A 72089-nucleotide genomic window follows, 5' to 3' on the forward strand; every position below is an offset into this window, starting at 1 on the left:
TAAAGGTTTACAAGAGGAAATGAATCAAGTAGAAGAAAGAGAATCGGCCCTGAGAGAGGCCTTGGAATTACCGACACCCCTGAATGCCGCAGCCACAGTAGGGACTGATCAAGCAGGTCAGGGCCAGAATAAATCGACACTAGAAGCAATTTTGGAAAAAAACAGACAAAATGTATAGAAAGAATGCTTGAAGATCAAAGACAAAATACTATATTACTGACATTGCCTAAGGTTGATATGCCTTTTCTACCTTTATGACGTCATTTGAAAATCTGGTTGCGTCGAAGACAAATAGTGACAGTTCCAAGTTACATTATCTGTTACAATATACCTCCGGGGAAGCTAGAGAAGTTACGAAGAGTTGTTTAACAATGCATCCCGAGAGAGGTTATAAGGAATCTTTGCGACTGTTGAAAAGCAGATTCGGTCATAATTACAAAATTGCAACCGCATATGTTGATAAAGTAGTTAATTATCCAGCTCTAAAATCAGAAGATGGTAACGGACTTCAGAAATATGCCAACTTGTAAATTAGAAAACCCCGATAATATGCGGAAAGTAATTTCGAAATTGCCTTTTGATTTAAGGAAGAAATGGAGAGTAAAGGCAGACTATATTACGGAATATAAAGATAGAGAAATTAATTTATCAGATATTGCCAATTACGTTGAAAAGGAGGCTAGAATTCTGACACACCCTTCTGTTCGGTAATCTAAGTACTGTCGATAATAGTTCTACCGTGAGCCAAAGTAGCAATAAATTTCGAAGTAGACAAACTAACTATTCGAAAACGAACCTTTCTACTAATGTTGATAAGCCCAACGGCACTCATAAACTGATATGTCCATGTTGTAAAAGAGACCATTCTATATTTGATTGCCAAGAGTTCTTAGGTAAATCATTAGAACAGAAAAGAACATTTATTCAAGAAAGTAATCTGTGCTTTAATTGTCTGACATTTGGACATCGCGCTCGTTTCTGCAGGAAAAGGATAAACTGTAATAATATGTAAAGGCAGGCACACAACGATTGTACATCTACCCGTTCTGAACTCGCAAGCTACTAATGGTTTTTTTAAATCGCAATTCAAATTTTTGCGATAAGATAGCCCTACCTGTAATAGCTGTGAAAGTCAGGGCACCAGGAAAATCTGACATTATTGATGCCCTCGCGCTGTATGACACAGGGTCAAATGGTACATTCTCTACTGACAGACTTGTGGACAAACTGAAGTTGAAGGGAACACCTACCAAATTATCATTAACAACACTAGATAAAGACAGGTATCAGGTGGACAGTAGAACGGTTGAAATGGAAATATTTGACTACGAAATGAAGAATTTTGCCGAACTTTCAAAGGTGTATACACGACCCACTTTGCCTATATCGTCCCATGACAAACCAAGTCAAGAAGAGATAGATAAATGGCCCCACTTGGATGATGTTAGAATTTACGAATCACAGAATTTATCTAAAGTAGATTTGCTGATTGGGTGCGATCATAGTTTTTTATTTGAACCGAAGGAAATCAGAGAGAGCGAAAATAGTGGACCTTATGCAGTCAAGACTATGTTGGGATATGGGTTGTAAATGGACCTATTGGTAAGACAATCAGTCAAGAGAAGATATGTAATTTTATTAGATCTCATGCTCAACTTAACCAACAGTTCGAACAGTACTGCAATATGGAATTTAATGACTCGATCGATGAGACTAAAGTAGCAATGTTCCAGAAAGATAGTCGAGCCATGGTGATTTACGAGAAGTCAATTAACCTAGTCAATGGACATTACGAAGTTTCTCTTCCCCTAAAAATAAACCCACCGGGTTACCTAACAGTCGACCAATGGCTGAACACAGGTTCTCTTTATTGAAGAAACGTTTCAAGAAGAATCCCGATTTGTTTGATCGATACGATGAAATTATCCAGAGACTTGTTAGTAAAGATTATACCGAGAGAGTTTTAAATGATCAACTGTCAAGAAACGATGGTATGTTATGGTTCTTACCCCACCACCCGGTATTTCATGTGAAAAAGCCAGGGTAGTGTTTGACTGTTCGGCCAAGTACCGTGGAATTTGTTTAAATGATACTCTTTTAAGAGGCCCAGACATGACGAGTACATTGTTCGGCGTTTTAATCCGTTTCCGACAAGAATTGGGGATGTCGAAGCAATGTTCCATCAAGTTGGTGTTATTCAATGTCAAAGAGACCTACTACGATTTCTATGGTGGCCGGAAAGGGATATAGACGTCGATCCTTCGGAATATCGCAGGAGAGTACATTTATTCGGGGCCACTTCTTCTCCGAGCGTTTGCAATTACGCACTTCGTAAAACTGCAGAAGATCATCAAGAAGATTATTATGATGAAGTCATTCAGACGGTTCGGAAGAATTTCTATGTGGACGATTGTTTAAAGTCCGTGAAATCTGTATCTCAAGCTATACGTCTCATTCAAGATTTAAATGAACTTCTTACTAAATGGTTATCGAATTCGCGAAAGGTGATAGAATCAGTACCTGAAGCGGAAAGAGCTGCTACACTAAATTATCTGGATTTTGATGAACTGCCAATAGAGCAAGTATTGGGAATTCAGGGACACCGAAGTAGACTGTTTTACCTTTCAAGTTAACATTAAGGAAAGGGAAAAAAGTCGTCGTGGGATTCTTTCAGTTTTGTAGTCGGTGTTTGACCCATTGGGTTTCGTCGTTCCTTTTATATTAAACGCCAAGATTATCCTCCAAGAACTGTGTAAAATGAAATTAGGATGGGATGATGTTGTACCGGAAGAGTATATTAAGTCGTGGAATAATTGGATGAAAGAAGTCCCTTTATTTTCACGTTTAGAAATTCAACGCTGCTTTAAACCTCCGGGATTTGGTGACGTAAAATCCTCACAACTTCATTGTTTTTCGGACGTATCATTATCAGGATATGGGGCTGTGTATGCTATTTGCGTTTCGTAGATAAGTCAGGAAGAATACATACAATATTTATCGCTGGGAAATCGAGAGTCGCTCCACTGATGATAATGACTATTCCAAGACTGGAACTTTCTGCGGCAACGGTTTCTATCAGACTAAACCAGATCATTAAAAGAGAACTTGAGATCAACGTGGATCAAACGTATTTTTGAACAGATAGTGCCTCTGTTCTCAAGTATATCCATAATGAGGATAAGAGATTCAACATTTTTGTGGCCAATAGGATCGCGACAATACTTGACGGATCAACACGGTCTCAGTGGTTATACGTGGATTCCGAACTTAATCCCGCGGACGAAGCCTCCAGGGGAGTTTCGGCTAAGTCTCTTCACAAAGACGTGAGGTGGTTAACTGGGCCGGAATTTTTATGGGGACCACAGAGTGAATGGCCAGATCAGCCTGAAGATTTTCGGTTAGAAATTAAAGACCCGGAAGTTAAGGTTCCTAAGACTTCTCTGATTGTAACAAACAACGTAACTTTCATGGATACTTTGATAAGGAGATTCTCTTCGTGGGAGAGACTGAAGAAGTGTGATAGATGGGTTTAAAAGAAAATCTTTGAGAAAGAAGTCGATCTAAACGCAACGGAAATAAAGATGGCGAAAATTTACCGCAAATTTTAAGCTTAGAAGAGTTAAGGACAGCTGAGGTAGACATCCTATAACGTGTCCAGAAAGAATGTTTTCAAGACGAATACAAAATTCTACTGACGAATTCAAAGGATAAAGGTATTAGTAAATCGAGTCCGATTTTCAAGTTAAGTCCGATGGTAGATGGATTAATAAGAATCGGCGGTCGTCTGAGAAGATGTAAAGGTTCATTAGACGTTAAGCATCAAATTATACTACCGAAGAAAAATCATTTAACGGATTTGATTATTCAACATTACCATGAAGGATACGCGCAATCCGGAAGAGAATATTGTCTTTCTTTGATCCGAAGAAGATACTGGCCGATTAACGGTAACTCTGCAGTGAGGTCAGTTTTCGGAGCATGTATTAAATGTCGAAGATGAAACGCGCCAATTTGTGAGCAGAAGATGGCTGACCTTCCTGAAGAACGCGTTACAGATAATCTTCCCCCTTTTTTCCTACGTAGGGATTGATTGTTTTGGCCCTTTTATGATTAAAAGAGCTAGAAGCCAACTGGAAAGATACGGCTGTATATTTACGTGTCTGTGGTCGCGCCGTTCATTTGGAGGTATTATATTCTATGGACACAGATTGTTTTCTGAATGCTTTCCGACGATGTATAAGTAGACGCGGATATCCGATGAAGATTCGCACAGACAATGGAGGTAACTTCGTTTCTGCTGACAAGGAGATTTAGCAGTCCATAAAAGAATGGAACAAGAATCAAGTTGATAAATTTATGATTCAGAAGGAGATAGAATGGTCGAATAATCCCCCAGCCGGTTCCCACTTTGGAGGGATTTGGGAACGGTGTATTCGTCACGTGCGCAAAATCCTAAGTTTCCTATTAACAGAACATACACTTTGTGATAAAAGTTTATTGACTATGTTCTGCGAAGTTGAATGACAATCAACGGACGCCCGATTACAAGAGTATCTGACGATCCCCAAGATTTAGAAGCTCTGACTCCTAATCACTTACTACTTCTAAGGTCAGGAAATCAATATCCCCCTGGTATCTTTTGTGTTAAGGATGGAGACACGTGCAGTATCTCGCGAATGTATTGCAGTCGCGCCAGAAGTGGAACCAAGATCGTAAAAATCTCAATGTTGACGACGTCGTTCTGATGATAGATAAGGACCAACCTCGTGGATCGTGGCCTTTAGCAAGAGTAACTAAAGTGTATCCAGATGATCAAGGATATGTTCGCATTGTGGAGCTAAAGACAAGAAACAATACATTCAAAAGACCTATCGATAAGTGTGTTTTACTCGAAAGTGTAAATGTTTGAGAACTATTAATACATTATTATTACGGTAACTTTATGAAGATGCCGAGATCTTACTTCGATTATTATAATCTTCCTTATACGTATTGCTTCAGTTTATTGTTACGAAGTTTAGAATCTTGTTTAATAATTTGCTTTTAAATGTTCCACCTTAAGTATGCTACACATTTAACGGGGCCGGTATGTAGATTCTAAATTAGACATGTTAATTATGATAAGCAGATTTGCTTCCCTTTAATTGATAATTTCATTTAAGAACCTGACATGCAGACATTGCACAATTTTTAAATTAGAGTTATTCCACTTGTTAAGAATGTAAAGTTTGATGGTGGTCAAGTGAATTATGTTTGCTGTGTTTTATATATACTATTCAAAAAAAGTAGGGGATATTTGATATGCAAATGACTACGAAAAAAGTCACTATAGAACCTAACAGAAGAAACATTTCCAGTTACATGTGACGCCCAAACGCACCAATAGCTACCGCATGGAATGCAGGTGATGCTTGGGATCATCATGGGGGTCCAACCCAAGATTTGCACGACTCTGACTTTGAATGTTACAGTCATTGTGGCATTGAATTCCAGGGTGGAAACATCAGTTTAATTGTTTTAGTGACCAGAAAACAAATTTTGATATGCGTCGGCTTACCCAAAATGAAAGGTTACGTGCCCTTGGCATGCTACAGATCGGCACAACACAGGCGGTTGTGGCGCGGACGATGAATGTTTCTCAGTCTGTCATAAGCAGGCTATGGTCCAGATACCGTGATACACAATCTGTACAGGACAAACCACGCTCAGGTCGACCAAGGGCGACAACTCAAGCCCAGGATCGATTTATCCGTACCTTGGCCTTGAGAAATCGTGTCATCACAGCAAATCAGATCAGCGCTCGTCTTTAAACAGACACTGGTGTGAGAGTGAGTGGCCAGACGATTCGGAATCGACTGCATAGGGGTCACCTTCGCGCCCGACGTCCTCGCGTGATCGCTTGTTTGAGAGATCATCACATTCAGACAAGACGTCGTTGGTGTAGGGATCGTCAACACTGGGATAATCGACGCTGGAGCAATGTGATGTTTTCAGATGAGTCAAGGTTCACTGTTGATTTTTTGGACAGACGTAGGAGGGTGTGGCGTCGTCGAAACGAGCGCTTCCAAGACGTTAACGTCATCAGACATGATCGATTTGGGGGTGGTTCTGTTATGGTGTGGGGAGGCATCACTGTTGCTGGAAGAACGGCTTTACATGTTGTTGCAGGGCGTGTTACAGGCCAGTACTACCGGGACAACATCTTGGCAGTCCATGTTGTGCCGTTCGCACGACGTCATGGCCGCCGTTTCATCTTCCAGGATGACAACGCAAGATGTCACAGGGCCAGGATCGTTACAGGTTACCTCCAACAACAGAACATCACCACATTACCTTGGCCAGCACTGAGTCCCGACCTCTTCCCCATCGAGCATGTCTGGGACATGCTTGGACAGAGGTTACGTCAACGTCAACAACGTCCTGCCAATGTCCAAGAACTTGCTGCTGCGTTGCAACAGGAATGGGACAATCTGGACCAAAATGACCTTAGACGTCTCATTAGGAGTATGCCACGTCGGATCAATGCTTGTTTGGCAAACAGAGGAGGATTTACCCGTTACTGACTTGGTTGTGATGCTGTGGTAACTTTGCTGTTTGACCCCGGGTATCATTTTACCCTTATAATGGTCAGTCTGTGCCTTACTTAGTCTAACGATCATTTGGAATAAATCGATTAATGTGAACTTCATTTCATTTTGTCATTTGTTTCTTCGTCAGTTTCATTAGGTGACTTTAATAACACTTAAAAATCAAATATCCCCTACTTTTTTTGAATAGTATATATTTTGGGAGGACAAAACGTGTCTGTAAGGATAATTTTATGTTTTATTATATTCCTAAAAAATGCTTAATCCATATATGTAGCTATAACTATGAATATGTTTGTTTTACACATGTAAAATTGTACACAAACTCTGTCAAGATTTCCACGTGATGATTGAATACTTGTTGTACGTCAGTTTAATACCAGTATTAAGAATATGTTATATTTGTATATTTCAGAAATCACACACACACACACAGATATATCTCAACTATACAACCACTACGTCTAAAGTTGTTACAGTATATATAACCATGTTGATGTTAATGATTGTTTGCTGATTAAAGTTAACTATATCGTATGGAATTGGATCTATAGTAGTTTGATCGTTTGTGCATTTGGATGTTTTACCCCCTTATAGCTTTCCGTTCACGTGGTATTTAAAGGATTGGCAGTTATAACAATAAACCAGTTTATTTACAAGCTTTATTGTATGAAAATACTCTTAACCGGACAAAATTTTACACAAAGGCACGCTATCTACCAGGGCTCTATAAAAGTTGAGTGTGCCTGCGCACACACTTGAAAATGTGCCTGCAGGGTCATACTGAAACACAGGGATGTAGCCAGGATTTGGTGAGTGGTGTAAAAATATATTTGGCGAGCTGAGCGAGTCCCAAAAAATTTTGGGAGGGGGGCGTGGTCTTTTATGAAAATTATACCCTTCTTGGTGTATTTTCAGAGCATCTGCTGCCTTTTGTATTTGGTTCAGTGCAAATCAAATTTCCATTTATATATTTATATATTGGCAGTTATAACAATAAACCAGTTTATTTACAAGCTTTATTGTATGAAAATACTCTTAACCGGACAAAATTTTACACAAAGGCACGCTATCTACCAGGGCTCTATAAAAGTTGAGTGTGCCGTGGTAAATTTCGAGCGCCAAGTTTGTGTACAGAGAAGGACGAAGGGGTTTAAATACGACTGGGCGGCTTTCTTCGATTTTTTCTTTGTGCTGGGCGGCAAAAAATAGTGTCGGGCGCAGGCACCGCCCGGCCTGGCTACATCTTTAAAAATGTGACTGCAAAAAAGTTTTTTTTAAGCAAATGTGCCTGCGTGCGCATGTGCGCGGAAATATCGATGCCTGCTATCTACATTTCACCGTCAGATAGATCAGGAAACGACAAAACTTTCACATACACGTCATTGCCTTTGGTTCAGGGTCGCCATGATTTTAACGTCAAGGAAAGTTATATGCTCAAGACTACTCAGGCTTTATTTTCCAGCCACCTATCTCAGGAAAGCCTGGAGCTGGAGGGGTAGATCTATTTCTTAAGGACCCCTCCCCGACACTTACCCAAAACCTAACCCTAACCCACAATCTCGTCAACAATCACATTCACGCGCCATAACCTTATTACACATTGTAGCGACCATGACGAAATCTGGAGGTGGCCTTAAGAAATAGATCTCCAGATAATTCGTCAACGGTCACGAGATGTAAACAGAGCTAACCCTAACCCCGGACCTGACCCTTACCCAAAACCTAACCCTAACCCACAATCTCGTCAACAATCACATTCACGCGCCATAACCTTATTACACATCGTAGCGACCATGACGAAATCTGGAGGTGGCCTTAAGAAATAGATCTAGATAGGGCTGAAGGGTTCATTTGACATTCAGGAGGGGTCAATTTTGTATCACTTTCCCCAAGCATATATAGCCGTTTAGATGATACAAAAAACCGAGGCCCCTTATGTGGACGTGCACCAAAGAGCCAACTGCCCATGCAATAATTGGTGCAGAAAAGTTGGACGTTAGACTAAGCCTCACTAATTCATTCAGATTGTTCGGTCAGACGGGTATGTGGGACTGGAGCCAGTACGCTGCGTTATGCGACAGTTATCGGGCCTCGATCATTATTTTTCCATCAAATTCGAATTGACTAATGGGTAATACTTTAAAACATTTATAGTCATTGTAATAAACAGTGTCTGTCCAGAGTATTGTCACTCTGTTTTATGCGGGACATTTTTCTCGGCCAAAACGTTTTGTTTAATCAATTTTTTTCGGGAAGTAAAATTTCTGGTGTCCGGTGAATGAAACTATAACAGTCTTGGTTGATTGGAGTTCAGATCTCCATATTGGAGATTGAGGTTTTGATAGTGGTTGTAGTGCCAAAGCATATGATGAGGGGGGGGGGGGTAGTAAGCCCCCATCCCTCAAATGGAACGCCGTGATACCATTTGGGCCCCTGCACCCCCATCCGCCAGGACAATGGATTCGTGTCTTAGGTGTAACGAGTATATCATTGTGTTCCAGAAAGTGAATTAATTTTTGGGCAATCTGACTTTTCGGACAGACGGGTAAAAGTGGAGAAAAATAATTATTGTATAATCTAGTTGGCAAAATAAAGAGCCCAATATGATTAAAATACAGATCTATATTTCGTTTCGTTTTTTGATACTTTCGATGGCCTAGGTACACTACATGCAGATCTGACCGGTTGTACTGGAAGATCGCGTCAGGGGTCGTACGAGCGGCTTTTGACACTATGACTCTTTCCCTATGTCCCTTATCTATCAAATAATTCAATGCTGTCAGTTCCGACCAGTTAAAACAAGCGGTTGCCATGCAAAATACGCACACATTTTTCAAGAATTGTATGGGGAATAGGCAAAATCAATAGGGCTCATCCAAGAATTTTTGATCCTTAACACAGTTTAAGTTTCATCTATGAAAGTTGTCGCCTCTGGTATTCATATTTCACATTTTGCGTAAAGGGAAGGGGGCCAACGTGCACCAAAATTAAACTCATCCAAAACCTAGTGATACCCGGTTTAAGTTTCATCTAAATCAGATAAAAATTGTGACCTCCACAACATGGTCCACAACATGGGCATTACATGCTTTTATTTGCGTAAAGGAGATCGCGGCCATTCGCCTGAAAATTTCGGTCTGACTCAACAATAATTATAAAGGTGATATATTTGAACGGTTTTGAAAATAAGATAAAAATGGTGACCTCTAGTGGGACCACAAGCTTAAAACATGATATTTCGTACAATCAGGGGTCATAATCCAGAAATTTACGGTCCAATACGCGCCAATGTCGAAAGGAACCCAGACCTTTGGGATATATCAGATTGGATGAAAATTCGAACCTCTGGGTGGTCCACACCCTGGGTATTACATGCTTTTAAGGAGCGGCCATTTTGTCGGCCAGTTTCGGTCCGATTTTCACGAAATTTGCACTCAACGGTGATATATTTGAACGGTTTTTACAATGAAATAAAAGCTGTGAGCTCTAAAGGGTCCACAGGCTAAAAATGTAAATAGTACATTATAGGATCTTATATGCGCCAATATCGAAACATACCGAGATACGGTTATAAACATACATTGTCAGTTTCATCAAAATGGTATAAAACTTGTGACCTCTATTTAGAGTCACTGTGTCCACAACCTTGGTATTATTATGCATATATTTGTCAAATTCAGTATCGCAGGAAACCAGCATCGACTGGGTTTGTATATGGTAAGGGATTGAGAAAAGGAATAAAATTTCACTTCGTTGCTGAGTGATTTTATTAGCCGGAAATCGCTCCGAAAGCGTCTTGGACGATCTGGACCCCCAGGAGCTTCCGGGGCTTAGGCGGCCCCTCGACCTTTGCCTAAAGCCCTAGGGTGGTTGTCACCCTCCCCAAATCAAGAATTGCTTCCACCGACCCGGCAACGTATACCAATTTATTCATCTGGGGCGTAAGAGTGATTTGTATTGATTTGGTTATTTGTTAGGACGGGTGGAGGGGGTGAGCCCGAAGGGGTGGAAGTTCGGCTCCGAACGTAGGCCTAAGTCTCATTGTCTCATTAAATTTGTAAATTTTATTGGGTAGGCCTAAGTGTTTAATGATCGCGTGTCAATCCCTTTTTTCTGTACAATGTATACACGAACATTTTAGTGGAAAAATAAGACCTTGTTTATCTCGCAAGACCCGGTAATTTGCCGGGACAGTGGCACCACTTACGAGGGGGAACCACCCTGGAAAATGAGACAAATGATTTAGCAAAATAGGTTTGTAGTGTGCACATTTAATTGAAAAGTGAAATTCGGTTTTAGCTTTATTGTCAGGGAACAATTGGTGGGGGGGGGGGGGCATTCTTTTATAGGCTTATGACATCTCTCTATTCATAATTTAGCTTTCCGATGGTCCTGCTTTGTACTTTACTACTTAGATCTAATTTAAATATTAAACTCCGCTAAATGAAACCATTTATTATTGGGGGTTTTTATTATTTGTTCGGGTTAGATAAATCTAACGGCGGTTACGTAGTTCTGTTGTTTAAGAAAGGGTTGGCTATCCTGTAATGTGAAATGTTGGCAGATTTCTGTAGTGTGTTTTTCACGCACTGTACGTGTAGTCTCGGTTACATAGGCTCTTTGTTAGTGAGTTGAGCACCGGGTTGGAAGACGGAGGTTACACTATTTTTCGGTTGACTGTTGAAATGTAATGGGGAAATTGGCGAGTTTTGAGATTTTTCTACAAAATCATGATCCTATATTTTATGCTGGACAAACGGTGCAAGGCCATGTTTCCATTCAGTTGAACGAACCTATGAAAATCAGAGGTAAGTGGTCAAGTGCACATAGGCCTATGTGTAGTTAGTACATCATGGCATAGTTCTAAAAAAAGATGATGCCATTATTGATGAATTGGGTTGTGTATGGAGAGAAAACCTAGTAAAAAATGTGAAAGAATGATAAATTGTCAACGTCAAATTTTTGGCTAGTTTGGCTACCACTCACATCATCTTTGAAATTCAGACCGGTAGCTTGGAAATGTCATGTTATTAGTTCCTTATAGTTCCCAACAAGCAGTAGCAGAGCGAGCCGCTGGTGGTTGGAGGGACAAATCTGGGGCAAAGTCCAAAGTTAAGGGTGCAAAGACACAAGCTTCAATTCAACTAAGGGTAGTGGCCTCCCCAAAAAACTTTTGAAAAACAGGCTGCCGGAAATGCATTCTGAACATCTGAGACACGCTACCTGCGGAGAAGTATCTAAGACACAGTCAATAGCCATGATATCCATATCACGTGATCTACACATCACAGGTCAATGGGTCATGAGGTCAACAACACTTTACATTGTAAACAATAGGTTTATCTTCAGCATTGTTTCCTTTACACTCATAAAAAGACTATATAATTCGTCCAGTCCCAACATGTTCTCTCTTCTTTCAATGATTTTTCACAAAAATAACATCTACAACTCATAGAATTGACGTCGTCTTCAATGACAGCATCTGCGAATGGTTGTTCATAGAGGTTGCCATCTTGGTACTATTTTGTGCGTCGGTCGTGTCTATTTCAGATATACACAATCAATTCTGTTGATGTTTTTAGCATTGGGATTGACTAATAGTTAATTTATTTCAGTTCTAAAACAAATATTATGAACTTTAACGCAAATTTAGAAAATAGCCAAATTCTGGCTGGGATTACTGAGCAAAATGGCCATTCACTGTATACATGCGAAAAAAAAGCTAGCCACCAATTAATTTTCGTACGTTAGTAACGTACGCCGGAAATGCAGTCTGGCAGTATTTCAGGCACAGATCTTTGAGATAAAGTGTCAAACGAACGGACTTGCGAACCTCGACGAAACCATGCACTCACGAGTGCCAAAGTAGGGATTAAGGGAGTTCTTACGGAGGGGAGGGTAAGAGGGAACTGCCCCCCAAAATTTTGAAAAACAGATACTGCCGGAAATGCTATCTAATAATATTCAGTCAAGTACCGATCCTTGAGATACATAGAGCTGACCACGTACCGTCCTTTACCTCATCACTAGTTTATCCAGCCATAGGGGAAAGTGTCAAATGAACGGACTTGCGAACCTCAACGAAGCCCCTTCATGAGCGCCAGTAGTGAGTCCTTGAGGAGGGAAATGCAGTCTAACAGTATTTCAAACACTACATGGTCGTCGAGATAAATAGAGCTGACCAGATACTGTTCGCCGCCCAATCACCAGCTTATCCGAACAGAGAAGAAAGGGAGGTGTCAAACGATCAGAATGAGTGTATCAAAGTGAATGAATATTCTCGCCGCATTGAACCTATACCCAAAAACTTGGGAAAATCGTAAAAAGTACTTCTCAAGTGGTTCACGTGTTATTGTTTATAGTGGTAAGAAAGAATTAAAACTTCCCTGCTGGGTAATTTCATTAGCCAGAAATCGCTCAGAAAGCATTTCTGATGATCTAGAACCCCAGGAGCTTCAGGGGACCATCTTCACCTTAAGCCCTAGGATAATAGCCCCTCCCCCCCCCCCCCCAGCCAATCATGAATTATATTTAAAGATACATTATGGGAGATTTTAATAGAGAGTTGGCAATTCTTGCTATAACAGTTCAAAAATAGATGATGAAAGAAGAATATATTGAAAATTTCAGTCAAATTATTTTATTCTGAACAAAGTTATCACCATTGTAATTTTTGACTAAAAATAGGAGTCAACTCTCTCTTCACCGTCTCCGAAAATGGCCGATCATTTGATTGACAGGCGTTAACTCCACCTACATAATCTCGATTATCAAGTAGCGTTTTCAATGGCTGTGGTACCGTTAGCATATTCGGTTTGAGACGGGGTTGCAATTCAATTTGTATCACATTTATTTTTACTACAAATTAAAAATAAGACTTTTAATATATAGATAGGAAGCGAAAGTTTGAAAGGAATGGACCAAATCAATGCGGCATAATTATAGCCGACTTCTTGTTAGCCTGCATGTACTCTTGTAATGTAACTGGTAGGCCTACATAACTCCTGAAGCAGCCAAATATATTAAACAGTGATCCTATGGGGCTGCAATTCAACTGGGGTGATGTTAGCTGCGATGTTTATCAATTTCCATAATTTTTCTGTAAACGCAAGTGACAAAAGAGCGTATAATACCAACATCCAAACTGTCATTTTAACCACAACTAAACATAATATCGAGGCCGTATATATCGAACTTTCAATCAAATTGATTGACATGCGGCCTCGCTCAACAGCAGCCTCGCTTCGTACACTCTATCATTTAGCCTCGATCTCAAATTTCCAGGAGTATGATGTCAACGTAACAGTTAATCTCCGCTTACGATGCCATTTAAAAATTTAATCAATGAAATCCTGTTTAAAGCCAAGCCATCCGTGGGTCTACAGAGTTGATTTTGTGCTTGTTGTGTAAATAAAGATCTAATTTATAATTTCTATGACATATGAAGCCTAAATAAAGACTTGCAATAGTCAGATTTAGCTCTTGCATAATGTATGTTGAATTAAATCATCCTCTTTTTAAATGTTGGTTAGATCTTATTAGCCATATTAATTCTTCAAATCCCATGATATCACTAGAATGTTAGGCTAACATTAAGAATCGAGAAAAGCTAAACGATAATTATTTTTGTTAAGATATACACCGCTATAATGTCTGGAGCTGGACATCATGTCTGTATAGTATGTGTTCGGGAATATGCAGCTGTCCACCTAACTTTCAGGCAATCAGACTTTTCGGGCAGATGGGTAAAGTGAAAAAAAATATTTTATCTAGCTGGCAGAAAAAGTGCCCAAATTCTAATAAAACACTAGTTTTACTTTTCTTTGTCAGAAGCTACTCTACTTCAACTTGAACTTTTTTATTTGCATATTACATACATTAAGGACATACATAAATATACACGCGTACAAAAATATATTTGACATGGAAAAATATATTGGGATAATGTGATATAACAAAATGAAAATATAATGAGATAAACATGTACCTCTTGATACAATGAAAATATAACAATGAAATGAAAATATGAAATATACCATTGAGAATAGCATTTACGATGGATAAATTTTTAGCAGGAAAATGAGTTTGCAGCTGTCAAATTTAACATTTTTTCTCAGTGGGGGATAAAGTGCCACCATCAGTAAACCCAATTTTTTTCAGGCGTTTCAGGTTCTGCCCCCCAACCCCCACCCTAACACAGCAAACCCGTATGCCTATGCCAACAGGAACTTAGAGGCCTTCTCTCTGTCTGTTTACATTTAAACATGAGGTGTTTGATTGAAGTTTCTATTCTGCTGGTGTTAACGTCAGAGTCCACCGATGGCGATATCACAGACAAGTTGTCTTATTTTTATTTTATTATGCTTAGAGCACTCGCACGGGTCTTTCCTGTGGAAGGAAACCCGAGTACCAAGAGTAAACCCACAAGGCTGAGAAGTGAGAACCCACATATGCTCACACCAGGGATAGAAACCAAGACCACAAGCCAGAGGTGACCACTAGACCATCTCTACCCCCCGTTTGATTGAAGGTTGGCACACTGCTATATATAGCAGAGTTACAGGTCAAGTTTCGTGGGGTTTTGTTAATTTCTTGCTGACCCTGTATTGACTTAAAGATACATTACTACAAAAGTATTTATCGGGTAGTTTTTTCCTATAAAAGTATAGCAATTTTGGTATATATGGAAAGTAGAGAACCAATCTTACTCAAAAATACTAGATTCCCTCAAAAACACACATGGGAAGCGCACAAGACAAAATATATATTGATATCCCTGAACAACTGGCTGTCAGTTTATCTGTGTGCTTGAGTAACAATAGGGGGCACTTCTTATGTGTTAATCTAATGGCTAACGTGCAGTTGTAAAAATTCTGTTTTCCTGAAATATTTTGAGATATTTACACTGCTAAAAGTAATACAGATCGGATTCTGTATTTCCTTGCTGGCTCTATATATTGACTTGAGATCAATGAAAGTTCAGTTTTCTAGGAATATTTTTAGGTATGCTGCATATAGCGGAGCTACAGATCAATCCAGTGAAATTTCAATTTCACAGAATTTATTTCATCTATACGTATTTGGATTGTATATTTTCAAACAAATGTGTTCGCAGTGTTAGACTCTTATAGATGTATGCATTGTAAAATTTTGTAGTGTCCGATAAGGGGTATACAATTCCATGACGTGCATAAACATTAAAAAAAAAAAAATTTGTATGGCATCTGTATTCGTATTTTATTCCCCAAGAGTTCAGATATTTTAGAATATTTCAACTATTTGTAATTGATCTCCATGACAGGTTGGATATTTTGGACTATTTTTATTTGATCACCATGAGAATTTGAATATTTTAGACTATACATTTCCATAAGGGTTAAGAGTTAAGGACCATAGCTGAGAATTTTATTTGTGTTTTATCACTAGGATTACTTGCACTGTCCAGCATATACAAAAAGAAATTAAAAATTTAGCTAGATAGTTTTTGGGGCATCTTTAGGGTTTTTGTCCAGTAGACAAATAGATATTTCCATACACATATAATTTGTGAGGTTTATTTAGATAAATCTATTTTAAGACTAATAAGATTGTGGTGAAATAAGTAGTCCAGAACATGTCTTTTGATCTAATGATTTATAGAAGTGGAAATTTATTGAATCTTTCCACAAAGTAACCTACTGTATAACTATTGCCTTTTTTTTTTAAAGAAAGAATGCTTCTAGATCTCCTTAAATTGGTAACTTTTTGAGTAACTATTACTGTACTTCTGGTATATCTTAATTGTCCCCCACCTTTCGAAGAAAGTATGGAACTATTAAAATGGGTTCATCTGTCCATCCATATCCGTCTGTCCGTTTGTTGGGACACAATAACTTTCCTTCTAATTGAGCTAGAATGTTCAAACTTGGTGTAGGTGTTTATTAGATCAATGCCTTGATGGAGTTTGAAAATGAGCATTTTCTGCTTAGGGTAAATAGAGATAAGCAATTTGATTGGTTGATGATTTGGGACACGATAACTTTAGTTCTAATGAAGTGAGAGTGATCAAACTTGGTGTATAGTTTCATTACATCAATACCTTGACTAAATTTGATAATGAACATTTTCTGCACAGGGTAAGCAGAGTGATAAGCTATTTGATTGGTCGAAACTTTGGAACACAATTACTCTCCTTCTAATTGAGCCACAATGTTCACACTTGGTGTAGGTGAATGCCTTGATGGAGTTCGAAGATGAGAATTTTCTGCTACGGGTAAGCTGAGATTGGTACGTCGTTGATGCTTTGGGACACGGTAACTTTAGTTCTAATTAAGTGAGAGTGATGAAACTTGGTGCAATCTGATTGAAACACAGATTGTATTTCGTTTTGTTTTTTATAGTTCAAAATTTTGTTTTATTTGTCTGTACTACACTAGAATCTGGAAGAGTTGTTTTATAACAGGTGTTCTGGATGGCGTGAGGGATTAGCCAATGAAACCATCTGTTACGGCGACTTATTGGCGTGCCATGCACAGAACTGTGGGTATACCACTAGAAACGTAAACGCTGATTGATTAATCAAGGTCTGACGTCATTAGGTCAAAAGCCGCTCGTACGACCTGACGCGACCTGTTACTACAACTGGTCAGATCTGAATGTAGTAGAGGCCATCGAGAGTATAAAAAAACGACATGAAATATGGATCTGTATTTTAATTAGATTGAAACTTGGTGTATAGTTCGACAATGAACATTTTCTGCTGAGGGTAAGCAGAGCGATAACCAATTTGATTGGTCGAGAATTTTGAACAGAATAACTCTCCTTCCAATAGAGGTAGAATGTTCAAACTTGGTGTAGGTGTTCATTAGGTGAATGCCTTGAGGGAGTTCGATGATGAAACAATTTGATTAGTTGAAGCTTTTGGGCACGATAACTTTGTTTATAATTAAGTGAGAACAATGAAACTCCGCAAAAAGATTCATTATATCATTACCTTGACTAAAGTCGATGATTAAAATTTTCTGCTTAGGCTAAGGAGTGATAAGCAATTTGATTGGTCAAGACTTTAGAACATAACATCTCTGCTTTTGATTGAGATAGAATGTTTAAACTTTATTTTGATGTTCATTAGGTGAATGTCTTGACTGAGTTCAATGATTAACATTTCCCACTAAAGCTAAGCAGAGCATAGTGTTGACTTGTTTGTTTAGTCTCTTTTTGTAAAATTTAATACATTAGGAGCAGGTAGGATTAAATTTAATTATTTCATCTTCCATAACTTGTTTACATTTGATGATTTGAACTGATTAATAGTTTCTGAGCTAATTACATACTGGGTGGAGAATTCCAATTGTTATTAACTCTTTATCAAGAAACTATTTTTTCTGATTTGGTCTTTGTCTAGTTTCATAGTGTGACCTCAGGTTCTCCTGTTTTTGTTGATATTTATCATCCCATGGTTAGCTATTTGATCTTTTCCCATGAGGATATAGTATACTTGAATCCTGTTGTAAGGTTCATGTCTGTACTGAAGGGTTTGTAGACCACGAAGTCAGAGAAGTCCTTTGTAGTTTAGGCTTCGTACATTTCTTAGCCTTGTAAAATGTTCAAAAATAACATTTTTAAAATTGATAAGCTAACTTTTGATATTTCACTTTAATCTGGAATCATTTTTGATATTGCATTGCATTTGTGTTCATATTGAATGATAGATTTTTTTCAATAGTTGTATATTGTTGGTCTCATTTTATTACCCCAAAACATATTATTGTTGAAAATAAGGTTATAATAGAACATATATAGAGGTTTCATTAAATGGGTTTAATAGCTATACTTGATGTTACATGTAATGTTCCAATTATGTATGACAGAAGAGCAATACTCTAGCAGACTGAAATTTGAAGTTTTGAAACAAGAGAAACAAATCATCAGAAAACATTAATTAAATAATATACATTCATGCACATTTTGAAAATCAGGAGAAAATTTGTGAAGAACCTGTCTTCTGTACGTAAAATGTTAAAGAGATAAAATGGATTAAATAATGCACCCTACAAATTTGTAAAAATAAATAATACATTTTCTTGAGGATTGTTCCATTTGGAAGTATAAATGGTGATTTTCTTCTTCAGGTATTTGTCTTAAGTTTTATGGACAGGCAAAAGTTCACTTTACTGAAAGGGTATCAAGAGGATCTGGAAATAACAGACATCATGAAACAGTTCACTATAGAGCGGAAGAAGAATATTTTAATCAAAAAGTCCTTTTATTTGGACAAGGTAAAACAAAAGGAATGCCTTCAAGAACCGATTCTACAAATGTCTCAGATTTTTGCATAGCTGATGTCAGAAAATGGTTAGACTGCCATAGTCAAACATTCAGTTTTAGATTATGATTCTTATTTCCCATACTGAACTAGGTATCTTCATAAAATGGACAAGAGACAATATTTTAGGAAAACTCATTTTGATTTAAATGGCAGTCCAAGATCTAAGAGGGTACACTACCCGGTTGGTAAAAGTTCAAAGAAATAGCCCAAATGTTGAAGCTCAAAATATTAAGTTGTTTATAAGTTACTGTCTGGATTTGCTTTACAGAATTCCTAAAGTCATTTAAGGAACTCAATAGTTCAGTTGTGGCGCTATGATTCCTTTATAACTCAGGCCAGTATGTATCGGTAGTCCTAGACATTCAGGATAGGGGAATTTGGGAACTTAATATCAACCACATAGAAAGTGACCGTTAATATAATGTTCAGAACCACAGAGATTCAGATAATTATACATAACTAGGATAAAGGTTTTTAAGTATCTTCCACACAGGATTAATCCATTATTTTCAATAAAATATATCTGGGATGGTTCCTTCAAAGAAAATTTAGATGATACCAGTACAACCAGTTCTGTTAATTTTACAGGAAAGGATTCAGTAATGGCACCAGCTGGACAGAGTGTTTACCCTTTTCAGTTTACCTTACCACCTGGTTTGCCATCATCATTTGAAAGTATGTATGGTTATGTGAGGTATTGGTTAAAAGCTACCATCGATCGACCATGGAAATTTGATCACACAACAAAAACAGCTTTTACTGTTATTTGTCTGTTAGATTTGAACAGAGAACCGACAGCAACAGTGAGTAGACCTAAATAGTTCCCAGAAATAAACAAAAATATCAGTAACAGTTTATAATTAGCCTTACATGAAGTGCAGCTGTGTAAGTGTCTGTTTATGATCATCATAATTTCAATTTCAGTTCCCCAAATTTAGAACTGATTTAATTAAGACATGAATTGATGTAATTTATTAATAATTCTTAATACAGACAGGTGATTTGAAATGATGAGATTATTATTTTCAATTTCAGAAAATAAAAACTAGAACTTAAACTATTTTATTATTTATTTATTTTGCACCATCAAATTTACTGATTTTGAGGCATATTATGTGTGATACCAAGGAAATAAGGAAGATATTTTAGTTGCTTATTAATGTGCATGTACAGTAGTTGGCATGGTTTTCTCATTGAGTAAGTTTTTTGTTGATCATTATGTTATATACCTGTTAATAGTCTAACACTAACAACTTGTAAACATATCTTACATCATGCTATCTGTGCTTTCCTTCAATTTGCCAGCCAAAGCCAAACTCAAAATAAACAAGATTGAAATATTTATTAAACATTTTAAACATTTACAATGAATGTAAAAATCAAAAATAAATTTTAAACCTTTGAGATCATCAACCAAAGGGTTTTATGATGAAACTTGGATCTGCTTTCTAATTGTTATACATAAACAGTTTACATTTGATCTTAAGACACCCATATCTATTTCAATCAAATGGGCTGTATTGGAATTTTGTCATCTATATTTAATTTGAAACTGGCAGAAATAAGATGCATATACACACACACCATTCCCTTAAGGTTGTCATGTAATTTACCTTACCAGTAATCACAAATTTCTTGTTAAAAAATTGACTGTTAAAATTAAAAGCATTCACTTTAAAGTTGTACTTTAATGATTCTGAATTTGTTTGTTTGTTGATACTGATGTATGAGGAAAAATATTGACATTTGGTATTTATATTGATATAATTGTAAGGTATTTCTTTTCATTCTGCTGTGTACAACTTTATTATAGCTATAGATATATTATATAAACCTAATCGAAGACAACATCATTACTAAGATAAAAACAAATAAGATATCGACCATATGCTAGTCCCAGTTTTGTAAGCCAACAAGATGTAAATTGACTCCTCATTCTTTCATTTCATTCATGTTTATTTATATTTCATGGTGAAGGCATATTATATTTCTATAACTTGTTAGTTGTTCTCAAGGTTAAAAATAAATGATTTTATTTATAGCAATAGAACAACTTACTTGGAAGATTATGATAATATCACTTTGTTTACACAATAAACAGTCTATAGTTTTTTTTTTGTATTATAATTTGTAATATTGTTAAGCATAGTTTGAAGACTAACTAGCAAGAATTTTAAGAAAACCAGATTTAAATGATATCAAACTTTGGTTAATGGTGCCAGCTTATCTTTTATGTTTAAAACAGTCCAACTATTTATTTGCAGACAGCATTACAAGGCCATGATGAAAAAACTTTATGTTGTTTGTGCTGTAAATCAGGACCAATTTCTGCAGTCTTCAGAATAGATCGAGGAGGTTTTGTTCCTGGAGAAGCAATACCCATTAATGTAGAAATTACTAACCACTCAAGCAGAACAATAAATGGTTCTAAAGTTGTATTCAGAATGGTAAAATAATTATTCTACTTCTATTACTTAAATAGACATTTCTGCAATTACAGCATTAAAGGAGAATTACCTATATATATTACGGTGAATAAAACTGATTAATTTTGTGTTAAAGGCTTTTAGAACCCTTTATTTTAATCTAAAGAAATGATCCGAATCTCTGCAATATGCTCTTTTAGAAAAAGAAATACCAATATCCATTTGTCATGTGGAGTCAGAGACGAGCCTCTTGACATGCAATGACTTTGTGACCAGAACATCGTGACTGGGTGGTATTTCATATATGAAATGTAATTCCTATTTTAAGAAATTCAATTTCTTTACATGTAAATTGGGCAAAAATCAGTGTATATAACAACACAAATCGAAGTTTGGATTTTATTCTGGCGTTACTCTGCGACAACGAAAGGGTTGAAATTTCTGCTGAGGTCATTTAGAAATAGTTTTTATACGCCCATATTGAAATATCACCTGTGGGAGCTGTAGAGGCTAAGGTCATCATCCAATTGACTTAAAATTCATACACAGTGTTTATGATAATTCCTGTCAAGAGTTAAGACCCTTGATCACCTAGAAAAATCTTTTGGATGCTCCAGAGACTAAAGTAATATTCAATTGACTTGACATTTGACTTGCATCATATATAGTAATTACCTTATCATCTCCATTTAAGAAGTTGCCAGTGGGCATTTTGTCATTGCCAGGCAACACTATGTATAAATAATCTATTTGTATTTTACTTCAGTATTTGAATTTGTTGGTGTTCCAATTGACTGATAGATTTCTCTACCAAACGTGTTCGATCCTAGCAGAAAATGCCAGAATTATAGTATTTTAGATTTTTATGCATATCTACCATAATCACATGATCAACTTTTGCAAAGTGTACAGTGTAACCTGTGTTAGGCACAATTATTGCAAAATAAATGATTAAAATTTGTAAGCTATTTATTGTCTTAATTTACAGGAAACACTTTTTAAAGCTCGGGGTAAAATGAAAGTTGAAAGTAGACAGTTGGCAAAAATAAAACATGATGGATTTAAAAAAGGAGAGAGTGATATTTGGAGTGGGGAAGCCATCATTATACCACCAGTCCCTCCATCTTTTCTAGCGGGTTGCCATATTATTGATATACACTACTATTTAGAGGTAAAGTTCTATACATAGTAGCTTCATCTATGAGAGCGAACGACCGAGAAAATACTTGCGTTTATTCATACACTGCCTTTAAATTAAATAATATGGTCGTGACAACATCATTCTATGTGATCTTTCAATATATTACTAATAGTATTTAATTAAGTTATTTTGTATTGCATGATATTCAATCAACTAAAAGCTCTATGGTGCCCCCAAGCTTAAAATTGCAGATAAGTTTAGCAAATCAATGAGATTTGTTTATTTTTGTGCTGAAATCAACTGATATACCGGTATGTTTCTATCCATTACAATTGACAGTTGCTAGTTCTGATTCCACCAGTGGCTTCATAATCCCAATTTCTAGTGTGACCTATGGAGAGTTTATAAAAGGTGATTCGTATCTATCTATTGTTAGAATGTAGACATACAAACCCATCTTACCAATTTATTTATTATTACAGTTAATAGTAAATCCATCCGGATTATCTTTTGAAATGACTATACCATTAGAGATAATAATAGGAACAATACCATTAAATCATATTGTACTACAATTTCCTCCAATGCCACCTTCTCAACCAGCTATTTATCCACCTGTGTTAGATGATCCTGATGGAGCTAAACCAAGTACACCATCGTCACGTAAGTTTCAGATGTACAGTTTTTAATACACTCTTACTTAAAATGAATCGTATATTGCCTTCTCCACAATTCTTATAAAAACTTTAAACACTACATTAATCTTCTGATCTTTTAAAAGATATTTATTGTTTTTACATTAGTGAGGGAAAGATGCCTATTAAATTTCATAAATTTCTTTGCTTAATAAACACGAGAGAACCTTCGTCGAAATGTTGCCATATATATACCATATAATTGTGTTAGCTTCCAGGGTTATTGGCCTTTTTTACTTATTGGAATTTTGTGAACAAAAAAAGAGCATGAATTGAAGAAAACATATATCGGACATTTAAAGAACAATAGGTTATTTTATATATTTCAGCGCCACCTTCTTATGCTGATTGTGTATTTGGTAAAGTGAATATAAAAGAAGAGGAAGATAATGAATATACTGGTGGTAATCTGGACTTTACTCCAAAATATACTTACTATAACTGGGGTCATCAACCTTCTGCCCCACCCCTTGATGATGATTAACAAATTTAATTTGATTTGATGACTTAAAGTCCTATTGGTTGTTTTGATCAACCATAATATAGGTGTATGAGAGTTTTACATTGAATGGAAACATTTAGATTGTTGTAAAGCAGGGCATTTTGTAGTCTAGTAAGTCAGGGGTTGGGGGCAACACAGATGATGTTGTCAACTGAAAACCACACCCTTTTTGGTACTATTTGAGAGAGGAAAAATAGCATACATGTATATGCCAGATCTTGTCTAAGGTATGCTAAAATACTACTATTTTCTCGCGCCCATGGGAGATACCCTACCAAACTCCCTATGCTTCAGATTCCTTAAAAAAATGTCCTGGCTTAAAGATTTTAAAAGTAAGCTGAAACTTTTGCTGGCATTTGTCAATGACGATGGTTAATACTTAATGGTACCTGAATGCTGAATTTGTAAGAACATGGACTCTCAAGAGATGTTGTTAGTTATGTTTTGTTGAACTGGTCCAATGACTGTTTTTATACGCCCACTTTTTCATGTGGACGTATTATGCCGTCGCCCCTCTCGGTTCATCCGTCCATCCACAATTTGTTTGTGGACACTCTACAGTTTTTTATGCACCTATTTCTTCATGTGGACGTATTATGCCATTTGTCCGTCCATCCACAATTTGTTTGTGGACACTCTACAGGTCACAATTATTGCCCCTGATTGTATGGAAAATCGCATTTTAGTTAGTGGTCCCTCTACAACTTACAAGTCACAATTATAGTATAGTCCGATTTAATGTTTAAATATATCACCATTACACCCTAATGAAGGTTGAGTTTGAATTTCATGTAAATCAGACCAAAACTGATGGACAAATTGGCCGCCAACGTAATCAAATAGTGTAAAAATATGGTATATCAAGGTTGTGAACACTCTAGAGGCCGCAATTTTGATCGGATTTTGATGAAACTTTAAATTTATGTTTATATCACAAACATCTTGGTTCCTTTCGATAATCGTGCATATCTGAACGCAACTTCCTGGATTATGGCCCCTGATTTTTCGAAAAATCGCATTTTTAGCTTGTGGACCCGCTAGAAGTCACAATTTGTATTCAGTTTTAAAAAACATTTTAATATATCACCATTACACATCCATGAAGGTTGAATTCGAATTTTCGTAAAAATCTGATCAAAGCTGCCGGACAAAATGGCCGCTCCTTGTACGTAAATAGTGTAAAGGTATGTAATACCAAGGTTGTGGACATTCTAGAATTCACAATTTTTAATCCGATTTTGATGAAACTTGAAATGAATGTTTATAAGTCAAAGATTTTGGTTCAGTTCGATATTTGTGCATATTAGACTGTAACTGGATTATGTTCTCTGATTGTACGAAAAATCACATTTTTAGCTTGCGGCCACAATTTTTATCCGATTTTTAAAAAAATGTTTAAATGTATCACCGTTACACCCTAATGACGGTTGAGTTTGAATTTCATGAAAATCGGACCGAAATTGCCTGACAAAATGGTCGCTCCTTGTACACAATTAGTATAAAAGTATGTAATACCAAGGTTGTGGACCCTCTAGAAGTTAAAATTTTTATCAGATTTTGATGAAACCTAAAATATATGTTTATGTCCCAAAGATCTCAGTTCCTTTTGCTATTTGCGCATATCAGACTGAAACTTCCTCCTGGATTATGGCCCCTGATTGTATGAAAAATCACGTTTTAAGCTTGTTTAGCCTACCCTCAAGAGGTCACAATTTTTATCTTATTTTAAAAACCATTTAAATATATCAACATTACACCATAATGATGGTTGAGTTCCAATTTCTTAAAAATCGGATCAAAACTGCTGGACAAAATGGCCACTCCTTGTATGCAAATAGTGTAAAAGTCTGTAATACCAAGGTTTTGGACCTTCTAGAGGTCACAATTTTTATCTGATTTTGATGAAACTTAAAATATGTTTACATCCCAAAGATCTAGGTTCCTGTAGATATTCATGCATATCTTGCAAAATGTGGGCGTATCTTGTATGGCAACCACTTGTTTGTATTGATTTGATATTGTGACATTGAACAATAATTGGTGAATTTAATTGTAAATATATAAACCATTTATCAAATATTACTATTTGAGATGAATTAAACTTCAACAGGACAACTGTGTGTGTGTTTTTCCAAGTCTAGATTTACATATAATTTGTGAATATATTTTAATAGCTTTGTTTTTTTACCTATATTACCTTTCATCGTAAATCTTATGGTTACATTCTTTTTGGAAAATACTGAGATAATATGATTCTTTTTTATACTGTATCTAATTTATTGCTATATTTACAAGTTACAATGGATCTTTTTTAAGCGATTTAATTGTGGACATATTGTCCTCCATAGACAATGGTTTTGTGAACACTTTTAAAGGCCAAAGTTTTATATGTTTTTATATTCAAATTCAGAACAAATTATATTGTTTATATATCTGATATGCATTCTTTTGAATGCAATACAAGACAGAGTTCAGGATGGAATTTTTTAATACTTCATGTTATTATTTATTAGAGCACAGGAATAAAATTATTTTGACATAAAAAACATGTAGACACAGGAAAGAGTTTTAGAAAACTGCTAGACAGGACTTTTTGGCATCGATTTACTATGCTGATGGTGAACCTTACGACATTATCATCATTATAATTAACACGGCAAAGAAATAGTTATTTAATATGAACTAAAAGTACAAATATTCCTACTAATGTATCTACCTCAAGGTCATTGTAATTATATCTTTCTGCATAATTAGATAAGTTGTTGGATCTACGGGAGGTGTCTAGTTTATGGATCTATGTATATTTTCTTTTGTTATAGCTTGTGTCAGTCATCTGGTTGTCTGATGTAAACAAGGAGGCACTTTTTACTTCTTCTCCTGAACTGATTGATTGATTTCAACAAATTTTTTTAAATGTCTTGCCACAGCAGCATTTATTCTGATTTGTTCATATGAGGTTGCTTGCACTATAGGGGCAAATTTAGATAATCTTAAAAATATATCTTCTTCCTAAAGTGAACTATGTGTTAGTCCCAAAATGACCTAGTTTGTGTGTCAAGTGGATGTTAAACTCCATTTCTCTCTCTCTCTCTTTCTCTCTCTCTCTCTGTCTCTAAACCACTTGATTGATTTCAACCAAATTGGTTGATTGGTCAATGCTTGTCAAAATCGTTTCAAATAAAGCTACTAACTTCAAAGGGGCAGAGTTAGATTACAACTAAAATTGATAGATATGTTTCGTGCATGGTGCTTCAAATTGTTGAAACGATTGAACTTTAATTACCGGTGTATCAAAAAAGAAAGTTTGTTCATATGATATTTGATTTAATCATGGAAACAACAATGATAAAATGTCTTATATTCTCACTAGCCGAAATCTTCAGTGGGTGATTAAGGCCCTTGTGCCTCTTGTTTGAATTTAAGCATTTGATTTGTTATGTAAGTGGGTATTTTTATTATCTATATCCCGAACTATTTTTTTCTGAATATGCAGAGATGAATTTTTTACACTTTTAGAAATTAATTAAATTATGTCTACCTATAGGGGAAATCTAATAAGTATTTGGTTTGAGAATAAATTACTTCAAATCCATATAACTACAGTGGATTAAAACTGCAGTTTTTGATGAAATTTAATACATAAAAAGTCATAGAAACATTGCCACATTTGTTCATTTATACGATCATGTTCTCATACAACTTGACAAGAAAAATTTGGCAAAGTATATATGGCATATATTTTCATTATTATTATGGTGGATTTGCCATAGAAAAATACTTCATGTAAAGTTACCTTAAAAGTTGAATCAAGTCCACCAATGACAAGATGATTGTTAAATATTGATTAAAGTTTAAACTCCTCTAACTCATCAAGTAATTTCATGCAGAAAGTGAGTACTTATTGTACTGTTTTAAGTGTTCAAAACACAGCATTCAGCACACAGAGCAAATTTTTAATACTTAGCATACATTGTTAGAATGAATATCTGACAACAATTTCTCAAATTCATGACCTTTCATTTTAAGCAGTCATATAAATTTTAACCCAAACATTATTTGGCAATAATTTGTAGTGTACCAGTTTCTGTATTTCCCAATTTTTTCAAGTGTAAAATGTATGAAAATGCAATGTTAAGTGTAGAATTATTGTAGATCTATTTCAGTTTAAGAAATATAAGTAAATTGTACATGTTATATTATTATATATATGTAATATATAATGGTTAGAATTTGTGACTGTGTGATTCGTTTGGTTTTTTTGTTAGCTATGTGATGTGATATATTTGGAAAAATCTCAGAATATGTTTTTTAATGCACAGAGCTTCCTGTATGTACGACTGTTTAACTTATTTTCTACCTGTATTAATTTAATATGCAGTATATATTTGAAGAATAATTCTCCAAAAGCATTATTATTATGCTCATATTTAAATGGTTGTTTAATAAATAGTTTTCAGATTACAATATATATTTTGATATTAAAAGGAATCTGGTCTTTCCTCCATTTGAATTGACCTCCCATTTGTGAAATTACTAATACTGATTGTTATTTTTCACATAAGTTAACATGACTTCCAACATTTATAGTTTTTATCTGTCAAGTGATTTTTGTTGGAAGCTGAATAATATTATCCTATTTGCACTTGAACTGCCTGAAACTAGTGCTCATTAGACCCTCCAATGTCACATGCATGCAAGAATTAATATATGCTTCTGTCTGTCATGCAATACTGAGAGTAGCTATTCACAGTACTCAAGTGGTTTGCAGCAATCTAGCTAGGGAACAGTAGTTTTGAATGGTTTAAGGCTGTCCAGTGATAAATCGGTATAAATTCTCAAATAACCAGGGTAGTCAATATTAAAATGTACCAAGTGCTATGTATGTTTTTAAGTTACTTTTTATGCTAATTTTAATCCACTAAATAAATGTTTATATTTTACAGTTTTACTTGTGCAACATAACTAATGTCTCGGCTTTTGATATTTTGTTTTTGTCTTGTTGAAATTACTTATGTATGTACATGTACATATTGTTATGCAATAATAAACCACATTAGTTTTACCTTTTAAATGTATTCTCTTTATAGCCATAATCAAGTGTGTCTGCTCATTTCTACACAAATGTATAAGCCTCATAAAGCCAAGAACTCCAGATTCTTCATACTCCTCGCAGCGTTTCGTTTGATTATACCTAATCTCATTTAACACTGCTGTAAAGGAAACAAATTTCTGTTCCAAATTATGACTGGTCAATAGTCCGATTAACAACCAATAGCTAACTGCTGTAACAATATCATTACGCTTTAAACAGAGCTCCAAATTGGACCAAATATGTTTACATAACCTTACGTCATTACTCGCGATTTTATTATGCCAAATTAACCAGTGCATAGCAGAATATTGCAGAAAAACTAATTACGTGACAAATGAGGCTATCAAAACGAATACAATATGAAGTAATACTGTTTGGAGATGAACAATTCTTTCACCGTTTATAATACCTTAAATCACTGTCCAAAGTTTTAGGAAAGACCCCAGATTAAACAAGGGCTGTCATGTTGCTGTACTTGGGATAGATTTGATTGAATGGGAAGAATAGACACACTCCCTCAAAAGCTCAAGTATCAGAAGCCAATCCAGCAATGGCCAGAGAGGGATTTCTTGAGCCATTGCTTCAGGAATATGCAAATTTTTAGAACCAGAATTTTTATCATCCCAAGACCTTAGTTTGTACATTTTGGCATTGGTGGATCTTGGCATAATTACAAGATCTCAACATATGGAAAACCCTGCTGCTTAAAACGTTGTTTTCTTGAGATTTCTATTTATGTATGTCAATAATAGATTGTTACTTAATTATTTTAATATATTTGGAATTGGTTTGTGGCTTCTGTGCATAGCTGTCACATCAACACATGGTGGATGATAGAGTGGTCTACATCTACTACCTTCTTATAGTGTCTCTTTTGTCAAATGGGTTTGTAATTTATTGCATTTTGAGATCACATTAGTATGTGGTCGTATACTGCTGTCACCCTCGGTGTCTGTCAGTCAGTTGGTCCGTTAGCTTTCTTGTAATCACTGTACTTAAGTCATAGTTTGTGTTTCTTTCTGAACTTACTGAGCTACTTCAACTTGTCAAATTTTCTGAAGTTGTGCAACTAGCTTTTTTTTTTAGAACTTGCTGGAATTTTTCAGTAAGCTAATAGAGATGAAACTTGAAATTCATGAGTCAAAACCAGATCAAAATTCAGTATGTCATTAAAATCCTGTAAAAGTAAACACTCATCAAGTCACAGATTTGATTAACGCTCTTTAGAAATACATATCAAAACTTTGAAGAGTTCAACTGCTTGGGTATCAAAGATGATGGGTGGGGTATGTATGGTATGTATCCGAGTTCTGTTTAAATTATTCCTTATATTTTTAATCATCTCAAATCAGACTTATTGAACGATATGATAGGGGAAATAACTCCAAATAATCACAACAAGTTGACTTATAGATGTAGGTAAATTCTTTCTTTGGAAAAAATGTCTTGAGGTAAAAAAAAATATACAAAAAAATTGTTTAATTGTAAATACTCTCACTTTAAAATTATCATCTTGGTCTGACTAAGATATGGTGGTAAATACCCAGGGCAGTGGAAATGGTTAATTTGAGTTAAGTTCATTTGCTTCATTTGAAGATGTTCATTTCATTTCTACTATGATTGTTCATGTGTTTTGTTAAACCATTACTGTCCATATATGATTTTCCACATTGGGAACAGACAAATGATGTGCCATCATGCTTTTTTATGTGACGGTTCAAATGACCTGCATGACCAAAGGATTTTCCACACTTATTACACAAAAATGGTTTTTCTCCACTGTGCATTCGATGATGGGCTTTAAGTTGATTGTTGTCTCCAAAACATTTGTTACAAATTTGACATTTATAGTTCTTGATACCTTTATGTCTACGAATATGTTTTGCAAGAGAACTTTTATTTGCATACACCTTACCGCATAGTTCACATTGTAGTCTATTCACATCAATAACAAGAAATGGATTAGATTTTTTTTTGTTTTCGGACTCAAATTTGTATATTTCACAAGCTTGTTTTCGTCTATGTTTTACAAATCCATTTTGGGTCACAAATCCCCGATCACATTTGGGACATGTGTAGTTGGTAACTTTAAAAGCACTGCAAGAATTGTTGATATGATAAGTCAGAAGTTCCTCTGACATTAATTTTTTGTTACAAAATTTGCAAATAAAATCAGGGGATAAACATAAACGTTTATGATTGATCAGTTGAACAGATGATGAATACTTTTTGTGACAAGTATTGCATGCATAATTTCCCTTGTCTATTTCAAAAGAATGTGTTGCTTTATGAAGCAAATAAGAAAGTTGACGTTGAAAGGTCTTATTACAATGTTCACATTTAAGTTTAGTAAATCTATGAAACGGCTTTCTTGCTTTTATTGTTGAATGATTTCTTTTTCTTTTCATCAATTTCGAGTCTGCAATTCCTAATTTTCTTTTAACGTGGCCAACTTTAACATTTCTTATCATAACTGGAACAGCCTTCGCATCATCCTGGACCATTTCATTTCCAGTATTAGCTAATGGGATGTAATCCAATGATTTAGGATCAACATGTTCATTAATAAAAGTTTCCCTTGGCATAGGTGTATTGTCTAAATCTACATCTCCATTTCCCAAGTCTGGTATTTCCGGATCAACCCTTGTAAGAAATCGTAATTCTAATATATTATTGCTTGACAATTTAAAGATTTCATTTTCTGAAGACAATTTAATAGCTTTATCAAACTCAAAGTAATCCAAGAGTTTATCATCTGCTGTGTTTGCATCATCTACCTCGGAATTCACATTAACAGAACCAATATCATAGACTACATTTTGACCTTTGACCTGAAATAACAATAACAATATATTTAATAAATCAATCTCACCTCAAAGGTCTCATAATGAGGCAGAGGACTCTTAAAATTGGCATTAATTCAACTCTGGAAGTCTTCAATTATTTAATGTGATCTGATTATGCAGTTACATATAGGGCATGTTTAAATGTGAAACCAGTCTCCCCAGCCTTCATTGAGATATACATGTTTTATCTTTAAATTTTACAAGTCATAAATTTGTTTCAGTGGTTCTCAAAATAATTGAATAGATCAATATTAAGGTGAATCAAAGGTTATTTGAATAATGCGGTTTGAAATTAATTACATTTTTAGGTGAGTGTGACAATGCTTTAAAACTTAATCTTTTTTAATATCCCTAAATATTCATCAAGTGCAATTTTTAGCTTGCATTATATAAGCAAGGCACTAATGGATGTGTGATTGTTTTGATTGTGATTACATTCCCAGAAACTGTATCTTTGGCATGGGTAGACTTACTATACCTTGAGAACATTGACTGAGAAGTCAGGCAAGGTCTCTGCTTATAATATAAAATACTGTACCCATTTTACTACAACTTGTCTATTAGGATAATGTATCTTTATACGTTTACAGTTGAAAACTACTATAAAATCTTCTACAGCTGAAGTGATATTCTTACTGCAATGGCTTTTTGAATAACCTTGTTTCATATCAGACATAATCAGGTAGATATCCATTAATTGGAAGTCTTCAAGATTCTGAAAAACATTCATTCAAGAAGTATTACACACTTTTGACAATAAAATAAACATAATTAATTTTATGTATCATCATAATATGATGCAGTCGTTGTTGTTTGTATTTTAGTAGAACAGAGCCGAAAAAAGGTCCTCGTAATGAAAAAATAGCTCCCCTAAAATAGCTCTCCCCATTTCAATAAGAAGGGTGATTTAAAAATATGTAGGGCCTATGTCCATGATTTACAAATAAGGAGAGCGATTTTCAGTTTTAAGACGAGGGAGAAAAACCTCCCCTTGGTCGATATTCAGGTGCGTGACTGCATGGCACTAGTGCGCCTCAAAAAACAATGACTGATGATGATACATGTACATAAAATTAATTATGTATATTTTTCGATAATCATGTGAGTAAGGTTATCTCAAATCTGTACAATGAAATGGCATGCAGCCATGTCCAATTTTGCATTAAATATAATTACCAGTACCGGTACTCAAATATAACTTAGCCTCATTGAATAGTGAGTCTGTTGGCGAGAATGTTATCAAGATCCTTAATTCAAGTAGGTAATAAAACCATATTAATTTGCTAACAAAGTTTTTTCAATATTTTGGGAAATGATTTCTTTTTTATATCAAAATGACACCAACTGTGTTTAAAATATCAGTAGGCCTATGTGATTCAATTTTCAAGCATACATTCTTAAGGACAAATTATCTTTGTTACAATGCTTGCTCATAACAAAAGTAGGCTACCATTTGTTCTAGCAGAGTATGTACATGCATACTCTGTCTACACTGAACTGTAGCTCATTCCGGAGTAGAAATCTAACCGTACTGTACTATAACTGCGTACTGTTTATGTGTAAGCCAGCAGGCTGCATTTGGAGTACAACCAGTCCCTTTGGCTTATGATCGGCGGAGTGGAAATGTGTTGTGTATGCTCTTGCGGCACAAAGTTCGGCGATAAGATATAGACAACATAACCACAAAAGATTCAAGAGTTTTAGGGTTCCTGAAACGTAATCTCAAACATTGCCCAAAAAACGTGAAAGAACGTGCCTACCAAACATTAGTACGACCGAATCTTGAGTATAGTTAACCAATTTGGAACCCGCAGCAGAAAACACAAGTGTAACAAATAGAACAGATCCAACAGAATGCAGCTAGATTCGTACTTAGCAAGCCATATAATTATCAGAACCCTAGTAGCGTTACACTCATGATAACCAGCTGAAGTGGCCATCGCTGGAACAACGCAGACAACATTCGGACTTAGTACTTATGTACAAAGTTATGCATAAGCTGGTAGCAGTACCAACATCTATACTACCAGATCCATCAGTTCGACACAGCAGAAAGTTCATACTATACCACTGTAAAATTAACGCATATCAACACTCATTCTTCCCACGCGTAATCGCTCATTGGAACCGCTTATCGGACCAAGTTCTACAGCTGAACTCACTGGAGAGCTTTAAGGAAGCATTACAATCAACCGTGGGTGTCTAACCCGAGTCATTAAATGTATAGTGTTCATACAAGTTGAACTTCTTAACCTTTCACGCTATGGGGGAAGATCCGACCTCGCGCATGTACAGTTCACCCAGCACCTTCACGTCATGGAAATATCAAAACAAACAGAAACAAACGAATCAAACAGTCGCTATGGATTTAGACATCTAGACCATGAAATAAATATTAAGAAGTGTCTACGACAACAACTGGATGCGACTTACAGACAAGACTACAGTTTTAAACAGACGGGCGGTGGACTGCGTCTGTATTTAAGCACCGGCTTCTACCAAGAATTCAAGAGAATCTCCCACCTGTTCTACAAAAGCATGAAGAAGCAGGGTATATTAGATAGGAGTGTGTCTGAAATGAAAGACAGGAACAAAGTAAGTGAGTACTCCACAATTCGAATTTGGTCCAATAAGCCGAAATGCAGTTTTAGATATACTCTAAATATGTATCACACTAAATGCAGTGCCCTCATCAATGGGTCTCATGAAGAAATCTTTGTCAATGAGCATCTCCCAGACTTGTTATGCATGATAAATGATAAACGGGCAGCGAGCATAAACAGGGCGGTAAAAGAAACCCTGTCCAACTCACATGATCTAGATACATGTACCTCTCAAAGTTCGACCCCAGTACAGTTAAGTCTGGATGCAAATACATGTGTAAGTACTACTACCAAAACTCGTAACTTATACTTAGTATCACCGCCATCTACAGATGAGGTTTGTTCAAAAAAGAGGTAGAGACACGGAATCCCAGGCTGTTATGACAACAATAAACTTTGACGAAACCCCTTCAAAAAGTGAAGAAGCAACTCTGACTCCTACACACCTAATAAACTTGGATGAAACGTTTCCAAAAAGTGCAATAATCAATAACGATGACGAAACAACTCCAGTTCCAGCCTCCTCAATAAACGTGGACAAAATCTCTCCAAAAAGTGTGGCGAACCATGGCGAAACAACCCCAAAAATTATCTGCCAAAATCGACCCGATACCACTAAAGGGAGACGACTTGCTCTTTCCATGTCAAACTCAAGAACTATCTCCTCCAAAATTAGGCCTCGATGGCAATCTTCAAGTAAAACAACCAAAACGGTGAGCAGCACTAGTAACTCAAATGGCCTTGAAGTAACAAACTTGCATCTCACCATAAAAAACTTGGAGGCCACTATTCTGAAACAGAATGAGACTATCCGTAAGCAAAACGAAACAATGCACCTAGACAAGGTTGCGCTAACAGCCATGGCAAATGAGAAATTCCAAGCCTTAGAACAAATATCAATAATAAGCGAAGAAAATAATACATTTGTGATTGCGGTTAACAAACTAACAATACAAATTGACAGTCTAAATGAACTAAATCAGAATCTTCATGATGACAATGAAAAGCTCAAAGTTGAAAACGCAAAACTACAAATCAAAGACAGTTCAGCTGGAAAAAACTACTTAGATAATAATAGACTTCCTGTTAACAACTCAGAGTTGCAGAAAAACCATCACCTACCACAGCCAAGTAATAGCAATCTATACAACATAAACCTGGGTTCTGTAAATCAGAACATGCAACAATCTCCACAAAATTCTGGTACTGGTAAACTAAATCAAAGTACCCATAATAATGCTAGACCAAGCAGTGAAAATGTACCTCTACATTCCAAGTTTGAGACTGTAAGACCAATTGAAATTAAAAAAAACATAGTTTTGGGATCATCAATTCTCAAATATATAAAACCCTCAAGACTTGATTTTAACTGGAATACTTCTGTAAGGACATTACGGGGAGCTAAAATTCATGACTTGGATAATTACATAAGAAAGTATCCACTCCCACCTAACAACTTTTCTCCTCCTCTTATCCAAAGGAGCATTATGTTATATATCTATAGGTCTTATGGTATTTATTACATTTGTCATATATTATTTACAGTTACAGTGTGTGTATTTTCTTTTAATTTTTGACTTTTATTTTCTTTCTTTTTTCTTGTATATATATTGTACTTAAACATGTACAATGTAACATTTTTTATTATTGATATTGAACGTAAAACTGTTTATTATCGATATTGAACGTAAAACTTAATAGTTTGCAATGTCGATTTCACTTGGTTTTTGGAACATAAATGGCCTATCTTCTAAGGTAAATGATCCTAAAATTTGCACTGACCTCTATAACGCCATCAAACATTTAGACATTATTTGCTTCCTAGAATCTTGGACAACTGTAGAGCAAGAAGAATCCGATCACTTAAAAGATATATTTGAAGGTTTTAAAGGTTTCATATTTAGTCGAAAGAGTGACAATGTCTCCCAAGCTGGGTTTTCTCGTGGGGGATGTTCTATTTATATTAAATCCAAACTATGCGATAGTGTCCAAATTATTGATAAAAAAGATGGTGATACCATTTGGCTGAAACTGTGTAAAACCGACTTAAATCTGAAATCAGATATCTTTATTGCCGCGGTATATATCCCACCACAAAACTCCCCAATATGGAACAAAAGACAGTATGATCCTTTTGACGAATTGGAGAATGACATATTACGTTTCAAAAGCCAAGGTAAAATTATTTTAGGGGGTGATTTCAATTCCAGAACTCATGTTTTAAGTGATGTTTATTTTCCTGATTCTGATACTTGTAGTATAACTAAGCCATATCCACAGTTGCTTAATGACATACCTGATAATGAATTTTTAAAAGTTAGGAACAACCAAGACCCTAAAATCAATACCTGGGATAGAGAGCTTATTCAGATTTGTAACAACACAGATATCTGTATTCTTAATGGCAGGTGTATTGGAGATATACTTGGTTCGTACACTTGCATAAACTCCAATGGTCAGAGTACTGTGGACTACATTCTTACCAGCCTCTCTCTATTTGATGATGTCCAATTATTTAAGGTGTCTCCGTTAAACTACATGTCTGACCACTGCTTAATTGAGTGCAATATTGTTGGTACATGTACTCCATATCATAATACATGTAAGATCCCCCAGAGTCCTAAACCGTCCTTATCCCAACCTGACCTTATCTCTTATAAAACGGGTAGTACTACTAGAAATAAAATTAAAGTAAGGAAATTTATTTGGAAACCAGACTCGGATATTTCTTTTCTAAAAGAACTACAAAAACTCTCAACAAAAGCTAAGCTGAATAATTTTCTAATGACCCCTTATACAAGTAATCAAAATAGTATCCAAGAAGCGACTACAGACTTATCCAATATCTTAATAGATAATACTAGAGCCTGTGTTAGATTTGTGGTGGTCAAGAAAAAGAAAAAGAAACATAAATGGTTTGATAAGGACTGTCAGAAGTTAAAAAGAGAAATGATAGAAGCCCAGCATAAATTTAATAATAATGTACATAATAGGCATTTCAGGGAAATTTATTTTAACAGAAAGAAATTATACAAAAATGTTACTAAATACAAAAAACGTCAAGAAAAAAATGTTATCCTCAAAAAACTCGCTGAACTTGAATCTAATAATCCAAGGGAATATTGGGATCTTTTGAACTCTCTTATTCAAAATAAGCAAACAGAAGATAGTAATATTAAACTGGATGACTGGCAAAATCATTTCACAAGTCTTTTTCAAAACAACTCCCCAACCACTAATGATGATAAAACGGAAACCTTAATTAAAACTTTGCTAGATTCTAATGCAGAAAATACATCCCTAAACAACCCAGTCTCTGCCGATGAAGTGAGAACAGCCTTTTCGAGCCTTAAAAGAAACAAATCTGGTGGGCCTGACCTCATACTAAATGAAATGCTACTCATGTCACAGGAAATCATGTTAGATCACTACTTGAAATTATTTAATCTAATTCTTTCAACGGGGATCTTGCCCCAATCTTGGAAAAATTCCTTTATTGTTCCCATTCATAAAAAAGGAGATAAGAATGACCCCAACAATTATAGAGGGATAGCTCTAGCTAGCTGTCTAAGCAAATGCTTTTTGTCAATCATAAATCAGAGACTTACAAACTTCCTTGAGGATAATAATGTCATAGATGATGCACAGTGCGGATTTCGTAAAAATCATAGAACTGTTGATAACGTCTTTATTTTAAAAACCTTGATTAATAAATGTAAGAAGGAAAAAACTGATTTGTTCTTATGCTTCGTCGACTTCTCTAAAGCCTTTGATTCAGTTTGGAGAAAGGGCTTGTTGCTAAAATTACTTCAGCATAATATCAATGGGAAAGTTTTCAGTCTAATTAGATCTCTGTATAACTATACTTCTTATACAGTGAAAACCTTAGATGGTCTGTCAAAAAATATAGAATCGTCCTTGGGTGTGAAACAAGGATGTGTCCTAAGCCCGACTTTATTCAATATATATCTAAACGACCTGCAAACTTGTTTAAATACATTTAATTTAAATTTTGACAGCCCAGATCTTGACTCGCATGAAATATCTCATATTCTTTTTGCAGATGATCTTGTTCTGTTATCAACATCATCTGTCGGTCTTCAAAATTGTCTTGTATGTCTCAACTCTTTTTGCACTGATTGGAAACTTAATATTAACTCTGCAAAAACGAAAGTGATGCTTTTTAATAACAATAAGATAAGTCTGAAAAACAAATCCCAATTGAAATTCTTTTTTAACAATCAACTGCTCCAAACTACTGATGAATATCTATATTTGGGAGTCTATATAACGAATAACGCATCCTTCAAAAGTGCGATAAATGAATTAAGTAAAAAGGCTAGGAGGTCATGGTTTGGTATCCGTCAGAAAGTGTGCACCGATGATCACCTGCCAACCGAAGTACTCATAAGACTGTATGAAGCAGTAGTGAAACAAATAGCTCTGTATGCCTGTGATGTATGGGGGTCGCAAATAGTACATAGCAGAAATGTGAATTTACACAAATGGAACTATGTGGAGCATAATAAAATCACAATAAAAACTTGCAAATCCATTTTACTCCAACCCAAAAAATCATCAAACATAGGATCATTGGCTGAACTAGGTATCTTCCCAATTCAAATTGATATTTACCAACGAATGTTGCTATTTTATAAAAGATTAAATACACCCGACATAAAACGTACAAATCCTTTACTATCCGCCGCATATGTGGAAGATGTAGAAATAGGCAAATCAAATCCCAAATTATCATGGTCAGCAGCAATATCCTCCCTCATGGACCAGTTCAACTTATCTCCCTTGCAACTTTCAAAATCTAACATTCAAACGGCCATAAGGTCCCAATTCAATACTATTTATAAAACCGAATATATTTCTGGCAATTCAAAACTTAGAACTTACGGCACTGTAAAACCTGCTATAGACTATCCAGCTAATTATTTGCTTCATGTACACAATAAAAACTTCAAGTCTGCTATGACCGCACTACGATTGAGTTCCCATAAACTAGAAATAGAGAGGGGCCGGTACAAGAACGTCCCCCCTGATATGAGACTATGTGCACTCTGTTCCCTCTCTAAAGCAGAAACCGAATTTCACTTCTTAATTGAATGTCCACACTATCAATCTCTTGGGCTAAATATTCTTTCTGCTACATTCAGTAACAACAATTTGGCCATAACGTTTGAAAATCTATTTGACCCTCCCCCTTCAGTTTCTGTGAGTGTATGCCATTATATATATAAAGCATTTCAACGTAGAAATCAAGCCTCGACCTAATAAGGTATTACAAGGCAAAACTTCACATTTTATTTTTTTATCCTTTTGACATCTATACATTTTTGAAGTAATGTTTCTGATAGATATTTTCACTTTTAACATGAACCTATGTATTTTATGTTTAGTATTCTTATAAATATATATATGTATATTGCTATTTATTTTTTGTCATGTTACTTATGTCATGTATATGAATTGTATGCGGCCTGAAATGGGTGTTATGATACAATAAAATCTTATCTTATCTTATCTTATCTTATCTTATCAGAGGATTTTGTGAAGTATCTCATTGAATATTGAATATTGAATAGTCATAGACTCACTTATCATATCATGTCCGTAGTAGCTAGGGGAATAGCAAAATATGTTTTATCTTCTTGTCACTTCCTACCGACTGGTATTGGTAACATACATTACAAAGACAAAGGCCTCAAAATTGCCCCCTTCCTTTTAATTCATAGGCCTACATGTAACATCATACACAACCACCTTAGTTTATTGGTCAGATTTCTTAAATTTATGTATGACTTTTATCAATAACAAATAGGCCTACTATTTTGAACTCTAATTTGAAACCTTGCAAATAAGGGGGGTAAGTCCCAATTCTGAGATAGTATGGTTTTAGACCACTGATATTTTCTACATCTACTATAGAATTTCAAGTTTTATCTTGAAAACGTTGAGAGAATACTCTTCGAAATGTCGCCTAAATTAATCAGTACCGGTAATTGTTCTTCCATAAGTAGGCCTATGTGTTATAGTTTATTGCTCTATCCAGTTACTAAATGCCTCTAAAAGATCATTATATCATACTTGGGAAATTCCTGGTGGGCTTCTGGTGAAGGATGCCTAGGTTTTAAGACTCAGTCCAGGCTAATGAATGTGTCTTTGAATCAAATCTATATGACATCTGATCTCAACCTTGAATAGCTACGAGAACGTAGCTAAAAACGTTGAGATGTACTGATGTGCTTGTTTTTAGCTACGATTTGGTGCCTTTAGTTCCATGTGGCAAACTCAATTCCTTTATTAATGCATGTAACATCTTACAAATAAGATAATTTTATACTATTATGACTAATTCAACTTTCAGAGGCCAATGTAGTGGCATAACTATCGTCTAACTCCAAATATTCGTGTTTAAATTAATGAAGCATTGTTTTTATCAGACATACACCTCCAGTTTAAAAATGGCGTTCTTCGATTTTAAATACAATGATTTATACCTGTTTGAGGTAGGAAATGAAATGAAATGAAATGGGGTTTAACGTCCTACTGTTCTGCTCCTAACCTGGGCTAATGAAGACGGGCATACGACATACAGTGTGCTATGAGAGAAAATTTGCCCGGGCAGCGGCACTATCGCCTACTCTTATATCGAATTCCAACTGCCAAGGGATCTTTTACGTGCATGCCAATGTGTACACAGGACCTCGGTTTTTCATCCCATCCGAACAACTAGACAGCTGTCCTTGTCAGGCCCTCCATCCTGCATCACTGACAAGGGGGAACCATGCCGGAAAATCTGGATGAACTTTCTCTGCCAATGCAGGGATCGAACACCTGACCTCCAGGCTAGCAAGCCAGCGTCTTACCCACTTAGCCACGTGATCCTGGTTTGAGGTAGGACTATATGCTTAATTGTAGTTGGATGTGGCAGAAATATTATAAATAACAATAATCAATCGTTGTTTTGATGAAAAATATTGTCAATTTTGCTTACTAAGGCCCGATGTGATTTGCGTTGGGATTTGCTACGTGGAACTATATAGCACCATCTCTTATCCCGAAACACGGAGAGTTGAGAGATGAGGTTTGTTATGAAGGCAGTTAACTGGCGGGTAGACTAATCACCGGAATTCACTTACAATCACCGGAATTCACTTTGAATATATCAGAATTCGTCTGTAAAATCTTAATATTTACTTATATTCATGATGCATATTTGAAATTAATTCCAGTAGTCTTTCAAATAAATACACCTACAGCGCCTTAATCAGGTCTGTGGAGAGATCAAAATAGTTATTCGTTATATTAAAATGAATTGTCTATTTAAAATAAATTAGTTTTGTGGGAGGAATCGGTTGCTTTCAGAGTGAATTCTGGTCAATTCCGGTGATTGTAAGTGAATTCCAGTGATTGTAAGTGAATTCCGGTGATTAGTCGGGCCGTCAAATCATATTAATGGCAAATAATATTGCCATGGATAAACACTGATTTTAAAAACAATGTATTCAATCTATTTCAGTGATCAATACAAAGCTTTATTATATGATATTGTTTTATGTTTATTTCTGTAAATGAAAATAATATTACTATACATTTATACACACTAAATATAAATATAATACTGAATATAATATCTTTAAAAAACATTACTACAAATTTAGCTCTAATTGATGGTAAGTCGGGTCCTGCATGGGCCATTACAAAAAGTAATACTACAGCATCTAAATGCACCTCTATTCGGTCGTTCTATAACAAATTTAGCCTATGATTCTATAAATGATACTATACCTATACATGTATATAATACATATAAAAAATGATATATTCTATTTATTAATATATAGGTATCTTTCAGCAAAATTAGGCCCACCAAAGATATTTTCATCTGAAAGTATGATAAGTAATATAAAATAGTAGACCCAAATTGCATAATAAGCCAAAAATAAAGTAAATCGGGTAATTATACATATGATCAACCACAATTTGGCCATTTGATTACGAATGTGAGCTACCGCTTGTTGCCAAGCTATAATAATGTATTTAGAATCTCAATTGTTTGTTATAATATATCTTTAAAAAATGGCATATAATAAATCTATACTAGTATTTCAGTACTATTATATAGTAATCAAACAATTTCAAGACGTCTGAATCACAGGTTTTACTCTAGGTACTACCTGGTCTACACAGACAGCATCATCTTAACACATGGCCATGCTGGGCACTTGCCCGGGGGCCTCAGAAGCATAAGGGCCCCATGCTACTCTATTTATGTTGTGACTTTGCTGTACAGCATATTTTTTAATGTTTAAACTAAACATTGATTTTCTTGGAAGTACCAATACAGTTAATATTTTTCAGTCTTATCCACAATTTACATTTTCATTCCTGTCAGTGGTTGTGTAGGTAAGGTTCTATAATTCTGTTACGATGGCCCTGCACACAGAATACAATTTTATGGAAAAAATTTATTGTTTAACCTTTCAAAAGGATTCTTTAGTCTTATCAAGCAAATGGCATCAATTTCGCCCAAGAAAAAAATGTAATATGTTATAGGTATATTCTACAACCAGGTACTAGAATGTCTTCAAAAACCTGTGGTCCAAAATGGAGTGCTGAACTTGGTGTTTGCAGTGACCTTACAATACAGAATATATAATATACTATGTTTAATTCACATAAATACATCCTTAATACTTTTAAATAAATTAGAATATGAAAATAATATCCATCTATATATAGTTTGTGTTCAACTGTTTATTGTCACACTAAATGTTTGATGATCACACTATGTCTATTCTGCTCCTGATCTATCCTCTTTTTGCATGTTTTAAACAGGTTAAACAACACATTTTTTGGAAATATTCACGATTACAGAATCTAAACTTTAGCACCAATGGACAATAAGCTACTTTATATTTGTCTACACACTCTGAAATGAAAAATGAATATTTTGTTATCAATGATAACAATATAACATCTATAATATACCCTTCTTCTGAGAGTGGTGGACAAAATGATTCATTAACAGCAACAGAGCAATTTTAAGGAAGCCTGCATTGAGAATGATTTGTAGGTTTCAGATTCTATATTATGATTGGTCATATCAAAATCAATGATATCCCTAGAACTTACCATCATCATCATCCTCATCTTCACACTTCGTTTCACAGGTTGTTATGGTTATGGGTTTCTTTCTCCTATCACAGTTCTTACTAGGTTGACCCTCTGGTGATCGACATTGTACATTTCTTCTCTGATGACCTGTACCACATTCTGATGAACACTGTACAAAAAAGATATATTAAACCATAGGTTACCAGGCAGAAAAACACCCACACACAAGAAGCTTTCATCTAAGCTACTTGTTTTTGATAAACATAAAATCAAATTTCTGACTTGTTGAGTATTTACCTTTACATGATTTTAATGACATAGTAAAATTCAAAATGGTTCTGTGTGAGTAATAATGGAATAATTGCAAAAAGAAATGAAAGAAACTGGTTTATGAGAGCTCTATATTTCAACTTCTACTTATCGGATCGAACAATCACATCTCTTTTGAAAATAAAATCTAAATCACAACTAATTTATCCTGCCAAATCAAAATTTTAGTAGGTTTCAATAATGCTTATCCAATATCAGGAGTGACTACAGGATTTTGATGAAGCAATAACTCAGCTAATAATTATGTGCAAATCTGGTTTTCAGTAAAGTCCATCCTTATGGAATTGTTTTATTGACAGATGCAAACAATTATTTGTGAATCTATATGTAAACCATAATTTACATCCTAAAACTAAAATCTCAAATTTACCTCTCCCCATTCTCCTTTTACCCATTCCGGTGGTGGACAATTTTCATTCCTACAAACTTTGGTGGTAACTGGCTTCTCTTTTAAACTACATTTTTTTTCTTCTAAATATGTTTTGCCATCACTGGTCATACAAAAAGCTCTTCTTGTTTTAGACCCTGCTCCGCAACTTGGTCGACACTGTATTTCAAAAGATACTGAATTAATTTTTAAATTAAATAAGAATGAACCATGAAATAATTTTTTAGTATTTATTGTACAACCAGACATCTGCCCACATGAATAAATAATTATGGTCTGCAGTAAATTAATACACCCCAAAAGATTGTCCACAACATTTTTCTTCAATTATAATGTGCACTATTGGCAGACCAATCTGATTAAAACACAGATCCTATTTCGTTTCATTTTTTATAGTTCAAAATTTCGTTTTACTTGTCTTTACTACACTAGGATCTGGAAGAGTTGTTATATAACCCGCATTCTGGATAATGTGAGGGATTAGCTAATGAATCGGCCTGTTACAGCAAGTTTTTGGCATGAGATGCACGAAACTGTGGGTAACCCACTAGAAACATCAAATAAATGTCTGACGTCATAGGGTCAAAAGCCGCTTGTATAACCTCTGACGCAACCTTCCACTAAAACCTTTCAGATCTTCATGTAGTGTAGGCCATTGAAAGTATAAAAAAAGCGAAACAAAATATAGATCTGTATTTTAATCAGATTGTTGGCAGACAATCCACTGCTGAAAACCATATAACATACAATCATTGTATAAGTTTTGTTTAAACCAATCAGTGTTAGTGTGAATACTTAAATAACCATAAAGGTGATGAAGAATTCTCATGGATATCAGTGACAAGAAATTGGAGACACTAAATTGTCATGGTGTGCAGCACTGTGCAGTGAGTGTTTTACAGATGCAGAGAAAGATGATAGTGAACAGGCCTCAAGGAAAGCAACAGAAAAAATACTCTTCACTGGTGCCGATGCACTTTGGATTTTGCGGATAATTGAAAGGTTTTTGTTTACTTATTCCAGATTGTTGTTGAAAAAGCAAATATTGAAGCCCCAAGAAATTCTACTTTCAAAATTACAACAAACAGTTTTAGCTGTATGAACTCTTGAAAGGTTTTCCAACTGTCGAGTGTTGCTTTATGTGCACCCCAACAAGTACACATGACAACCTTGCTTTTCTGTCACATCCGAATGACTGAACGACACTTTACCAGGCTTAAAAATCCTTTCAGCTCATGTCAGGATTAGAAACTGTCCCCTTCCCCCTCAATAAATAAGAAGTGTTGTAATGTGTACCTAATGTCACATCTTTTTATTACCTTTATCCTCATACAGACGTATCTTACCTTGGACCACTCATCAGTAAACCAAACGGAAGGACATTCTATTTCTCCACAAGTTTTATCGACTGATGGTTTATTATCTAGACACTCGGTATCATCTAATACTTCTTTAGGTTCATCTTCACCTACTAATCTATCACATACAACTGATCTACTCTGTAAACCTCCACCACATGACTGACTACATTCACCCCAATTACTAAATGTCCATCTGTATAAAATATTCATATATCTATTAAATTTTATCAGTTGATTGAAGTGACAAAACTCAAAATCGACCAGACCTCAAATTCTGCAATATTACAAAGTAACTAAAATATTTAAGGTTGTTGTCTTTTCATTGGCCCACATCTAATATCTGTATTAGGATCTAAATGACAAAAGCTGCAACCTTGAAATATTTTGCTTGTACAAAATGTCCCAGGTTTCTAATTAAGTGAGTGCAATGACTGGGTGTGACTGCCTTGTAATTTTATTGATGTTAGTCTTATTCCAGTTCCATAAAAATTCATTTTTTTTTCCTTTTTCATAAAAATTTGCATTTTCAGATAGAAAAAAGATTTTTGGATAACAACAAAAAAAAAAAAAATATAAAGCATAGCATGCAGTAAAATAATCTTACGTTGGTGGACATGGTTGATGATTACAGACTTTTTTATGATCACTAGGACGAGGTTGTGGATGACAATATCTATCACTGACAATATTAAGATTAATTTTATGAGTACATCTAGGAGTAGAAATATGGAGTCCTGAAAATATAACAAAAAATATAAATAGGATATTTTGAGAAAATAATATTTAACACAAAAAATCACAGTGATCAATAAGTAGAGACCAGTAATGGTGAGGGCTTGTGGCATGGTATATTGCGATTTGAAACTCAGATGTGTCTTGGAATATTTTAAAATATATCTTAGAGGATGCTAAGTGTGTATTTTTAGATAGACTCCTAGATATTAGTGTCTTGTGTATATGACATTGCCCTAACATTATCCTCTGTAATTGTCTTAGGAATATGACATTGTACATCCTGGCATTATACTCTTTTGTAATTCTTTTGGGAATATGGCAATATCCTGGCATTATACACTGTAAGACTCACTATTAAAATTATACTTATTAAATAGTTGTATTTTAGAAAGAATGAATTATAAATTACCTTTAGCACATGATCTAGAGCAAGCTGACCATGGTGAATGATCCCAGGTATATAATGATATATCATGATTGGTATAAGATTTATTAAATGGTAAATTATATTCATATTTCACTCCTTTATTCTCTTCTTGCATCAACATCTACAAACAAATACATAGTATATATACAGAAAATAAGATATATTCATTGGGATAACCATACGTCTATTCCCTGTCTGTTTTATTGAATTCAAATCACTATGGTCATTCCTTTTATAGATTTCATAGAATCTTGTTGAAACCTTCATATTCTTTTTTTATAAGTTTTAATATTTATTTAGATTGATAATTTGGTATTGTATAATAATTATGTAGGATTGAATCTTCTTTAACTAGAGTAGTTTTGAGTAATTAACAACAATATCTACACGATAGATTGCCCCCCACCCCCCAACACCCACACCCACAAATAACATTACCATGACAATAAGAGCTTCTCCTGTTGGACCAATGGCTTCTAATATTTCAGATTTGTCATCCTCCCTTTGATAATGAAATACTGTTCCTGCCAATGGAAATTTACGTGGCCAGTCGATTGTCCAGTCACCATTAATATAATACCGATCACCTTCATTCTTGATGGCTGAAAGAGAGAGAAATGGGGTTTAATATCTACTCAACACAAACCAGGTTATTTTGGGACTAACATATTGTACAATATTTTTTAAATAATTCACATGTGTGTAGTAGCATCTTAACCCTTTCAATGCTAGACATAAATCCACTGCCTGTGCTAGACCCTTTTTTGAGGAAAAAAGGGAGGTTGGAACTGAATGCCAAGCAGTACTTATGGAAGCTTTTATGAAAAATCTTTTTGTCTGTTGGGATGGGCATGAGGTTGGGCTAAGAGGAAAAAATAGAATTTTGGAAATTTGCATAATAATGTAGTCACGTGACGTCATGGCGGCCATTTTGGATTTCTCATTTCACACTAAAGCTAACACGAAAACGAATTTTTCTCCATGAAATACTTAAAAGATATTGTTTTTTTTACTGGATTTTGATAAAGATATATAAAATGAACAAAAATATCAATAGCAGCCATGAGCAATGCCGCCGCGAACACGCGCATCACGTCTCCCGCTGCCATGACCACGTGCGGATTGCAATACCTTGTTTTTACTTTCACTTTCACTTTCATCCCCAAGTCCCATATCATTATCAATATAGTCAGTCAATAGATCTACACGTTCGGGAATCAGGAATTACCTACGTATTTTACGATCCAGCAGGCCAGCATTATTATCAACATCAGAATTATTGTCAGAATCTACTGCAGACACAGGGCTATCGTGTTCACATTGGGCTTGTTCATCATGCACGGGAGACATAGCTAGCCATGGGCGGAACGTCGTGCAACAAATCACACACTTCATAATACCAATCACTGTCCTGACTACTATCATTATCAAGTAACTGGAAACGAATTATGTGTATCACCCGCCTCGAAATTGTCCACATGTTGGTCAGCAAGACGTCATTCACGACTTCGTCGAGAGTGCATCGTCTACGTTGTCACAATGCACTCCGCCATTTTACGGTTTGCCGCTTTGAAACACGTGGAAATATGTTCTAGTGTATAGAAAATACAATAGATGGCACTTGCAGTTACGGTACTAATTTTAGCGAGGGCTTTACTGATTACACGGTAATACCGGGTACGGGCATTTTACCGACATTTTATAATACCCGGTACTACCGGGTATACGCAGTGAAAGGGTTAAGCAGTGGGAGGAAACTGGGGCCATCGGAAGACTCAGAGAAAACCCATGAGATTGAGCAATGACCCTTCTCCTTGACCATGTTACCGTCAAATCCAGTTTTACGACTGTAGAATAAGACAGTTTTACAAAAAGTATTATCCATGCACTGTATTTTCCATATACGTGAAAATTGTTATTTGATTTATAATATGTTCTGTGACCAAAAGACAATGATCAATATTTTAGACTAATATACAGACAATTTCCAACAAATTGAATATGGAGTTCAAATTCCAATCGAATCTTTACTAATATTGCGTCTTTACTAATTATTACCTAGGTAGTTACGTGAAAAGACTGCTTCAGTAATCTTTACATTCATGGCACCAATTGGTATTTTCACTATTTCATGGTATGCTGTAAATAATTTGAATTTATGATGAAAATTAAAAAATTCTAAAATATTTTGATCTGGGTTACATTTGAGACATCTCACATGGCGTGGTCAATGCAAAATCCTGTTGGTATCGTTGGCTTCAAAACCATACATGTTCATTGTGGTTTATGTGAAGAAGCAAACTTGTAGTGAATAAAAATAACAACAAAGGTCTAAAAGCAGGCTTAGATAAATATATTACCAAAGATCATATATACTTTGTTTATTAGGCTTCAATTTCATGAAAATTTTATAAGGAATTTTAACCCGAAGTGAAGGTGTCATATATACTTGAATAACAAAAAATCAGATTAACTTACTTCCTTTAGGTAATGGTTTATCAAATAAACCTGATATGGTTTTACAAGTTGTACCATCACCACCACAAACACGACATTTATCCTCTCTTAAACTAGACCCTAAATACCCATCACATCCTACTTTCTGTAAGAAAAATATTTATATTTCAGTCTGTACATCAACGAGAAATGCTATCATGGTTTCTGTGTACCATGCCTAAGCTCCTCCAGTTTCATCAAATACAGTTAAATACAAGATAACACAGATGGATGCAATATTCAAGTCAGTATATATTGGAGGCCAGTTAACCACACTACTGAATGAAAAATACCCTCCCCAGCCTTTCCTAATGTCCTTCTAAAGCATCTAAGAAATTTGTGAAATAATTAATTGGACTTACATGGCAATCACCACTAATGCATACATCTCGTTTATCTGGATAACATGGTGTACCATCTAATACTTTAGGATTTCTCTCCGTGTAAAAATTATAACCATCAGCCATACAGATCAATGCACAAGGTTTTACCTGAACTTAATACAAATTAAATCATATTAATATAAAATAATAAACTAACAGATACTAGTAGTATATTTAATGTTATCCTAAGACATAATATGTGACACAGAGGGGTGGGGCATTTCATGTTTATGTTGACTTTACTTTCAGTTGATATTTCAAAAAAGTATTAACCTCCTGTGTATGGTTTCCATATGTAATGTCTGCCTCGGAACATTTCATTGTTCGAATTGTTGCATTGTAGTTCCCTAAAATCAATGGCATCTTCTGGACAGTCCTGTATGCAAAGAAGAAAAAAAACAACTTTAACTCTTCTTCAAAACCATATGACATAGGACACAAAAAAAAATCTTACGGTACATCTGTTTACCCACAAATGTAATTCCCCTTCTAATTATACTCTTTCTTGCATGGGTATTTTTGTTGACTTTTTGTGTAGAATTGAAGAAAAGGGTTTGAATTTACATTTTCTACCAGGTTTTGGTGCATATTCATGATTTTCAGGTGAAAGGATAACAGACTTTAGTTACACTGAAATGTAGTTCAGATAGTTGCATGTTTATTAGTATGGTACTTTCAGTTGGTGTATCTCAAGATTTCCATGGTGAATCTCAAACATACTTTTGAGCAAGACGTTGCAACATGTTTCTGTATCTGTGGTAGAAAGCGTTCAAAGTTCAACCCAAAGAAAATTTGGGGAAGAGTTAGAGCTTCTCAAAGAGATGAGAATTAACATTAGAGTCAATGGGGGAAATTGATGGTGTAGTGTGGCAATATACTTCAAAAAGGGAGACAAATTCGTAAGGACAAAAGCATAACCTTCTTCTACTTTTACCTCTTCAAAGATCAATATACATTAACCGAATTTCCATAATAATATATTACTGATAGAATATAAAAAACTGTGAAAAGATATAAAAATATTATACCACAATATTACATGATCTGTATCTCTTCCTTTCTCCTGTACAATATTTTCCACCATGACGAGCTCTAGAACATATCATAAAGGCGTAGATTAGAAATCACTACCATATTTCGCCTGAAGTGGGTACTATATCCAATCTCCATAGATGCGGAACTGGGTTTGGGTAAGCATAGGCTCTGGGAAGAATAATCTTTAGACATGATAATCCTGATTTTGTCAGAGTAATGTCTGCAGGCCCAGATATTATCTGGTATTTCAAACATAATGATAGGTTTAAAAGGTTCTGATGTATAGTTTAGTATATCAAAATTGTCACTATCTGAACTGCATACCTAACCCTGCTAGTATATCAACATAACTACAAAGAAAAATTCTGCCAGAATGAGTTAAAACATTGGATCTTCGATTGACAAGTCAACGAATCCCTGACTTATCTATCAGCTTATTAAAATCCATATAACCAATACAGCAAAGTAGAGAATAACACACAAACAAATTTGAAAAATGTAAGTATGGCAATAAGAGTATTATACATTCAAGCACATTTTATGTCTTATTCATTATATATTGCTACAGTTTTGGTCAGTACTATTTTGTTATCTATGACAAATATTAATTCTTATTATCATAACATTCAGGCAAACCTTAGAAATGACAAGAAATCCAGATAACATAAGAAATGACAATTCTGTAATTGTTATCTTACTCTGGATTGCTACAGTTTCTATGACTAGCTGATACTCCTCCCCCACACGTTCTGGAACATTCTCCCCATTCTGACCATCCTCCCCAATTACCGTCAACTGGTCTTGGTGTGAAATATGGTGGTCTACACTGTCCACGGTAACACCACTGCAATAAATTCATAACAACACATATTGAATTACTAACAAAAATATAACATGCCAACAAAACTGTCAAAAATGAATATTCGTAACCCAACTTCACGATAGTCCCACGAAGATGTCTGTCATCGCTTAACCTTGTAGAGCTTGTGAAGAAATCTTGGCCAAACAATGACACTGATACTCGATATTATTAGAGTAATGCAATTGTTTAACCCTTCAACTTTCAGATCACCTGTAAAAGTAGTTTCCAGTCCTGCATGGTGGCAACGACATGTATTAAATATAAATATACATACTCCTCGTTTTTTAGATGTTAATGGACATGTTGTTCCTTCTGCTGCTGGTATACTGTTAGTTACACATTCTCCTTTTTTATCAATACATGACAGCTCAGTACATACATTCTGTTATAATATAATACATGAAATTTAGTACATAATATATTCTGTTATAATACATGACAGTTAAAAACATAATAATATATTCTGTTATAATGTTGTAATACATGATAGTTCAGTCAGTCACTGTCCACCTATCCATGACAGGTGGGCCTAAGCTCATTAAAAAAAAGTGGGCCTAAGCCTATAAAGAAAAAAGAAAAAAAGAAAAAAAAAGAGAAGAAAGGAGAGGGGGAGGACAAAAAAGAAAGAAGGAAGGAGAGGACAGGATACTTGTGTGGGCCTTGGTCAATGACCTGGCAGGTCGGCCTTCGGCACACCAGTCCAGCACTGAGTTCAGTATACATATCTTTTATAATGTAATACATGATAGTTCAGTACATATATTATGTTGTAATATAGTACATGATAGTTCAGTACATACATTCTTATACATGATAGTTCAGTACATATATTCTATACTAATGTCCAAAAGAAAGTATACACTGTGCATTTCGTCCTGCTTCAAACAAAGTCGTTTTTTCATTGTATGCGGTATTTGGGTACAATGTCCATTTGTTTTGCCGTTTATTTGCTTAGAAATATTGAGTTTGGACGCACGAGACATGTTCAGTGTAGTTTTATCACATTTTTTTTGATTTAAACAAAACTTAGTCATATTTTTACTGCGTATACTTTCTTTTGGACATTAGCATATTATAATATAATAATATTATTAAAGATGTATTGTGGAAGTACTAACTCTGTCTATTGCAGGTCTTTTTTCTGGCTTCAAAGTCTGTGTTATATAAATCATTATTTAGACATTAATTCACATGACAAATTAAGCCCATAAGCAACTGTCAGATGGTTGAGATTTTAAGTGGATTAGACGCAATGTGTACCAATCTTCGCAAAAATGGAAAATTGAGGTATTATTGCAATCTGTGATTTATAGGTTTTAAGTTTAAAACATAAATTATGGAACCTACCTTCAGATTACAAGCTTTTGATTTTGAGCCAAACTGCAATTTACACTGTTGATTAGAACCATGACGTTGTCCTGCTAGTTGTTCTGGAAATTTGAACTCTCTTTGAGGTGGAACATTCTTCAGACAATGCCCACGGCCTGAACTACCAAGAAAAGCAAGTATATAATAAATTGGCTCCAGTCAAATAATCGTATGTATTCTGTCTAGGTAATTACTCAATGAAGAGATAAAAAGACCATCTGCAATATCATAATTAAATTGGCTTATCGGACAAAATATGAGCAATAATCCTGTCTGATATCTAAAAACAAATGTATTAATAGAAAATATAAAATACATTTAGAATCAAATGGTCCAGTAATAGACAATCAGTAGTTTGAAATTTATGATCACTTGAGCTTTCCATAGATATAAAGGGAGAAGTATTTTATGTATAATTAGCAGTATATCCAGCAGTGCCCTGGGGCCAAAATTTGTTAGGGCCCCAAATTCACCCAGGGAGAGCGGCAATGAAATTTTATGGCCTAAAACATTCACAGGGTCATATTGGTTAATCTGATACCACATATGTAGGGGGTGGATCATGACGACAAAGTGTGATGGGCGAACATACGCACATACACCCATACACACATCTTTGATTTTATTTATATAGATACTTACTCAAGAAAACTAGTAATGTATTCCTTACTGCAACTGGACCAGAGAAAAGGTTTTGTATCTTTTGTGAGTTGAGCTGCCATAATGCGAGCTCTCTCATAACCTGGTGTACCACATGGATTGCCAGCTCCATCATGATGCATCCCAAAACTAGGATAACAGAGATATTGTACATCTATTTATTCAACTATTTTTTTTAAAAAAAGAGCTACACAGTATTTTAGGGAAAGTGAATCAATAGACTAACATATGAGAATGGGTTAATACACAGGTACATCATGAACCAGTTGTAAATACATGAATTGACATAAAGGTAGAACTTTAGGAAGTACCTCAAGACACCCGAACTGCAATTGATTTTTTGTTTATTAAAAAATAATTAAAAATCTTGGGTTAGTCCCAAAATGACCTAGTTGCTAGTAGCCCTGATTTTGTGTTGAACCTCCATGTCCTTTCTAATTTACATAGTCTAACAGTATTAATGCACTGTAAGTTATAATAATACTTTTCTAGTTGGGCAATTTTTCTGTTTTGTTTGTCCTGTGTGAAGAATCTTATGGCAAGAAAAATGTATTTGACACCTACTTATGTCCAATTTCATGTGCTATTGTAAACGCTGATGCTAGTCCAATGTCTTCATTTATACTACAACTTCTATCTTCTTCACACATACCAGCTACTGGTGCTAAACCTACAACATAAAAAATACACCTCATTTATACCACAACTGGTGCTACCTACAACATAAAAACACATCTCATTCCGATGGATACAATTCATTTTTACATGATCCGTCAAGAGAACTGCAAGATTAACAAGGGGATATGATTTTTCTGATAAAAGGCCATAATTAGCCTTCCTAATGATTTTGCGTGTCCTGTTTTCCTGTGGGATTTAAAAAGCACTCGGTTGGAGAGTAACAGTATTTTGTAAGTAGTACAAAGTAGTCTCTTGTCAACCAACCCAATAATTAGGTACACTAATTTTGGTTTAGACTCCATAATTCCCTTTAATTAGCCTTAAAAAATCAAACTTTTAGTAAATAGAAACTTGAATTACATTAATAATTAATTAATACATACTTCTGTGTCATTCAATCAAGTTTGGTTGAACTAGGTCAAAAAATACTATAATTTCTTTTGTGTCTCCCTCTTGGGAAGGGGGATCACGTGGCTAAGTGGGTAAGACACTGGCTCGCTAGCCTGGAGGTCGGGTGTTCGATCCCTGCATTGGCTGAGAAAGTTCATCCCGATTTTCCGGCGTGGTTTCCCCTTGTTAGTGATGCAGGACGGAGGGCCTGACAAGGACAGCTGTCTAGTATTTCGGATGGGACGGATAACCGAGGTCCCGTGTACACATTGGCGTGCACGTAAAAAATCCCTTGGCAGTTGGAATTTGATATAAGAGTAGGCCGTAGCGCCGCTGCCCGGGCAAAATTTTTTTCATAGCACACTGTATATCGTATGCCTGTCTTTATTAGCCCAGGTTAGGAGCAGAACAGTAGGACGTTAAACCCCATTTCATTCACCCTCTTGGGAAATTCTATGTAGACAATTTCAATTTTAGTTCTTCTGAGAAAATCTAATTTTTTACATAATTTGTTGTGGAGTCTGCTAAATATAGACAAACATAAAACTAAAGCTGTGGTTTCAAATATCACAAACTACCCAACTTTATCTTACCTAATGTTCCACATGGTTTATTTTTGTAAGTACAAATGTCGAATCTGAAAAGAAATCCATCAAAATTTAAATAAATGATAGGATAAAAACTATCAAGAACTATTTATGTTTGTCTAATAGGAAAAACATTGGTGATTTATTTCAGTGAGTGATAATGCCATGTCAAATTTCTTGTTAAAGAAAAGTTAATAGGTAATTACGAATGTTGGCGTACATAAAAAAAACCTATATTAAAACAGTAAAAGACAATAATATTAGGCAGCTGCAATAACCCAGTAGATGCATATATACAGAAATATTGTTTGCTACATGAACTATTGGCATAATCTTCGCTGTGAACCACTATCAACATGTTTACCAAATGCACTTGTAATGAAGCCAGTAATACTTTACGAGCACTTTTTCCCCCTAGTCTGAAATGTCTAAGTCTTTCCCCGGCCCTAGGCCTAGCCTTTTTCAATGGGTAATTTTAGGGCTAGCAGCCAAGTGAGTGCCAAGATGATGAGGCTTTGATTTAGTAAACTCTTGATATTTTGTCCTCTGTGAACACCAGAACCTTAAGAGGTGACAAATATATCTATAGAAACAGTTCCTTATCTTTCTGGTTATATCAATAATAGCTGTGGTGGGAAACGGATACTTTGGAATAATCTTCCTTAGAATATCATGGGGGGTATGATTTTGCGATAGAAGGTTCCAAAACACCCTGTGTTGAACTCATACCTAGTTATCAATACAGCATTATCATGATGAGCAATGCCCTTTCTATTACCACTCTCTCTGTCTTCTGGTCCATTTATCGTCTGTTGCCATTTACAGAAACTATCCAACGAACGATCAGCATGATGACTTATTTCTAATCCAGACTGAAAATGTATGTGATTCTTAAAATTGCTGTTATAAGCACCTGATGAGACGAGTGGGGTATTTTCGACAAAAAAAAGGTAAAGGCTTTATTAACTTTGGCTCTTACTCATAAAAGAAAACCTGGAAATTGGAAATTAAATGCACAAGTACCAGTAATTAAAAATTTAACTTAAAGAGCACATACGATGAGAAAACTAAATTGTGTGTACTTGTAGCCAGTGGTTACTATATGCACTTTACGGCAAGTTAACATCAAGCTCATTAAAATTAATTCAGCTATCTTCATTCAAAGTCGCAAATATAGACCTCCTGTAAAAGCGTCTTTGCCAATTATCGAAATCACACTTAATCCCATCAGGCGATAGTGACGTCACACTGACCAAATGCATATTAGGAATGTTTATTTCTTAATTATCTATATACAGCCATCGTGTGTATTCATTAACGTGTAACTGATTCCTTAATCAACTAATCAAATAAAATAATTGACTACGTAATAATTTGTTTCGTAATTTATTTTAATTTAAGATCTCCCCCCCCCCCAACTAATCAGCATTGAACTATTTCACCGATTAAGAGATGTAATTTTTGTAATGATTATTGTTAAAATAGCTTATTCATTATATAATTATTTTGACAAATATTTGTAATATCTGGAGATTACATTGAGTGACTATATAAGATGAATGTTTCAAATTTTGTACATTCACTCTTCGAATTAACTATCATTCAGTTAAAAAATTTTGTTATCTCATTTGAATTCCTTGATAACAAAATTTTTGTGTTTATTTTTAAATTTGGGACTTTGGAAGTAGAAATATTTCTTTACTTATTCCATAACAATGTTCTGTGTGTACATGGCGGACACAGGACTAATAACAACCTAGAAGGTTTAACTCAAGATTGAATAAAACCATATCACACAGTCATCCTAGCCTCTATAGATTTATTGACACAATTCGAAATATTGCGAAGTGTAACGATCTAAATATGCTCAATTGACCTTGGAAGTGAAAAAGGGTGTTTAAGGAAATAGGTTACAAAAACTGCAGACCCAACTTACTAATGACGGAAGACAACAATTGAGTATTTGGATGCCGTAGGACATTTGTTAAAATTAGGATGAACTACTGTGTTTCTATCTTCATGTAAATTACTTTGACCTTTATCTATATTACTTTTTAAGAAAAAAATTGTTTTCCATCTTGATGTGCTACTTATTTTATACGATTTCTATATCAATTACATTTTCATTCTTTTTTGTTTTGTTTGTTTTGATATTGTTTGTATGAAAGAATCTGGACTGTATAATTTCTTATACGCTGTAGTCGAAATGGCATGTTTTTATGGAAGAATCTATTTTATAGCTTATGAGACGGTATATAAGTAGGGATAATAAAACCAGCAGATTGTATAATCTGTTTGTTATAAGCTGTAGTCAAAATGGGACGTAGTCGAAATGGGAGGGTACCCTATACCACTGGCTATTAGTACATAAAATCTAGTTTTATCATCTTATGTGCTCGGGGGAGCTGGATAACTGAATGGTTAGCTTGTGCACGCTGCATCATAAGGTCTGTCATTGAGTCAGCTGGCGTGGTTTCGATTTCCCAGTTGTATGTGACAAGGGGTAGGGTTACATGTCCAACTTCGTGGGTTTTCTCCGGGTCCTCCGGTTTCCTCCCACTGCTAAAGACCCCTACGCGCAAGCAAATTATTGAAATAAAATTAAAACATGTTAGTCCCGAAATGACCTAGTTTATGTTGAGTGGATGTTAAACCCCATTTCTCTCTCTCTCATCTTATGTGCTCTTTAAGGAGTTGAACTAAAGTATTGAATTAAAAAAATTAAATTCTATAACTTCTATAAAGTAATGAATTGATCTGATTGATTATTTTGATTGGTGATAAGACAAGATCTATGTTAAGTTTTCTGTGCCAAAACCAGTACAATGTTTCAAATTTTAATACTGGCTTTATCTGTGAACATGAAATTTTCAATGAAGATATGTGTATATGGTCATTCAAGAAAACAAATCAACATGTAAAATCCCCACACTGAAATCAACACTGAGCACAATATTTGAGAGGACCCATCAGATCTGTGTGATTGGTCACAAATTTCTGGTATTCTGCCCTTGCACCCTAGTATTCTAACATTTATAACATGGTATTTAATAAATAATGGGAAAGCTGCTATATTACCTGATCTTCTGACAACAATACTAATCTTGTGATGATAATATTAATTGAATTACCAATACTGGCATCATGGAAAAGCTTGGCAACCTGACCTCAAAAATATCAAACATATTTCTATAATGATTATAAATTAAATATATCAAATTGCAAATCAGTTGATAATAATAGGATAACGTAGGGGGGTTACTATTTATATTCTTGTAGCTGATTTAGATAATGTTGGGAAGTTCCTACTCATACACTTGATTTAGATAATTCTGGGGAGCTCCTATTCATACACTTGATTCATAAAAGGAGAGTGCAGGGTGGCATGGTCTAATCCCACCTCCCCTGACAAAATTTTATATCCACACAATACTTACAATATTCATAACAGTTAAAACATAGGGAGCTATTTCCTTTGATTTATGATAATCAACCATTCGTTTATCAGCTACAACCAACATCTCCACATTTCTTTTTCTGCTTACAGAACGGGGTCGGCGTCGCTTGCTTTTATTTTTACTAGTGAATCTGTTACGATTTCTCCCCTTTGGTTTGATGACTTCATTAAATATGTGAGGTGATTTGTTGTATAACCATTGTCTTTTTTCAAAATTATGATCTGTAAATGGGAGATAGAACTTGATTAAAAGAAATCATGTTAAAATGGAATTTTAATGATATAAATGACACTTTTACTTATTATATGGATGATTAGCAATGATACTTTTACTTATTATATGGATGATTAGTAATGATACATTTACTTCTAATAGGGATGATTAGCAATGATACTTTTACATGTAATACAGATGATTAGCAATGATACTTTTATTTATAATACATATGATTAGTAATGATACTTTTACTTACAATATGGATGATTGGCAAATGATACTTTTACTTATAAGATGGACTTGTTATGTAATGATTCTTTTACTTATAATATGGATGATTAGCAATGATACTTTTACTTATTATATGGATGATTATAAATGATACTTTTACTTATAACATGGACTTATTATAAATGATACAGGTGGTATTGTACTTGGCATATTTAACATTGGAAACTTACCTTTAACCCCACAGTGTAGAAATTTATCTTTAAACTTTAATGATGATCGTGAATAAACAATATGGGGGTAGCCCTGTTCTTCCACAGTATTGGTGGTATTCCATAATGGCTCCACAAAATAGTCTTCATCATCCGTACTAAACACGCCATGCTGAAAATACACATATATTGATATGTATAGAAATGATAACACCTGGCAAACTCGTTGTTGGATTCAGGGATTGGCTACCGGAGGCGACTGGTTCCGAAGGACTCCAGTGACGGGGGTTCGGGGATCATCACCCATATAATTTTTAAAATTACATCGTTGTATATGAGATTTACAATACTTTCCTGTCGGTTGAGATACAAACCGAAACCAAATCTGTCGAAAAACAAATGAAATTAGGTTTAATGCCTTGCTCTTCTGGACTAATGAGGAAAATTTTGCCTGGTAAAGATGGAGGGTTCTTATTGGAGAGTGGTGTTGCCATGGTAATTACCTAACAATAATGATGTGTAAAATAGTGCACCGCTAATTATGAGGGAATGAACATGCAACATATATTTCATACAACTTGTGAAAATGTTGATGACTGTCTCAAGATAAATATCCAAAATTAAAAACTATGCACAGCAAGGCAAGCACTCCTGATCCATAGTGCATCGGGCTGGATTAAGGCACTTATTTTAGGGGCTACAGCAGGGGCCTTCATCAGCTGGAGGGCCTCCAGAGATTAAGTGAAAAGCTATTTCAATTGTTGGATAAATTGTTAAGAAATTAAGCAGAGCAATTAACCTTAGATGTAAATACGTTTTGAATACTATAATACTTAAGTGGAGCTTTGTGGAAAACTTGTGCTTGATTCATTCTGAAAATTCAGGTGACTAACAAAATTTCTGGGCAAATAGCCTCAGCCCCCACAACTGAGATTGGCCCCCTACGCTTATGGGCAGACACAATCTTAATCTGACTCTGTTAGTGGACAATGGGTCATTGTCATTCACACCAGAGCAGGAAGACAGCACTCCCCTCTACAGTTAGTCACTGCGATAGATAGTATGTGCATGGGGATCGCACCACACATAAACAAACACCCATAAGATAAAACCACAGACATACAATATACACTGCAGGTAATAAATAAAAAAACGTATACCATCAACTAAATGGATCGGGGGGGGGGGGGGCAACTAGATCCTGATAGCACAGGATATCAGCAGGCACCCACCATAATAAACTCCAACAAATATCCAGACACGAAATAAAGATAAGAAAACAAAAACTGATGTCAACAGGGCTTATTTCTTGGACTCGGGTCATTGCACTGAATTCAAAAGCACTCTTTTCTCCGATTCCAGATTCCTTTTCTTGGGCCAGTGAACTGAAGTCATAGGGGACTTTTCTCCGATTCAAGGATCCTTTTCTTAGATTGCAGGCCCCTCCATCGGGCTGTGTGCCCTAGCAACAGCGGGTTCATATCCAGATTTCTTCCTGAATTCAGCGTTTTCTTTCAATGTTTTTTTTTCCCCTTCTGGCGAACTAAATGTCATATTTCCATAATATTTGCCATCCAACTTTTGATTATAAAGAGCGGGACTCAAATGGGAAATACTTGTTTGATGATTGCAGTTGTGACCTATTAAGCAATAGTTCTGGCCATACTAGAATGATTCTATGTTACATACATTTCACATAACGGGTGACACAGATTTCAATGTGGAATAGCAACACAAATTTCAATGATTTACAAACAATACAAAAATGTTGATTTTATCAATTTAAAAAAAAAATGTGTTTATTTTTCCATTTTATAAATTGATGGGCTAAAATTCAGTAAAAGTTTGCAGAATTTTATAACATCTTTATTATTGGTACATTCACCTGTACCTCAACTGAACTATTTTAAATTTGAAGATATTGGATTTCATCCAAACTTGTAAACAGTTTAATCTTTTTCCACCTGAAAATTTATCAATATCTAGTCAACTTATCTTAAACATTCTTTGAAAAAAAGAAATTCCTCTAATTTCTAATATAAACTTTGAAAACGCCCTGCATCATCAACTCTTAAATCTTGGTTGCCTCCTTAACGACTTGCGCTTAAAAACCAGCTGTGCTTCAGACAGACGAAACAGCTGATAGACTGTTCAACACTTTAAGTTAGAAGGCGAAAATAATTTTGTTGATAAGAACATGTGTTCATCTGACAGAATTCCACTTAAACATCGATATTCATCTTTATATTATCTCGGTTAAAACTTTTTTCTTGGCACTCCAGAGATTAACTGAACTATTAAACACACTAGACATTCCTGTGTAGTAAATTTAATGACTCGAGCATGAATTATTGAAATAGAAACAAATTATTTGTGGTTATTGTCCTTCATAATCATTCATATTAAAATAAAAATTCTACAGGAAAGTAATTTGTTATGATCCTAATAATGAATGATGAAAAGGTTATAAAAATGCCTAAGCTAATTAATACAAGAATATAAATAGATCATATATTATATATCAGCTGTCAAAACTTGACAGGTAGTTCTTTAACTAATACTATATTGGAGGAACTGCATGATTGGGTGGATTATTGATAGTGTGGACCAGCTCAATCAGTAGATATTACCATGTCTATTTCCATGGTTTCAAATCCTAGTAAAAAAACGCTTCAGAATTTTTAACAAGGTTCTGTGAGAGTCTGAAATAGTCTAGAAATCAGACATTTTTAGTCCATTTGTTCCTTGCTCCCAATCATCTATCGGGATAGGCCCAGGCATCTAAGTTCTCTGAGAGACTACAGTATTCCTAACTCCGGTCTTAAATCCTTTGAGGCACAGCTTTGGAGGTTTAAGTCATATTTGCCTTGCTAGGGATTTTCAGTGCATGGTTATGAAAGACTGCAGTAATTTTATTTCAAGTCTTGCTGTAATAAGAATGGGAATTTTTCAGCCGAACAATGGAAACAATCACAAAAAACACCCAATGGTAACCCTGCTATTCCAGCAGTCAGCAGAAGATGTCACCTTATTGAAGCTGACAAATACAGGCACAAGGCACTTTTTTTAATAAGTAACAAATCTTTTCAAGGTTTGTAAAAATTCGGTTAAAAATTTTATTCACAAGTTTAATCAACATCTGAAGCAAGAGTTTTAACCCAAGAAATAAAAATATCTTCAAATTTTGATGTTTGGTTTCCTTAAACTTTACTGTTCAGTTTTACCTCTATATTTGTTAAACAAGTACTCAAACTCTTCATGCAATATGTAAATTTAGATAAAGAGCTGACCATTATTTCTATAACAGTTCAAAAATAGATAATGAAAAATGAATATATTGAAAATATCATTCATATTACTTTATTCTGAGAGAAGTTATGAGTGTTTGGAGTTTTGGCAAGAAACAGCTGATTGCCATGATAATAAACAATCTTGATTGTCAGTCTTTTCATTTAGTGACATCCATTTTAATGATAACTAATTAGATGGCTCGGTTGGTCTAATCAATCCATTCAATATCTCAGCCATCTGATTATCTAAAGAGTTGAAGATGGACTTAGCATATTAATAAATGTCTAATTAATAATTTATTTAACATTTGAAATTTGAAGCCTTATAAAAGACATGTAATAGGCAGATTTAGCTCTTACATAATGCTTTTTTAATTTGCATTTCTCCAAATATTGGGGGGGTTGGATGGTCGAATGGTTAGCACGTGCGTGCTGTATCATAAGGCCTGTCATTGAGTCAACTGGCGTGGTTTCGAATCCCCGGTTGTACGTGACAAGGAGTAGGGTCGACTGTCCAACCTCCTGGGTTTTCTCCAGGTCCTCCGGTTTCCCTCCCACTGCTAAAGACCCCTACGCGCAAGCGAATTATTGAAATAAAATTAAACCATATGTTAGTCCCAAAATGACCTAGTTTGTGTGAGTGGACATTAAACCGCATACCTCTCTCTCTCTCTCTCTCTCTCTCTCTCTCTCTCTCTCTCTCTCTGAAATAAAATTAAACCATATGTTAGTCCCAAAATGACCTAGTTTGTGTCGAGTGGACATTAAACCCTCTCTCTCTCTCTCTCTCCAAATATTGATCTCAATAACAAAATATCAAACTAGTTGTTATTTATATTATTGTATGTTGATACTTACCAGACCCATACAATTACTTATAGCAGCACGTGATCTGTACGGTCCTGAACTATACCCGGTATAATGACAATCATACAAAGTGTCTAAATGTTTTTCTGCACCTTTTTTATACCAATTTTCCACCACAAAGTTCTTTGATAAAAGTTTCAAGTTAAGGGTTAAATTAAAGTTGAATTCTTTCCCATATGCAGACAATTTGTAGAAAACTCGCCATTTTCCAGGGTTGGACTGGTGCAAACTATTATCACTCTTTGGGCTGAAAGCAGTACTTCTTCTGGATCTACGAAGAACGTTTCCTTGTCGAACATCATAACTTAAAAAATGTCCCTGTTCATCGACTAGTGTAGGAATAACTGTTTGATAATCCGTCAGTTGGTTCAATAAATCATCTTAAAATAAAATAAATAATTGAATATAAAGATAAAATGTGTAAAGCTTTCAAAATTTGATTTTTAAAACATAAATAGTGATCCCATATGACCTTGGTCATGGTTGTATCAGGTTTATACAATTCATGGTAGAGAATTGCAAACAGTTTCTAATTAACACATATTGTCTTTTCAAATTAAATTATTATGCCTATTTGTGAAATCAGATCATGTTGGTAGGCTACATATTAAAAGAATTTTATTATTGTAAAAGGTGTCACAGAATTGTGATTATTAGGTATTATATTGCTTTTATATTTTTTTACTCACCCGTTTGTTGTTGAAGTTGATCAATTTTATTGTCTGTCGTTGGAATTGATGTTGTTCTACATATTTCACATGTTAAATAAACTAATATTATAAAAATAGAGCACATGCTATCTAATTTATATCGATCTCATTAAAGACAGAAATAATTTAAACAATCACACACTTTATAATAATCCCGCCAAGCGTTCAAGTCCGACCACCAACGTGTTGATGATATAATTTTTTTGTTCGTTCGATGTACTTCAACATCACTTCTCGTCAATCTGCCGCTTCAGCAATCTAATTGACTTAAACTTCATATTGCCAAATTTTATCCAAATTCAACAAGTAGTTGCGTCAGTAAGACCGTGCATGCAGCTGCCTTGTATAAGTTATCATTATCGTCTCATTATATTCCTGATAGCATTTCGTCAAATACTCCCTCCCGTATATTTACTACAGCAACACGTACATAAAGCGCAGACATTGAAACCACTAGACGTCTGCCCACAGGCAATTTTGCCTGTGTAAAACAACAGGTATCTGCACTTAATCACACTTCACCGCAAACCACAAAATCTCTCATAGACTCAAAGTGAGATGATGCCGTCAATATCTGCACTGGCACATATATAGAATCTAAACTGTCTCATTTCCAACTGATTACCATGACAATTCTGCTGTGTAAGGAATGGTAATATTACAAGATTATCGAGTGTTATTCTAACCTGAAGGGTTATGACCTATGTTCTGATTTCTGCACATGTTGTACTATGGGAACTACTAAAACCACTATAAGACTATTTACTCACTATACTAACATAACACTGCCATTTTCCCTGCCGGCTAGTCAACCCAAAATAATCCAGACAAACTCCATATGTTATTTATTCTATATACACTTTTATATCTACATGATCTATAGACCTACAAATATATGTATATATACCGAATTCCCTCGCCGCTCAAATACATACTAACAATTTTCAACCGTGTACATTTTTACAAACATTCAATTCTGGGCTTCATCAAGAACCATTAATTTACTGTTAATTAGCGGGAGAACACGGGATTCGATCCCGGTGTTGGTCGAGAAAGTTTCCCGAGATTTTTCAGCGTGGTTTCCCCTTGCCAGCAGTGGTGTTGCACGGTGGACCTGGTAAGAACAGTGTCTAATCTTTCGGATGGGACGAAAACCCGGGGAACTGTGTACACGCCAGTTGGAATTCAATTCCTTCATAGCCACAATCCGTATTAATATTTTTCCAAAAAAACGAACTTCCAGAACACATATTGTACAGACGTGAGGTCCAGCTCCAGATATTATAGAGCTGTATATCTTACCAAATAATTATCGTTTAGCTTTTCTCTCGATTCTTAATGTTACCATTCTGGTGATATCAGTGGGATTTGAAGAATTAATATGGCTAATAAGATCTAACCAACATTTAAAAAGAGGATGCTTTTACATAAATACAATTCATGATTGGTGGGGAGAGGGGGGCTACCATCCTAGGACTTAAGGTGATGGTCCAGGAGCCGCCTAGACCCCTGAAGCTTCTGAGGGTCTAGATCGTCGGAGATGCTCTCTGCGGGATTTCTGGCTAATGAAATCCGATTTTGATGAAACTTAAAAAATATGTTTTTTATACCAAAGCTCTAGTGGCCTTTCCATATAGGCGTGTATTGGACCTTCACTTTTCTGGATTATGGCCCCTGACTGTACCATCTAAATGTCACATTTTTTTTAAAAAAAACAAAACTGTTCAAATATATCACCGTTACATCATAATTTCCTGAAAATCGGACCGAAATTTTCCGTCGAATGGCCGATCCCCATTGTGCAAATTGTGTAAAAGCATGTAATACCAAGGTTGTAAACCGTCTTGGGGCAACAGGTTTTATCCGATTTGGTTGAAACTTAAAACGAGTGTCACTAGTTCTTGGATGAGTTCAATTTGTGTGCACATCAGTCCCTGCTTTTTACGCAAGGTGTCCAATATGAATAAAGTTTGTGGACCTTCCTGAGACGATAATTTTTGTCCGATTCATAAGATGAAACTTAAACTGTGTCAAGGATCAAAAGTTCTTGGATGAGTTCGACTTTGGTACACATCAGATCTTTCATTCTAGAGCTATAGCCAATGTTTTTCCGCAAAATATGAAATATGTATGTTTTTAGGCCCTTGGGGGGGGGGGGCTACAACCTATTCAGATGAAACTTAACAAATATGTTAAGGACCAACTTATCTTGAGAGTATGAGCCCTGTTGATTTTACCTCTTCCCCATCCATTTCTTCCAAAATGTGGGCGTATCTTGCATGACAACCGATTGTTTTAACTGACCATAAGCTGTGAATTATATGGATAAGGGACATACGGAAAGAGAGTGAGAACAACTCTATACCTTTGTTGTTGTTTTTTTAATTACCTAACCTGCTATAGATACAACTAAAGTGAGATGGGTTTGAAATAAAGATCGACTGTCCAGTTAACTGATCGCGACTCTGGCAACTGGGGGATCAGTATAGATAGCAGGGTTTATTTTCTGAAAGTCTACATTTTAGAAGTCTCACTTCTATGTTAAAATGGTGCCTCTTCCAGTTACGTCATTGTATCTAACCGAATAGTTACTTGTACAATAACCTTGAGAAGGAGTACTTGCGGCCAAATTATTGGGGGGCTAAAGCACCCCGCCCCCTCCACCACTCCACCGAGCCTGTAAATAAATGAAACGCCTATCACTTTCAATGCTATACTTAAATTTCACCATAGTTCACGCCGCGACCTATACTTCTTCATCGCATGTCATTGAATTAAAGATTAACACTAATCTGTGGTGATACTCATAGGAATTGATCAACAAATAGAACAACAATTGGTGATAGGTTCATCATGGCGACAAATGCTGCATTGGGGGAAACAAAAATATGGTAAAGAAGGAAACTGGTGTACAACTTTGATTTTGAATGACGATGGGCGACGGTGAAAATAAATGAAGCTGAATCATGAAATCAAAATGAAAGGAATTTAGAACTAAAAATTAGCATTAACCCGATAAATATTAAGAATGTAAGACCCACTATCTACTATTGTGTTATATTCTCAAGTTCTTGCTTATTGCATATACACACTTCGTGATGGATTCACGGCCAGACTATGGTTTTGCCATATCAGCCTGTTCTTATTTTGTGGCCAAAATAGCTAGCGAAATCTGGTGTTTTACCGACAGACATAATAATCGTTTGACTTAAGAGCATAAAAAAACGTTTATTTAGACTGGGAGATCTCGCTTTCTTTTAAGTTGATTTTATAACTGTCTAAAACACGCGGCTGTTAAAGGTGTTCTGTGTAGTCCGAGAAATGCAAACATAGAAAAGGCGGATGTATCTGTGGCCTTTTAATCACTTTTATAGACAATTGGTTCTATATTTTTCTGCGATCCTTTAAACGAGTAACTGGTGCATTTGTTCATGTTTACTTTTAATCTTGATAGATCAGCCAGTTCCTGCTATTTGAGAATTTCAGCCGGTTGCCACCTTTATGTTGCGTGGCTATAACATCATTAACGACCGCAAAAAGTACACTTTTATTTTCGGATATTTGTGTTGGTTCATGCAATGGCGTGGCAACGCTCGAAGTAGTTGGGTGTTTTTTTGTATAGGCGATTGTGACTCGTGATTAATAACAGTATTGGAGGAAGTTTATGGGTACCTGAAAAGATCTAAAAAAAAACATCAACCCCTATAACGAAACAAAGGTTATCCAGAAAAGCGACATACCTTATGCAACACCTTTGTAAGATGTCAATATCATTACAAAGAACATCTACCAGAAGAAAGGGTCCCCAAACAACGTTTCTATGTGGGTTCCGAAGGGCTAGAAATTGTTTAGAGCACATAGGAGTTTTATCTTTTGAAATTCTCGACGAATTTTATCATAATTGGAGGCTAAACCTACGCCCCATTTTGGTTATTAGGACGACTTACGAGAACCAACTTTTTTTTTGACAGGTGGGCTCCACCGCCATACATAAACATCTTCCCTCATATGTGTTACAAAATTTAGAAGAAAAAAAAGTTCAATATTTCCATCTTTAAATTAGCTTTCTGGTTAAAACACAGACCTTATTTCGTTTGATTTTTTAAAATTATTGCTCAAATTTCGTTTGATTTTTTATAACTTACATTTCGTTCGATTTGTCTAGAGGGCATTGAAAGTAAATGGAAATCAAAACGAAGATTTCGTAATTTTATGCGTGTAGTTTGTATGAATTCCGGTCACGTATAGATCAAAAGCAAATGAAATCAACCGTTTAGTAAGAATGTAAGACATTATTGGAATAATTGTGTTAGTTGGTCTCTTATCTCTCGTCAGTCTGTAAGTAACACTTGTTTTTCACAGATCCTCTATTTTTCACAGACTGGTGTCTCGACAAATATTCATATGTAACACAATCGGCACAAAGTAGATGGTATCTATTAGCCTATAGTTCACCCACCCTTTTGATGTTGTCGTGATATCCTTCTAACCCACCTTTAGATTGTGAAATGGGGAAGTGCATGGGTTTATATATAATATTAAATGGTTGCTGGATTTTTATTGTTTTATAACACACATCTTCATCTTACAGTAAAGGTATTCCCTTAATCTTAAGGCGAATAGTCTATAATTGAATAAAAAAAGACATCTTTTAGATATTTGCGAATGTATATTACTCTTACAAACAACTTAAAGAACAATATTTGTGTCAGTCATTATCACATATGTGATAGAACTGGTTAAATACGTTCCAAATATAATTTTAATACAGAGATCATTGCTACGATAGATGCGTTGTGAAGCTTTCAAGAAAGAGAAGTGACGAACGCAAAAGAAAAACACGAGTTCTGAAGTGACGAGTGATAACAGATACACGGATGAATTTCTGCTCACTAATAATTCCTTCGAAGACCAAAAATTGTTATGTGAGGCTGTGAGAGGATATCTGATAATTCAAAAAAGTAATTGAATGCCACTACATAAGGGAAAACGAGAAAAATAGAAATATCCCGTACATTCCCTTGTTTTTATTCATTCTATACTTTTTAAAAACATGGTAATGCATGGACTTTTTGTAGTTTTCTCGTTTTCTCTTATCTAGTAAGGGTCAAACATTTTTTGAATTGTCAGATATCCTCCCACAGTCTCATATAACAACTTTTGGTCTTCTAAAGAATTATTAGTGAGCAGAAATTCGCCCGGGAATCTGTTATCACTCGTCACTTCAGTTAGTTATATAGAAGGATAACTCGTGTTTTCCTTTTGCGTTCGTCACTTCCCTTTCTTGAACGCTTCATAACGCATCTATCGTAGCAATGATCTCTGTGGTAAATTATATTTGGAATGGGTTTAACCAGTTCTATCACATATGTGATAATGACTGACACCAATATTGTCCTTTAAAGAGAACCACGAGAATGTATATTGTTGAATATTTTTACGATCACTTGTAATTAAATTGATTTAACTGTCTTAAAGTAATTATTTTAATGATTACTCAGACGATACGATATGTGATATACTGGCAATGCATTTGTCCCATAGTAGGTCACCGACACCTTTCTGATTACTCCAATACACAAAATTGATGAATGCATATATTTCGTACTGCAAGAAGTGTTTATTTTGAAACATATCCATTAATATTTATCCATACCCTTGGCATTTTGGGATATGGTAAATGGGGTATGTGTATCTATCTTAAACTGATATATTATATCAGCAAGTATATTTCATATCTCGGTTCTTGTATCATGCTCATTTTTGAAAAAAAAAGATGCTTTGTTGAGATATGAATGAACTCGTTAAACAAATTCAATTAAACTGAATTATTTATACGAGTTACGACATATCTATCTATCACAGGTTTATTCTTATCTGTTGGTTTTACAAATAGATTAACCGGTGTAAGCTATTGTTCCCCCTTGTCAGTATTATATTGCTTTTTTCAAAATTTTAATTATCCATAATTTTGTAAATGTTTTAAGAAATCATTTAAATTATTGAAAATGATGTGTAGAATATCGTATCTATGATAACATTACTTTCTTTCCTTGTTGATCACTTTTTGAAATACTTTGAGCACTAGTCAGGAAACAACATCCGAGTTTTCGCAAATATTCCGAGATCTTTGAGTTTTAGTTGTGCACAAAATCTTTAATACGCTATTAAGTATGGGCCAAGATCTTGATTACTTGATTAGCAAATATTGTTCTTTTCCATAATATTCGACGCAGTTCTAAGCCTATCGCAAGAACCCAAAAGGGAGACGCATCACCTTAAATCCGCCTCAGGGAGAAGATACTATGTTAGAGCTCCCATGTTCCGGTGTTTTAAAGTAATTTATTATTAATGTAAAATATTAGTAAATACGAAGGTCTTAATTGCAAATTCCGACATTTTGAATTTGAATTCCGGGGTTTATATGTTTTCAATGTGAATTCTGGTGATTTTCGGTGTTTTAAAGTAATTTATTATTAAAAATATAATTAGTATATACGAAGGTCTTAAGTGTGAATTTCGATATATTGAAAGTGAATTCCGGTGATTTTGTGTGTTTTAAAGTAATTCAATATTAATATTAATACAAAATATAAGTAAATGGGAAGATTTTACGGGCGAATTCTGATATTCAAAGTAAATTCCGGCGAATTCCGGTGATTAGTCTACCCAATATTAAAAAGGTAATAATCTCGAAAATGGTCATTTTGGAATTTTAAACATAACGATTGTCGGATTGGGCTCCATTAAAACCCATCTCATATTATTTTCATCTGTATTGCGTTTCGCTTGTATGCCGCGAAATCTGGAATGTGGCGTTAACCATCATCAGTACTTCCGGTTATGTCCTGTTAACCAGACGGATGACTACGTTGACATTTATATATAATATTATACCTACTAAATGAGTCTACCAACATGGCGGCCTTAGGAAGACAAAAATCTAATATTTTAGATAAAGGACTTGGCAAGGGAAAACCAGAGGTAATTGTAGACTTACAGATATTTTATTATGTGAACTCAGTGCCATATTTTCCAAATAATAAATATATGCTGTAGTTTGATATTTTGTGGTAAATATATAAAAAGAAAAGAGGAACATGTAAATCTCTGTCTCAACATTCTCATTGCCACCATTAAAGAAGCTAATTCGCTAATATTTGGGACCTAGAAATTGACACAAATGGGTCGATCGTGTTTTCAATGTCGAAGATTTTGGATGATATTGAGTTAGAGACTTAGCTCCTTTAAGTTAAGGCACAGGCATCTGACCTTCTAATTCTAATCGTATATATATATGCATACACCATACCAAACTAGACATTAATATAATAAAAAAAAAAGAACAGGAATGAAATGCCCGTTGAAGCCCCGATTTTACCTGCACTCGCTTCAGCTCGTTTTTTTCAACAATTCATAATGTCAGGCAGTCAAACCTCTGTCGATTCACTCAGATATGTTTTTTCTTCAATCTAGCCAATTTGATTTGCATAAATACTCCCCACAAAACGAATCATAGCCACTTGTTTTCAATATTTACATTATTTACATTATTTTCATTCGTTAACATCTGTCGTCATTGACTCCATGCGCTGACGTCACAGAAAAACCTAACCAACCTCTGAAGTCTCGTATCCTTCCGCCTCAACATCAAGAATATTCACCAAAACCTGGCAGAAAATACATATTAAAACCTTCTCCTTCGATTCTACAACCAAAAGTATCAGAGTGAATCGACAGAGGTTAGATTGTCTGACATTCCGAATTGTTGAAAAAACAAACAAGGCAAAGCGAGAACAGGTAAAATCAAGGCTTCAGCAGGCATTGTATTTCTGTTCTTTTTTTATGTATTGTCTAGTTGAGTATGGTGTATGCATATATATACAGATAGAAGGTCAGATTCCTGTGGTTAAGGCAAGACCACGGAAAATGGTCAAAAGCGGTTTTGTCCAGTAGGACGATATTAATATGTAACAGACAATGCCTGAGTACAGATCTAAGGTGATTTGGTAAGTTGGCATGAGCATTGCCAGTCTTGCCCAGCCAGTGTATCCGGTTCCGGTCTGAATTTTCTTTT

At 35.1% G+C, this 72089-nt stretch overlaps 4 protein-coding genes across 6 annotated transcripts in view; 2 read left to right on the forward strand and 2 right to left on the reverse strand.

Moving 5' to 3' along the window:
* Positions 1-11231: 11231 nt before the first annotated feature.
* Positions 11232-28732, forward strand: LOC126817698 (arrestin domain-containing protein 3). The gene is made up of 7 exons (XM_050544818.1): positions 11232-11398; positions 18701-18847; positions 19486-19700; positions 21162-21344; positions 22312-22494; positions 22947-23127; positions 23489-28732. The coding sequence occupies exons 1-7, from the start codon at positions 11281-11283 to the stop codon at positions 23641-23643; spliced, it is 1182 nt and encodes a 393-aa protein (XP_050400775.1). The 5' UTR covers positions 11232-11280; the 3' UTR covers positions 23644-28732.
* Positions 28733-30177: 1445 nt separating this feature from the next.
* Positions 30178-40039, reverse strand: LOC126817693 (zinc finger protein ZFP2). 2 transcript variants are annotated; one of them, XM_050544808.2, is made up of 3 exons: positions 39809-40039; positions 32236-32314; positions 30178-31584 (listed from the first exon to the last, which is right to left on the reverse strand). In XM_050544808.2, the coding sequence occupies exon 3, from the start codon at positions 31336-31338 to the stop codon at positions 30340-30342; it is 999 nt and encodes a 332-aa protein (XP_050400765.1). In that variant the 5' UTR covers positions 31339-31584; positions 32236-32314; positions 39809-40039; the 3' UTR covers positions 30178-30339. The 2 variants fall into 2 exon arrangements, with proteins under 2 accessions (XP_050400765.1, XP_050400764.1); XM_050544807.2 differs by having other exon boundaries at positions 32138-32314.
* Positions 40040-41808: 1769 nt separating this feature from the next.
* Positions 41809-64584, reverse strand: LOC126817688 (A disintegrin and metalloproteinase with thrombospondin motifs 6). The gene is made up of 24 exons (XM_050544799.2): positions 63992-64584; positions 63294-63682; positions 59167-59317; positions 58469-58710; positions 58110-58193; positions 55761-55903; positions 55038-55081; positions 53941-54046; positions 53359-53505; positions 52696-52837; positions 51623-51730; positions 51185-51330; positions 50480-50543; positions 49725-49827; positions 49431-49564; positions 49051-49174; positions 48631-48711; positions 47011-47174; positions 46555-46693; positions 46015-46144; positions 45396-45603; positions 44032-44208; positions 43350-43500; positions 41809-43146 (listed from the first exon to the last, which is right to left on the reverse strand). The coding sequence occupies exons 1-24, from the start codon at positions 64095-64097 to the stop codon at positions 43025-43027; spliced, it is 3405 nt and encodes a 1134-aa protein (XP_050400756.1). The 5' UTR covers positions 64098-64584; the 3' UTR covers positions 41809-43024.
* Positions 64585-70883: 6299 nt separating this feature from the next.
* LOC126817704 (trafficking protein particle complex subunit 5) overlaps positions 70884-72089 on the forward strand; it is a 7192-nt gene continuing 5986 nt past the window's right edge. For both annotated transcript variants that reach the window (XR_007679109.2, XM_050544827.2), the window contains exon 1: positions 70884-70996. Coding sequence is in view for 1 of the 2 variants with exons in the window: in XM_050544827.2 (XP_050400784.1) it covers positions 70931-70996 (66 nt within the window). In the remaining variant the exon portion in view is untranslated. The remainder of the gene's footprint in view (positions 70997-72089) is intronic.

Source organism: Patella vulgata, chromosome 4 (assembly GCF_932274485.2).
Source record: "Patella vulgata chromosome 4, xgPatVulg1.2, whole genome shotgun sequence".
In the NCBI taxonomy this organism is placed as follows: domain Eukaryota; kingdom Metazoa; phylum Mollusca; class Gastropoda; family Patellidae; genus Patella; species Patella vulgata.

Coding starts and splice junctions, on each gene's coding strand:
- LOC126817698 (XM_050544818.1), top strand. CDS start 11,281: ATGGGGAAATTGGCGAGTTTTGAGATTTTTCTACAAAATCATGATCCT. Junction 21,345..22,311: donor CTAAAGTTGTATTCAGAATG/GTAAAATAATTA, acceptor CTTAATTTACAG/GAAACACTTTTTAAAGCTCG. Junction 23,128..23,488: donor ACCAAGTACACCATCGTCAC/GTAAGTTTCAGA, acceptor TATATATTTCAG/CGCCACCTTCTTATGCTGAT.
- LOC126817693 (XM_050544807.2), bottom strand. CDS start 32,293: ATGGATATCTACCTGATTATGTCTGATATGAAACAAGGTTATTCAAAA. Junction 31,585..32,137: donor GACAAGTTGTAGTAAAATGG/GTACAGTATTTT, acceptor TTGTTATTTCAG/GTCAAAGGTCAAAATGTAGT.
- LOC126817688 (XM_050544799.2), bottom strand. CDS start 64,097: ATGTGCTCTATTTTTATAATATTAGTTTATTTAACATGTGAAATATGT. Junction 52,838..53,358: donor TACATTACTAGTTTTCTTGA/GTAAGTATCTAT, acceptor TTTTCTTGGTAG/TTCAGGCCGTGGGCATTGTC. Junction 49,565..49,724: donor ATGGAAACCATACACAGGAG/GTTAATACTTTT, acceptor ATTTGTATTAAG/TTCAGGTAAAACCTTGTGCA.